The 72,089-nt window shown below is 34.2% G+C and overlaps 4 protein-coding genes across 5 annotated transcripts in view; 2 read left to right on the forward strand and 2 right to left on the reverse strand.

Moving 5' to 3' along the window:
- Positions 1 to 16,873: 16,873 nt before the first annotated feature.
- LOC131637512 (uncharacterized) lies at positions 16,874 to 26,678 on the reverse strand. 2 transcript variants are annotated; one of them, XM_058908103.1, is made up of 16 exons: positions 26,270 to 26,677; positions 25,965 to 26,093; positions 24,873 to 25,860; positions 21,387 to 24,434; positions 20,281 to 21,229; positions 20,026 to 20,123; positions 19,836 to 19,937; positions 19,672 to 19,746; positions 19,508 to 19,585; positions 19,346 to 19,423; positions 18,940 to 19,017; positions 18,766 to 18,855; positions 18,336 to 18,437; positions 18,052 to 18,169; positions 17,338 to 17,970; positions 16,874 to 16,944 (listed from the first exon to the last, which is right to left on the reverse strand). In XM_058908103.1, the coding sequence occupies exons 4-15, from the start codon at positions 24,432 to 24,434 to the stop codon at positions 17,399 to 17,401; spliced, it is 5,388 nt and encodes a 1,795-aa protein (XP_058764086.1). In that variant the 5' UTR covers positions 24,873 to 25,860; positions 25,965 to 26,093; positions 26,270 to 26,677; the 3' UTR covers positions 16,874 to 16,944; positions 17,338 to 17,398. The 2 variants fall into 2 exon arrangements, with proteins under 2 accessions (XP_058764086.1, XP_058764084.1); XM_058908101.1 differs by having other exon boundaries at positions 16,874 to 17,970; positions 18,336 to 18,440; positions 18,766 to 18,858; positions 26,270 to 26,678.
- Positions 26,679 to 44,053: 17,375 nt separating this feature from the next.
- LOC131637523 (two-component response regulator ARR11-like) lies at positions 44,054 to 45,417 on the reverse strand. The gene is made up of 3 exons (XM_058908114.1): positions 45,165 to 45,417; positions 44,557 to 45,078; positions 44,054 to 44,469 (listed from the first exon to the last, which is right to left on the reverse strand). Exons 1-3 carry the CDS (start codon positions 45,415 to 45,417, stop codon positions 44,054 to 44,056), a joined length of 1,191 nt encoding a protein of 396 aa, XP_058764097.1.
- Positions 45,418 to 49,369: 3,952 nt separating this feature from the next.
- Positions 49,370 to 53,048, forward strand: LOC131637514 (RHOMBOID-like protein 1). Its single transcript, XM_058908105.1, has 6 exons — positions 49,370 to 49,823; positions 51,417 to 51,580; positions 51,853 to 52,016; positions 52,106 to 52,365; positions 52,535 to 52,661; positions 52,770 to 53,048. The coding sequence occupies exons 1-6, from the start codon at positions 49,528 to 49,530 to the stop codon at positions 52,890 to 52,892; spliced, it is 1,134 nt and encodes a 377-aa protein (XP_058764088.1). The 5' UTR covers positions 49,370 to 49,527; the 3' UTR covers positions 52,893 to 53,048.
- An 11,220-nt stretch (positions 53,049 to 64,268) lies between these two features.
- The window catches only part of LOC131637515 (ribonuclease II, chloroplastic/mitochondrial-like), a 12,519-nt gene continuing 4,698 nt past the window's right edge, over positions 64,269 to 72,089 (forward strand). The window contains exons 1-10 of the mRNA XM_058908106.1: positions 64,269 to 64,621; positions 66,065 to 66,221; positions 66,356 to 66,469; positions 66,564 to 66,641; positions 66,717 to 66,848; positions 67,948 to 68,169; positions 68,798 to 68,980; positions 70,363 to 70,425; positions 70,530 to 70,636; positions 70,717 to 70,866. Coding sequence (XP_058764089.1) covers positions 64,371 to 64,621; positions 66,065 to 66,221; positions 66,356 to 66,469; positions 66,564 to 66,641; positions 66,717 to 66,848; positions 67,948 to 68,169; positions 68,798 to 68,980; positions 70,363 to 70,425; positions 70,530 to 70,636; positions 70,717 to 70,866 — 1,457 coding nt within the window. The 5' untranslated portion in view covers positions 64,269 to 64,370. The remainder of the gene's footprint in view (positions 64,622 to 66,064; positions 66,222 to 66,355; positions 66,470 to 66,563; positions 66,642 to 66,716; positions 66,849 to 67,947; positions 68,170 to 68,797; positions 68,981 to 70,362; positions 70,426 to 70,529; positions 70,637 to 70,716; positions 70,867 to 72,089) is intronic.

Here is a 72,089-nt window from a genome sequence, read left to right on the forward strand (position 1 = left end):
ATCGAGCCAACTTCTGTTGATCAAGCTCTAGAATATCCTGACTGGATAATTGCCATGCAAGAAGAACTAAATCAGTTTATAAGGAATGACGTATGGGACTTGGTTCCTAGACCAAAAGGATTTAATATCATCGGCACTAAGTGGGTGTTCAGAAACAAGCTAAGCGAGAAGGGAGAAGTGTTAAGAAACAAAGCCAGACTGGTTGTTCAAGGTTATAGTCAGCAAGAAGGGATTGACTACACAGAAACCTTTGCACCAGTGGCCAGGTTAGAATCTATTCGTCTATTAATTTCTTTTGCCACTCAACACAACATCACTCTTTATCAGATGGATGTTAAGAGTGCCTTCTTAAATGGTTATATAGATGAAGAAGTTTATGTCCATCAACCTCCTGGTTTTGAAGACTCTAAGTCTCCAAATCATGTTTTTAAATTAAAGAAATCATTATACGGATTGAAGCAAGCTTCGAGAGCTTGGTATGAACGTTTAAGTTCCTTCCTTCTGGAAAATGGTTTCACTAGAGGAAAAGTGGACACTACTCTTTTTTGTAAAACCTTTAAAAAGGATATTTTAATATGTCAAATATATGTTGATGATATTATCTTTGGAACATCTAATGCTACACTTGGAAAGGAGTTTGCTGAGTCTATGCAGGCTGAATTTGAAATGAGCATGATGGGAGAACTCAAGTATTTTCTTGGAATTCAAATCAACCAAACTTCTGATGGAACTTATGTTCATCAAACGAAGTATGTGAAAGAACTTCTGAAGAAGTTTAATCTTTCTGAAAGCAAAGAAGCCAAAACTCCTATGCATCCAACATGTGTTCTAGGTAAGGATGAGGTAAGTAACAAGGTAGATCAGAAGTTGTACAGAGGTATGATTAGATCTCTTCTATACCTAACTGCTTCTAGACCTGACATTCTCTTCAGTGTTTGTTTGTGTGCTAGATTCGAATCAGATCCGAGAGAATCTCATCTAACTGCGGTTAAGAGAATTCTGAGGTATCTGAAAGGTACTACTAATGTTGGTTTAGTTTACAGAAGATCCAAAGATTACAACTTAGTAGGATTCTGTGATGCTGACTATGCTGGAGATAGAATAGAAAGGAAGAGCACTTCTGGAAGTTGTCAATTTCTTGGAAGTCATCTGATCTCATGGTACAGCAAGAAGCAAGCTACAATTGCCCTCTCAACAACAGAAGCAGAATATGTTGCTGCTGCTGGTTGTAGCACACAAATGCTCTGGATGAGAAGTCAACTAGAAGATTATCAGATATATGAGAGTAACATTCCTATCTTCTGTGATAATACTTCTGCTATATGTTTATCTAAGAATCCTATTTTACATTCAAAAGCTAAACATATTGAGATTAAACATCATTTCATAAGGGATTATGTTCAGAAGGGTGTTATATCTTTAAACTTTGTGGATACAGACCATCAATGGGCTGATATCTTTACAAAACCCCTTGCTGAAGATAGATTTAAGTTCATTCTGAAGAATATCAGTATGGATTTATGCCCAGAATGAGAAGATGAGAAGATCTTATGTATGAGTATCTTTTGAAATGTGATTGGATTAGTCTTTTATAAGAAGTTCTGACTGTAATCAATTAGAAGTAGTGATTCTGTTATTACTAACGTTTCATTGTCTAAGTTGAATCAGAATCTCTTTAAAAGTAAAACAGTTGTAACTGGCTATCCAGATGGTAAACACGTGTTCACTATTTCTGGACAACCGTGCGTGCAGTTGAGGGGACGCCTACTTAGGTAACTGTGCATCTGTTCTCCTTGTACTTCTGTATTTTTGTCTTTCTACGATTAAATGAAAATTATCTTTTTTTCTTCCATGTTTCTTTGTGTTTTTCATCTGAATCTTTTATGTTTTTGATGATATGACAAAAAGGGGGAGAAATATGTGATAAATGATTTGATTAAATCAGTTGCTTTACTAACAGAACTTGCAAAGTTCTATGCTTTAAGTTGTGTTGTTGCAGGAATTGAAGATTCTCTTTACAAGATCAACCTAAGAAGCAACAAGATGAATCAAGCTCTTGGATTCTTGAAGCAAGCTGAGTGCTATGAAGCTTCAGAATCAGAAGCAAGAAGGAAGAATGTTCAGATATTCTGATGATAGAATATGATCTGAAACATTATGTTTATATGCTCTGACACATACCATATGGCTCTGATACATATTATGTGTTCTTGACTCTGATACATATTATATGTTCTGAAACATATTCTATGTTCTGACTCATTCATGCTGACTTTTGTCGTTTAGTTTTGTTCTGTAACATTTCAGGATGTAGAGATGCTCTGATGATGCTCTGGTACATTCAACAATGTTCTGATACAATCTAGCATGAAGTGATGTAAGAAGAAATTCAAGCTCTAAAGCTGTCCTGATGGAAGCAAGAATCAGAAGCTATGGACGTTCTTAAGATCTAAAGAAATTCAAGTTCTGAAGCTGTCCTAATGGAAGCAGAAGTCAGAAGCTGTGAATGTTCTGAAGATCAAAGAAATTCAAGTTCTGAAGCTGTCCGATGGAAGCAAGAATCAGAAGCTGTGAATGTTCTGTGGATCTAAAGAAATTCAATGTTATGAAGCTGTCCTATGGAAGCAGAAATCAGAAGTTATGAATGTTCTGAAGATCAAACACTGTGAACGTCTCTACTGAAATACTCAGGGAAGTCTTTTATTATTAAAATTCTTCTAGTATTAATTTCAGGGGGAGATTATTCATCTCAGGGGGAGATTGTTAATCTCAGGGGGAGACATATTCACATGCTTATGTTATAGCTGTGTAATTGTCTTTAGCCGTCTGCTCTTTTTGATCGCAAATTCATATCATTTATATATGTTTTTGTCATCATCAAAAAGGGGGAGATTGTTAGAACAAGATTTGTTCTGATCAATATTCTTAGTTTTGATGATAACAAGGATATGAATTTTGTGTGAGATAAGGTACTCTAATACATTGCAATTTCCTTTTCAGGAAATATATAAAGAGTATGCACAAATCAGCGTTCAGAAGCTTTGTCTCAGAAGGTTCAGCATGCAACATCAGAACATGGTCTGGCAAGACATCAGAAGATGGTCAAAGCAGAATCAGAACATGGGTCTATGGAAGCATCAGAAGAACTTGAGATCAGAAGCAGAAGCACTAAAGTTCTCATGGTATCACGCTCAGAAGCACTTCAAGGTTAGAAGACAAGAAGATGCTATGCACCAAGCTGTTTGACTCTGATGATATTCAAACATTGTATACACAAACATCATATTAGAAGAAAGTACAGGTGGCAGGCTACGCTGACTGACAAAAGGAACGTTGGAAGCTATTAAAGGCAACGTCAGTAGACACAGCGTGAACAAGGCTCGAGGTAGTTGACAAAAGCGTGAAACATTAAATGCAATGCTGTACGGAACACGCAAAGCATTAAATGCTCCCAACGGTCATCTTCTCAAACGCCTATAAATATGAAGTTCTGATGAGAAGCAAGGTTGACGATTGGCTAACAATTAACTTGCTGAAACGCTGATCAAATTCAAAGCTCAGAAACTTCATCTTCATCAAAGCTCACTACATTGCTGTTGTAATATATTAGTGAGATTAAGCTTAAACGTTAAGAGAAATATCACTGTTGTGATTATAGCTTTTCAGAAGCATTTGTAATACTCTTAGAATTGATTACATTAATTTGTAAGTAACTAGAGTGATCAAGTGTTGATCAGGATACTCTAGGAAGTCTTAGCTTGTGTCTAAGCAGTTGTAATTAGAGTGATCACGTGGTGGTCAGGATACTCTAAGAAAGTCTTAGCTTGTGTCTAAGCATTTGTTCCTAGAGTGATCAGGTTGTGTTCAGGATACTCTAGAAGACTTAGTCGTGGGCTAAGTGGAAAACCATTGTAATCTGTTGCGATTAGTGGATTAAATCCTCAGGTGAGGTAAATCACTCCGTGGGGGTGGACTGGAGTAGTTTAGTTAACAACGAACCAGGATAAAAATAACTTTGCATTTTATTTTTATCGTCCAAGTTTTTAAACTACACTTATTCAAACTCCCCCCTTTCTAAGTGTTTTTCTATCCTTCAAATACGTCTTAAAGGATCAAAGTGACACGGAAAAAAATTAAGCGACCAAAGTGAACCAAAGGGTATAGTTAAGGGACCAAAAAGAGTATTTTGCCTTTATTTTTTTAATTTTGGTAGAATATTTAGATCACGTCGTTGTCTTATGATTGTATAACTCTGGCCATTTGATTTTTGGTCCCACTGTTATAAGACATAGGCGCTGATAAGTGATAAAATTATGTAAAATTAATAAGCACTTATCAATTTCCTTTGCAAATAATCTATGAAAAAACCCAATTTATTAGAAAATATGATAAAACGCTTTTGTGAATTTTGTAATTGTGTATTTATCAAGTAGAATAACAAAGGACCAAGAAAGCACCAAAAAAATACAAAGCACACCACACAGGTATCAAAGCTTACATAGGAAAGGATAATACATCGCTTAGCCAGAAATATGAAATCGAGGACCAAGCTTGGGCAAAAATATTCATACTCGCGGATAAAATTTGTCACAAGCACGGGGCAAATAGTTTAATAGATATCCACTTATAAAATAAATAGATATTTAAATACCCGTTTATTAATGAGTATGAATACGGATTTAATGTTACCCGTGCCCGCGAATATCCTTATCCATCATTAAATAACATATTTTATAGGAGAAAAATATGCTGTGTATTTTTTTATTATTATATTATTTCATTTAGTATCACTGTTAGATCAATTCTTTTAACGGTTGAGATTTTGGTGTCAAATTAAACTTTGACACTTTAGTGTCATTTGATCCTATCCCTATATATATATATATATATATATATATATATATATATATATATATATATATATATATATATATATATATATATATATATATATATATATATATATATATATATATATATATATATATGTATGTATATATATATATATATATATATATATATATATATATAAAGGACAAAACTTAGATACAATTCTTTAGGTATGGTTCTTACTATTTTCCAATTAAAATATGACAAATATACTTAAATATCATTTAGTGAGTGAAAATAGGAGAAATTTGCGTACGTGTAAAAGGAAATCATACACTTGTCATATTTTCATTAGAAAATAGTAAGAACCACACCTAAAGAATTGTACCTAAGTTTTGTCCTAAAAAAAATATTCTTACTCCAATAGTAAGTTATTATAACTTACTCCACATCTTGACCATTAATTCTTCTCAATCTAATGGTTAAAAATAATAAATAATAAAATTGGGAGAGGGAAAAATATCACTAATTATTATTTTCAACCATTAGATTGAGAAGAATTAATGGTCAATATGTGGAGTAAGTTATAATAACTTACTCTTGAAGTAAAAATATATATAAGTTTTCTTTGGAGAAAACTTTTATATTCTATACAAATCTTATTGCCATTTCATATTTAACATTTTTCTTTACTCCATACCTCACTTAAACAATTCTACTGTTCAACCAACCAATACTGCTCTTTTCTTGTCTAACCAGTGTCATCTTTTCTACTCCTCGGTCGTCCGCTCTTCCACCATAACTCACAATCATAATATCATTTTTTTTGTTAAAAATTAAATGTATGAGATATTATGCTTTGGTGAAAATAAAAGAAATTAATTTGATGATAAGTTGTCGTTAAAATAAGAGTGATTTGTATGAATGTTATGTGATAATAACGTCTTATGTCTTTACAGAAAGTGAAAATATTTTTTTCAAAACATAATTTTAGAAAAGTAGTATTATCCATGGATATTTGCGGATTACCCGTTTAGCAGATATCCGCATGAATATGGATATCATATTTATCTAATGGGACGGACACATATAGCATACTATCCATCCCCATGAATATCCATTTACATCCCTACCAACACTTATATCGAGTTTTATTCCAATTCTTATCTCCTTTTCCTTCTTCTGAACACAAGAATAAACAAACGGCCACCAATATACATTAAATCAAAATACATAAATTAATAAATATAAGTTATAAATTAAAAAAAAAACAGGTTAAATATACGATACTCCCTGCAATATAGGCGAGATTCAATTTACCCCTGTATAAAAAAATTATACCCCCCTTTGAAATGTGAATTTTCTATGTCTTTTGCCCTCTAAGGGCACAAATTACCTCGCTATAAAAAAAATTGATTGACTCCCCCCCCCCCCCCCAAATTCATAGTTAAATTTGCACGTTTATGGGGAAAATTAAAAATAAAAATTTACAGGGAGAAAAAAAAAACATAGTTGTAGGGGGGAAAATCAAAACTCGCTACAATGATAGGAGTAACGTATATTTAACCCTTAAAAAAACAAATTATCAAATAAAATAAAATCAAACCCAAAACCCTATTTCCCCCCTTTCAGTTCCCAAAAACCAAAACTTGTAACCCTATAAAACACTCCATTTTCTATTCCCAAAAACGCAAACTCATAAATATTTTTTTGAGAATTTATTTATATATTTTTTCTCTCAAAATATATTTTTGTATTTAGCATTTATACAAAACGTACATATCCATAATAGTAAATTCAATCTATAGTAATTAAACTCAGTGGCGAAGCCAGCGCCCGGCCAAGTAGGGCAGCTACCTAGGCTCCGCCTGACCACGCTTCACCATCCCACGCTGGAGATCTGCCATGGCCATCCTTTGCAACACCATTCCAACGAACACCGTGACTTCTGATCCGCTGTCGCGCGCGGATCAAAACGAGTAGTTTTCAAAAACGTAGTACGGCGACAAATTAACTCGAATATCATCTCACAAGGATTCTTAGTTATTACTAACCGACGGTAAATTGATTTAGGGGGGTTTATTTTAGTTTAGGATTCTATTATGAAAAACAAAGTAAATAATTGATTATCAAATAAGCTAAAACGGCTAATCTACTGATTTCGATTCCAACTTATCATTGATTATTATAATTTCAATCTCCTAATCCAGGGGACTTACGGTATTAAGACGATACCGATCTTGTGAAATTTTCCCAAGTCTTCACAACTAACCTCATATTAATCTATAGCCTAAAAATTTCAAAGAAGTTTTTTTTTTTGAAATAACTAAAAATAAAACAAAACGACAAACAAAAGCAAATAAAATAAATGATTCCCTCCCCCACACTTAAGACATACATTATCCTCAATGAAAGAACATAAATATAAAATAAGAGTGAGAGAAAGGAAAGAACACACCCGAGTAGTCAAGGAGGATATGTCATCACATAAGCAGCCTTTCCCAAAGAGTGATCTTCTACATTCTCTTCTTCCAAAGTGGGGCTCTCATGGAGTAGCTTTGGGTAATGCTCGTCGTTCTTAAAAAGTGGTTTAGCTCATTCTCCTTTTATTCCAGGATCAAAGAATGTTCTTCTAAAAGAAAAAGTGTCGAATGGGCATGTGATCTTCTTTTCCATAACATCAAAGATCAAAAGATTGAGGGGCTGCCTCACTATTTTTGTTTTATCTTCCACTTAAATTGAGACCCTATGCAAAATCATAGATGGGCTAATATAGGAAATTTTAGTCAAAGTCCACCCAATCGCCTTCTTATGCTTCTTCAAAACCTGCAAAATCTTATTTTCTTGATCAAAATCAAGGTCATAAGAAGTTATAACCAGAAGTTTTTCATTACTCTCCAAATAAGCATATTCTGGGTTTTCATGGAATTGTTTCAGCTCTAAGGACGGGGGCTTCTCGATGGATGGAGTGTTTGGGGCAGCCGGGATGTCAAGAGCTTCAACCGCATAAACGACTTCATGTATGACTTTATCTGCATGAGAAACATCAACCTGCAAGGAAGCCTCAATCTCAGCACAAACAAAGCAAATTTTAGTGTCAGTACAGACATCACAAGAGTAAACATCATCAAAACCAGACAATGATGGAAAGTCATCTGCAAACAAATCAGTATAAGTATCATCAACAGTTTCAGAAAGCAACTCTATTTGAAAATCAGATAGCTCTTCCAAGGGTTGTTGGTTTGATCCTTTAGCTTGCTGCATGGCATTCATCAAAGTGGCAAGCTGTCCAATCTGTGTTTGCAAAGTCTGAAGAGTAGAATCTATTTGTTGTTGATACTGGAGATTATTTGCAGCCATTTGTTTGACAATATCCTCTAGTGAAGGTTCGGAAGGTGCAGAGCAAACAACGTGAAATTCCTTCAGATGCTTATGCGGATTCTCGCCTGCAAAACCATTAAACCTAGGCAACAAATGTGTTAAACCATATTCCAATTCAAAAGGTGCATCAGCTGCAGGATAGTCAATACATAAACCATTATAGTTCACATTAGGGACAGCCAACTGCGTCAAAGTTCTTTGTTCAGCCATGGTTTTAACAAACACAAAAATACATGCTATATCCCATATAGGCAGAAACAAATAAAAAGAAGGAAAACGATTAAAATAAATTTAGAAAAATATAAAAACACAAAATTTAATCTACTTAAGGCAAATACGAATTTTGCGAATTTTTTTGGAATTTTCTGAAACTATGAAAATAGAAAATAAATCATAAAAAATAGAAAAATAACGAATTTGCGATTTTTGGGGCCAAAATCCTTTAGAATTCTAAAGGAGTACTGTTTGCCGATTTTTTTCTGGTATTCAGGAAAAAATTCGGAGTAAATCGAGACAGTAGCTTCCAAACTTACCTGATAGGATGGAAAACTTATCACTGTAATGCAACCGGTATTGCAACCCTGAAAATCAACAAACACACCACAAAAAAAAATCCTAGAAAGAACACTATACCTATGACTCTAATATCGGTTAATAACAACAAGAATCCCCGGCAACGGCGCCAATTTGATTCGCTGTCGCGCGCGGATCAAAACGAGTAGTTTTCAAAAATGTAGTACGGCGACAAATTAACTCGAATATCGTCTCACAAGGATTCTTAGTTATTACTAACCGACGGTAAATTTATTTAGGGGGTTTATTTTAGTTTAGGATTCTATTATGAAAAACAAAGTAAATAATTGATTATCAAATAAGCTAAAACGGCTAATCTACTGATTTCGATTCCAACTTATCATTGATTATTATAATTTCAATCTCCTAATCCATTCCTTTTCGACTACAAAACTCACTAACAAGCGCAACAAATTTTATATGTTGTAAGTTCCTATGATCCGAATTAAGCAAACGGATTTAAGCCCTCGCGGATTAAGCAAACGCGTATTAATCAAACACGATAACGAATTAAGCAAACGCATACGTGATTATAGTTAAGGATCATACAACAATCGAATTAAATCAATATACTCTATGAAAATTGAATTAAGCAAACAATAATCACATAATATAATTGAACAAAATAGAAACTTGATTAAAATTATTATAACCTCAAAGTATGATGGAACCCGTAATCAGCAGATTTTGCCTTGTAATTAGTTCTCCATTACAAACGTACAAAGCTTTCCAAATTCCTTCGTGAAAAGTAAACGTGAATCTAAACAATACGACCAGACCTAGGTAAAATGGGAGAGACAAGAATTTGGGTCATAACCGAACTGGGTCAAACAAACATAACTCAGGCCCAAACTAATCGACCCAAAACTAAATAAAACTAATGTTGCAGCTTCAAACGAAATTCTGGAAAATATACATTCCGAATCTGACTTCAACACGAGAATTGTAGATCTTTTTCTTATTTTTCCGACGATTACTAGAACGCTTCCGTGCAGACTGCTAAAGCTGAAAATTAAATACGAAAATCAAATAACAATAAAAATAAATTAAAATATAAAAACATAATAAAATAGAAAAATAAACAAACCAAACCATAGAAATGTCTAAGTACAAACATAAAGGAACGTGCATCAAAATGCACTGATCATCTTCTTTCTTTCTTCTTTTTATTTCTTTTTCAGTTCGATTCTCGCTACGACATTCTTGTTGTGTTGTTAGTTGTTGTTGTTGCAGGTTGTGCTTGACGAATCTCTGCTTGAATCATTTTTTTATTTTCCAAACCATTTTTTTTACTGAACCTTGTTAAAATTAATTTTAAGTTTTGTTCACTGAGCTTTATTGCTACTGTCATCACTTAAATGTGATTTTATCAACAACTTAATTCTCTATAAATTTGATGCATACGTGCTTATGGAGTTATTGACATTCTTTTTTTAATCTCATACATATAATGGGTGTGAAAAGGGAAAATAGTTGAACCTTTAAAATTTTTAGCTTTTATATTTCTTAGAATAAAAGTGAATAGATGAACAAAATTGAAGCAATAAATTTTATATGCTTGGTTTCAAAAGATTCACTAATAGATTGAAATTTGTCTAATTTTAACTTTGAAAGGAATTTTAGAGTGTACATATGAAATTCATTATTAGTTCCATTGTTCAACCCTTTTATTAAATTTTTTTATTTTTGATGTTTTTAAAGCTATACGTTTTCTATATAATAGGGGGACTTAGAAATACTAGTAGATAGAAGAGTTTGTTTCTTTATTGTTTTGAATCAAATCCTTCTTTTGGATATTTCGGTAAGTTAATCCCTTCATTTTAGTATTTCAAATCCTTCTTTCAAATTTCTAATTTTTGTTTTTCTCGTCTCCATGTTTTATGCTTTTAACACTATAACTGTTTTTCAGAGCACTAAAGCAAAAAAACGGACGTGCGTAAAGATAGGAAAGACAACCACATTTAACAGGTTTGTGATTAGCTGATTTAGTACTATTTATGATTTTGATTCAAAATTTGGAACTTTATGATTTTGTCGCCTTTAAATTTTTGCCCGGGCTTTATAAATTCTCTGGCTCCGCCACTGATTAAACTCATAAATATAAAGTGAGTTGAAAAAAATACATTGAGTTGAATTGAAGTAATTGGTGGATTTGAGGAATTTTGAATTTTGAATTTTTTAGTTTTGAGGGAATAAGACGAAGAATCAAGTTAAAATCCTGAAAAATATATAGCGTCCATTTTTTTCTGTCGCTAAGTTCGTTACCGAAATTAAAGATTACACATCAACAAAAAATTGATATCATTGTTGAAATTTGGACGAAAATGACCATCATGACATGTTTTGAAAAGCCAAGGGACCTAAATGGTCGTTTTTAAAATTAAACGAGCAAAATGAACCCCACTCTAAAGATATCTAAATTGAGTATTTTGCCTAGGTTGTAATATCTCATATCCTCTTAAATGCTCGTTTCTTTATTTAGTGGGACAAATTGAGTAAATAGTATACTAAGAAGAGGTTACACCTTAATCAAGTTCCTAATCCTTACTAATTAGTAAAGTGTGGCATTTGGAGATTTGAAGGATTTAGCAAAGGTATAATGGTCCTCATTTTGAAACATTAAAGTCTTGGAAGCGTACTCCTCATTTTATTGGTCCATAATAAATTCCTAAAAGAGTCAGCAAAGTTGCCTATCGAGTCGCACAACCATCATCTCTTTCTAATCTTCATAGTGTTTATCATGTCTCCCAACTCTGTAAGTATGTCTCAGACCCGTCTCATATGACTCATTCAGATGACATGGAAATATGAGATAACCTGACTTATGAGACATGTTCATGTGGATTGAGGATTGAGAGGTAAGGCACATATGGGGTAAAGAAATTTCTTTGGTGAAATTTCTGTGTGGAGGATCTGTAGATAGTAGCGTGACTTGTGAGCTAGAGAGGTCGATGAAGGAGCCTTATCCGGAGTTGTTCTTATCAGGTAAGTTTTCGAGGAATAAAATTATGTAAGAGGGGGAAAGTTGTAACACTTTGAAAGTTTTATTAGAATTATTAGGATTTTATTACAATTTTAATTGATTTTTTGGTGTGCTTTGTGATCTGATTTGTGTTATTATTCAGGGCTTAATAAAATAAAATAAAATTTTATTATATAAAATACAATATAAATAAAAAAAATAGGGAGGGTTGCAATTATTTAGAAATATTGGCCTAAATAATTAGAATTAGTCAAATACAGGATTTTAGTAAGAATAAATAAAATTCTAATTTTATAAAAGGGTGAGGGAAGTTTAGAATGTGCCAGTAGAAAAAAAACAAAGAGAAAATTTAAGACAACCCAAGGAGAGACATTTTCAAGAATTAGGAACTTCCATCACCGAGAGCTTGAAGGTTCTGGATTAATAAGGTATGGGGGGGTTGTTTCATACTAGTGTTAAGCTTAAGGGATATTGGGGAATCCCTATTCCCCTTTTCTCTTTTAAGACATTGTTGAATGAATTGTGTGAGGTTTGTGCAAAACCTTCATATTTATGTCAATTGTGAATTATGTTTATGTGTTCTTGATGGTTGATGTTCATAATATGATGAATTTATGAAGAAAATAAGATTATTTGATGTAACATATGTTAGATTTGAAGTTATTCAATGTAAAATATGTTGCTTATACGTGTAAATAGAATTATGGAATTTTACTGGTATGAAATTGGATAAAAAAATTGAGATCTAGAGCTTTCCATGACCGACAACGTAGAAAACACGATTCTGCAACGTTGATTGGCGTCATCATGGATAACGGTCAGAGTGTCATCGCGTTGAGGAACAAGATGTGTCATTGTCGGATGAAGGGCGTCAGCAAGCCTGACAATCAGAGCGTCATTGCTTCTCAATGAGCTTCATTCCCCTTAATGATCGTAAGTGATGACAAGTTAGCTTTTACAGGGGCAACAATCATTAAGGTCGCGACAGTCAGACTGTCAGCCTCGTGTAGATTGATTTGGGATGTTTTGACCAATTTTTTGTAGAGGTTCTGATTCCTCGATTTAATCCATTTTGTTTAGTGATTATTTATTTAGAAAAATGACTATGATCGATTATTAATAATGGAATTGTTAACCGCCTTATGATTAGGAAATGTGGAATGTTTATGGTTTAAGGTTCAAGGTGAACCAATGTAAGCCCTAATAGACAGTGATGGATGTCAATTATGTTTTAGATTCGAAAGGACCATTGTTAGCCTTAACCGACTGTTTTGAGGATCACTCGGTAAAATAACTCTAACATCTAGGACTTTGATCCAGTGTTGTGATTTGTACTTTATATTGGGAGTAAGAGGTTTGGATGGAGATTGTTTGCATTTGTTCGATCATGCATCATGTATATTAGAGATTAGATTAGGAATTTGGTCCAGTATTGAGGATCACTCAGTAAAATAACTCTGATATTTAGAAATATGGTCCAGTGTTTAGGACATCGGTCTAGAGTTTAAAACTCAGGTCCAGTGTTGTAGGATGGTACCACATGCTGAGGGTATAAGAGATATGCATTGCAAAATGACATGTATATTGTACATCTGTGTTGGTTGAATATGATTGATATGTATTATCCTTACTGTTTATACACTGCTTAAATTGTGAAATGTATTCTCACCCCTTTCTTGTTTCTATGTTTATACTTTTGTACCTTATATAAGTAATTCCCATATTGAGACTGAGGAATAATAGCTATGTGTTTTACAGAGGATAGCGTAGTTAGCCTCTTCAGTAGTTTAACTTTATGTTTATGTCCACCATACCCTTTGCCAGCTTTGTAGTATTCATTCCAATTTTCACTCTAATATTGTAATATTGTGATGGGATACTTTTTGCTATGTCTTTTGTGTTGTTTTTGGACTAGCTACTTATGCCATGTTTTGAATTAAATTTTTTATTGGAACATGAAAGTTGGAGTTTTGTAAATGTGACACCCTTGTTTTTCTCTTCATAATTTCCGCAACATTTTATAAATTATAATTGGGGTTTCAGGTGTTACAGAATACAAATTATTGTCTATGAATCTGTGTTCCAACACTGTAATGCTGCGGCCAAATGAAATTTGTATCTTATTATGCTGATTTTTGGATATTTTAGTTCACACAATCCTAATCTCTACTCAAATCACCTTTACTATTTCCCAACCAATTCTTCGGCGTAGCATGGGTAGAATCAACTTGATTAGTTGTTGTATTTCTAAAGTTTCTAACTTGATACGTACAAGCATAAAATATCTTCTCATTCACCTGGTCTGGAATTGTACTTTCAACATATTTTAAGAAATCTTTATATTTCTCACACACCTTGCTGAAAAGTCTAACAAAATCGAAATATAATTCATCCGTAGAAGAATTCATTATAACATTCTATGCATCAGTTATTCTTTCCAGTATCACGCTAGCTTTTACCATTTTTCCATCTTCATCTTTGATTTGTTTGGTCCCTACCGCAGGCTTAAGGTGACTTCTCACATTCTTTATGATGTGATACTTATAAGATAGTGCTTATGAAGTAGGAAATACTTTTGAACCAAACCCATCAATGCGATATCGCGATCAGTAACAATGACCTTCGTTGTATTTTCATTTGTCCTTTAACATTTTCCGACTCACTTCTAAAGCACAAGAAACGTTTTCCTCTTTTCGATTTCCAAAAGTGCAAACCCAACAAAATAAGTCTTTTGATATAGGTAATACCAACAATTTCTAATAGTGGAAGTCTGTACTTGTTGGTCTTATACGTTGAATCAATGATGGGTAAGATGAGAAATATGTTAAACAACTTTATGGAATTAGGATGAATCCAAAATATATCTCGAACAGTTTCTCCATCCTCACACACTTCAGGCATAAGGCAACACACAATGGGAAGACCGGTTAACCTATGGAACATATCATGATTATGTGTACCACAAATCACATTAAATCCCACATTTGTTATTTTCCAAAACATATCCACGCAACTTAAAAGGACAGTCTCATTTCCTCGAATCAGTGTCATCTCGTTTCAACTTCTAGAGAGAAGTTGTGTACTTTTCACTTCTTTTGCATCTCATTGTCACAAATGTAAGTCTTCTGTCTAAATCATTATCTGACCTTCCAATTGCAACGCCAACCCATAATTTGGATGTCTCTGTGCGCAGTGGTGGAGCCAGCAAAATTATAAAGCCTGGGCAAAATTTTAAAGACCGTAAATTCACATTAAAATATAACCTTACAATAGTATGTAAAATAAAATCACGAGGAAAATGTATTTTTCGAGACTTTTTGCGGTGAATGTTTGAATAATATCAATATCATCAAGTGACTTGAATATCTTTCGCTCGGTGCAACATACCATCAAGTCATTAAACCACACATCGTTGATCTTATTGTGTAATTTAGACTTGATAATCCTCATTGCTGAAAAAGCTCTTTCAACGGATATAGTCGACAACGACAATATCAAAGCTAACTCAATAAGTTTGTAAACCAATTTCGGTTTGAAAAAGATCTTTTTTTAATTTTAGGGTTAAATCAGTTTTTAAAATACCAAAACTTAGTTTTTTGTCCTTATAAAAGCAAATGACATATTTTGGTCCCTACAAAATTATTATTCATGTAGTTTTAGCCTTTACTGATAACTAATGTGTATTTTTGAGTGATTATTTTACATACATGTTTAGAACGTTTTAAAAAATTCATTGAAAAATAATTTTAAAAATTTAATTTCTAAGTCGAAGTTTTAATTACTTTATCATTATCTTTTAAAATTTGAAAAATTCATATTTAATTCTTCTCATTTTAAAAAATTTTAAAGTTTGATAAATAAATATTTTACGGTATTTTAAACATGCATAAAAAAATTATTTAAAAATTAAAGGATAATTAAACAATTTTCAAAATTTTAGAAAATAACATAGACTAAAACTCCATGCAAATTTTTTTTAAAAGAATCATTCATTCATTGAAGAAAAAACATTAAAAGGATCATTGTAGGAAAAAATTTTAAGGTCTAAAATTGAATGTTAATTTATTTAGGGTCAAATATGTTTTTATTCCCTATAAAATTATCAACAATGACTCTTAGTCCCTATAAAAAAATATTGACTTTTAGTCCCTATAAAATTATTTTTGTACGCAGTTTTAGTCTCTGTAGAGGGACTAAAACTGCGTGCAAAAGTAATTTTATAAGGTCTAAAAATCAATATTTTTTTATAAGAACTAAAAGTTAAAATTGATATATTTATAGGGACCAACAATATTTTTTTTTTATTAAAAGTCATGCTTCACGAATCCAGAAATACACTTCAAAAATTGTGACTAACATGTAAAGGTGACATTTTTTTCAAAAGACCGCTTCACAAATTCGGAAGTATACATTTTTTTAATAAGATTATAAAATAGCAAAAAAGATGATACAAAAGGAGTGGGGGGACTACACCAAAACCCACTAAAGGAGAAGAAAACCTAAAGAACGGCAAACCCAACCTATACTTTACAAAATCGGCTCTCAAAAAATCAGGAATCAAAATATAATTAGTATATTCAGGAACCGTAAGTCCTATATTAGCTAGAGTCTGCACAGCTGTTTCTCTCTCTGAAAATATGAGTTGCAATAAATGACATGTTAGTGTTTATATTAACACAATTAATCCACCTGATACGAACCTGCCATGACACCTTGAATTTGTCATTGAGTTGTTAAGTTAGAATATTTTTTGATAAGGTGAATTGGGAGATACATTTCTAGACAAAAATTACTACACGTGAATTAAAATATTTTATTTAACCAGTAATAATTGTTACGAATTATATTTAAAATATGGATAGTTTCTCTTGTCTATCTATTCTTAATGAAATTTGAAATTGCTATGAGTCATTGACTGGAGGTATACTCCATGGAGGTTTGAAAGAATTACGTATGTTATTAAAGATTTATAAGGAAACTGACTTATAACATATTCTCCCCTAAATTAGACAGATTGTCTTTAATTGGAAAATAACACCAGCTTGTAGCAGAAGTTATCCAATAAGACCCAAGTTTTGAAGTAAGGGGAAAAATTACATCAACGTAAATACAACAATTAATAACAATCTTAAAATACTCAAGTATAATAATACATAGTTCATGTCGAATGAGAAAAGCTTAGGCTATGTTTGGGAGTTTGGAGGGGAAGGGAGGGGAGGGTTTTGAAAAATAGAAGGAATTGGGTGAAAAGGATAAAAAGATTTTGGGTAGGAGGGTTTTGGAGGGTTTGAGTTTATTCATAACACCAAAAACCCCATAAAATGGGGGAACTCAAAAATTGTATTGTAGGAGGGTTTTGGGGGGTTTTGAAAGGTTTATATAAATATTCCAAATATCTTTTAGGTTGTTATACTATTTTAAAAATAAAAAATTTACTAATGATAATAACTCTTTTATCATTCTAAACAAAATCATTTTTTCAAAAAATGTCAAATATTTTCCTACATTTTTTTAAAATTTTGTTTTTGGAAGCCTTCCCCTCCCCTCCCCCCCAAACTCCCAAACATAGCCTTAAACTACATAACGAATAAACTTCATTCAAGTGTAAAAGCTTCAACAACAAACTATAGACTAATAGCCAAGAGGAACACTTAAAGCAGCCGTAGTTTCTAAAACTTGTTCCTCTTGTTGAATGATACTCGCCAAAACAGCTTCAGAGGATCTCAATTGATGCTTGATATCTTCTGCATGTTGATTGACAAAATACAACTTCAAACGCATCTCTTCGACTTCCTTGGTAACTTGTTTCTTAGAATCCAATAGTTTTTGCATCGCATCTCGAGAGAATTGCATATCAGGAAACAAAGCGTGTTTTTCAACACCATCCAACCAATCCTTGTTAAAAGGAAAATTGCGCATAACTTGTAATAAGTTAACAAATTCAGAATGACTTGAACCTAAGACATCCAACACACTATGTGTTTGGAGGAATGTCAACAAATCTGCAAGGCAAGTGTAGGCATAACCCTTGAATCTATTAGTCAGTAAAGCATCCTTTAAAAGAATAGAAGGATGCTTCACAAAGAAATCTGTCAATAGAGACAAGGTTTCATAATTCAAATGCTTCTCAGAGACTAGTTGCTCAAGCTCCCTCCTGACAAATAAAGAAGAACCTGAATCTTCTACTATTTGAGAAGTGTCCCCTGAAAGTATAGCCAATAATATTTAAGCTTCTTCGAGAACAAGAAAGTTAATTACAAATAAAATGAAGAAAAAGTATTCACCTAGATTTTTAATCTGTTTTGTTTGCAGTGGGCCTCCATGATCAACAACATCCATAGCAAGTGGCTCTTTTGTGGAAATTGAAAAAGATTGAAGGGTTGTTTGGCCATTACCATATTCCTACTCATATATAACAAAATAATTGAATAAATATCAATTTCTCTAAATTAATAATATTTGTAGCATCAACCTCATTATATTTTCTAAAATTATATATTTTAAATCTTGGACTATTAAGGGTTGTAAAAGTTTAAAGCTTGGTGCCTACCATATACAACAAACTCACCTGGGATGAACTATTATGCTCAGAAGTAACTATTGGAATTGACAATGTTGTTGCCATGGAATTGGTTGATGTAGTTCCTTGTTCACCACTTATCTCTATATCCTGCTTAAAATCAAAAGGATGTCTTAATTTAGAAGTATAATTCAATCCCTGCCAAATTACAGGATATGCTTTTTGTTTGTTTAGAATGAATTAAAAGTTTGAAATTATCAAAACTGAATATTATATATTTCATTATGGATCATTGATATATATATATATATATATATATATATATATATATATATATATATATATATATATATATATATATATATATATATATATATATTATTTACGAAACTTCTTCTCAAATGTGTGAATATCTATCATTTTCAATTTAAAAACAATTATTTCATTAAATCCAAATTTCGAAAAACAATAGACTCACATGAGAAAGCTTTTCACGCTTAGAAGTTGATGCTGCTAATGTCTTAACATTAGTTGATGCAGCTCCTCCTTCAACACTTATTTTGATATCCTTCTTAGATTTAAAAGAATAGTTAAGTTTTCAGCATAATTCAATTCCTGCATAATAACATAAGCAGATTTAAAGGAGATATACCTTTTGTTTAGGTGACTCATTCTTTGTTTCAGAGATGGGGGATAAAGTTGCTGCTGCTATTTTTTCTGACGATGAACCCTTGGATAGCATGGAAAATTAAATTAGTTGCAGGTACTTTTAAGGAAGCAATTGAGGTAAAATATGTTGCTTTTCATATTTTTATTTAAAATATCTTAAAGTTAAAGAATCAGATAAAAAAACATGGTCTTTAATATAACATAATAAAGTAATTTGATTCATGTAGTCGACTCCGGATAAAATTATCTCAAAGTTAATGAATTAGATAAAAACATGATCTTCAAAATAATATTATTGTTTCATTGCAAATAACAAATAAAATTAGAAAACAAAAGAATTTTAGTATTAAGCTTGATTCTAAAAAATTAGCATGTGAATTTGAACTTACTGATTCTAAACGAGTTGATGATGTTATTATCTTTGTATTAGCTGATGTAGTTTCTTCTTCAACACTTATCTCAATACCCTGTTTAAAATTTAGGATTGTTGTAGAATTTGATTTTTATGTTGAAAAATCATAAAAATTAATATAAGCAAAAAAGGGAAATACCTTTTGTTTAGGAGCAACTAATTGTATAGGTGACACATTCTTTGTTCCTACAGCTTTTTCAGACATTGAACCCTCCGACTAATTGCATACCATACAAATGCATATTAAAGTTGCAACGTAGTCATAAGAAGCACTTGGAAAAAAATATGTTTTACTTTATTTACCTGTGAAGGTGTGACAGTAGCATCAGTTTCTTCAAGTGGACTTTGTTGATCAACTGATTGTTCATTCCTCGGTGCCTATAATAAGAACAAGAGTATCAGTCATTTTGAACTATTGATTAGTTCCAGTTGAATAAGTATATATTTTAACATTGCATGGAAATTACTTCTGAATTTGTTGGTAGTATTGCTACTAATGGTGTCACTTGACCAACAACATTTTCAAAAACAAGTTCTTGGTCTGTCTCTTGTGTTTGTTTTACTTTCATCTGCACAAAAAAATAACATGTTTTAAATATATAATCATGGTGATTGAATTTAGGCGTGGAAAACTTGAATCAATATATTGGTATTGACCTGTGGAGAAGTCATCTCATCTTTTGATGCTGCTTCAACTTTAATCTCAGTAACTAACTCTTGAACTTGATTGTACAAATAATAACTCCATTCAAAATCTACAGCAAAAATTTAAACGTATTAGTTGAAATAACAAAAGGTTAATAACAAAAGATTGATATAAACCTCTTTGTATTCTAATCTAATGAACTTTGTAGCAGTTTGCATGTGCAAATATTACAAAACATAGTTTGGCAAAATATTGTGTATATGTACCTGGAATATCAGCACAAATACTCCAAAAGAGCTGGAAGTTGAGCTCTGTTGATTTTGAAGTCAAAGAGAGTTTATCACAATTCTTTATAAAATGATATTCTGCTCTCTGAAATTGAATTTCCTGTGTCCGGATGAGGCTTGGTAGACCCAAGGTTGCTACAACTTTCAAATTTGGAATCCTGACAATCTCAATTCCCTCACCTTCACTACTTTTAAATATTTCCTCTAACTCTTTTGCTTCTGTTATGAATAAAATCTTTAACTCAGGAAGTTGGTTACAAATAGAGACTGGAAACACATATTTCAATTTATTGCATTTTTGTACAGAAAGTGCTTTTAGCTTTGGGAAGCATGTTGTTGAAGACGACATGTTTTGATTCTCCAAATCATCTTGGAAGATATGTTTCAACTCCTCACAGTCACCTATCATTAACTCATCCAATTGTGGTAGGCATCTTAATATAGAGTCAGAGAAAATTATTTGTAGTTTTTCACATCCAATAATTGTTATCTTTGTTAGATTCAGGAGGGCAAAAGAATTTTTGGGACCTGCAAACGGACACAAAATATTCTTCAATCCTGAGTTCACTTGTTGTTCATTTACTTCATTGACACAAAATATTCTTTCAGTGTGGTTTGGATGATCATTATTGTAGTGTCCAAATATGCACTCTAATTGCATGCAATCATCAACGACAAGCTCTTTTAATTTTGGGAAGACATTGCCATAGTTATTTCCACCAGTACTATCATGATCTCCCGTGTCTATTATTATGTGCTTCAATTCATGACATCTCTTAATTATCAAAACTTCCAACAACATTGGAGCAAAAGATAGGACAAATACTGATTTTATCTTCATCAAATCAGTCAACACAATCTTTTTAACATTGCATAGGATCTTATATAGCTCCCAAATGTTTATGCTAAGACAATTTGAGTTTGATTTCTGCAATATAATCCAAATAAATAGGAAATTAAATAATCTCATAGTGCACATATATAAAATTCCAGAAAATATCATTTTGTGTGTGAAAATATTATTAAATTGGTGAAAGAAGTGTAAGAACTAACATATCAGAAGTAGAAGTAGGTGAAAGAGTTACCATTAATTTGGTGTGCGGTTGATGCTCATCAATCAATGGAATTTTAGAACTTGTGGTACTCCTCAATTTTTTACCACAACAATACCTATCAGTCCATGACAAGATGCTGCATTTGATAGTGTTTGAGTGTGTAGTTGGCTCAGAAGCAGATATAGAAATAGGAGATGACCTGTTAGTGGAGAAAGACATTGTACGATTACATTCTGGAAAAATGTCAATCAAATTGGGTACACAGCCAAGCTCCATATCTTCTAGGGACCCAAGTTCGACATATTGACCAAATATGTAATTCAACTTTTCACACCTTTCCACCTTGATAGATTTTAGTGCCGGAAGATCATGAGCGGAGATAAGCGGAATTATTTTTTCAAATTTTGGACAGCCCAGAATTTCAAGAACTTTCAATTTCATAAACATTGGATTGCTACTGTTGCTATCACATATTTCCCATTTTCTTTCATCTTTTATTAAGTATTCAAGATTCTCACAATCAATTACTTCCAATTTCTCCAACAACACTAGATTATGAGAAGTTAACACTTCAAATAGGGAGATCAACATGGGACATCTCGTCAATGACACGCTCTTTAGATTGCATTGGTTTGCAATCCCTGATAAGCTTTGCAACTGTTTGCAATCCTCAATAGATAGACTCTCTAAACTCTTAAAAGAGTCAACGGAAAGAGCACCATTGCACAACTCTTTCAAATTTTCCATTTCTGTTAGACGTAACACAACCAACTTGGAGAAAACATTTGATACTTGAGAATGAGGATGCTTAGTGTTAATGAGGAACTTTAGTTGTGACATGGAACATAATCCAAGCTCAACTAGATCATTCATACCGTGATCCATATGAACAATATCAGGTATGATATTTCTCCATTCCCCCTCAATTCTTGTTAGTCTAAGAACCTCTGCTTCTTGCATACAATACTTAAATGTTGTTTCAGATAGGAAAATCTCTTTCCTCCATTCAATAGACACAAATTTTAATAGTGAAGAATTAATTTCATTCTCACTTACATGAAACCTCTGCAATTTAGGAAAAGTTATTTCTCCATGAAAAGTCTTCTGCCAATTTACAAAGTACAGCTCTTGAAGTGATGAGCATCTTTTAATCACTTCAAATGGATTATTCCTATCAATTGTACACCTCTTCATTTTCAACAATCTAAATTTCTCTAGTTCTGTAATTCCGTTAGGCATTTCATTAATTCGACAATAATCCAAATCAAGTTCCTCAAGACTTTGCAGATTTCCAAAGAAAGAGATGTCACCCAAAATACAATTTGTAAATATAAGAGATCGGATATTCTTCAATTGTTGCATCGATTGAGGTAATGATAAAATTATCAAAAAAGTATCAATCCGTAAATGAAAAACTCGAAAGCTGACATTATTTTCAAAAAATGAATCTGGGACAATTACTCTATCACGGAAGCCGCAAGTATCAATGATGACAATTAGAATTTCAACCTTGGAACCATCAAACTTACAAGAAAACACCTCCTCTGGCTTGCCTTCACATAACAAATATTTAATATTTTTCTCCCTTTCAAGCATTGCCTTTTGATTTTTATCATACACTTTTCTTGTTTGAATCTCTTTGTTCGCTATCCATTGGGCTGCATCACGAGCAAAGTCATGCATTTTGACGCTCCTTTGACCAGCCTCCAACAATAAACAAGAATCTAGGAGTTTGTTTTTGGATATAACTACTCGTCTTCGGGCTTCTTCGTAGTTGCGACAATCTTCCCCAAAAAGACCTCCTCCGATGGCAAGCCTAGCTAAACTTTCGGTATGAATATCTTCATCTTCTCGAAATACAGAACACAAAAGGAATAGACTCTTGGCCTCTTCATCCAACTTATCATAGCTAAACTTCAAGCATTTATAAATTTCAAGAACGTCATCATCGTCCTTGTGCCTTGAGATGTCTTTTTTCAAGAATTTTAAGGCCATGTCCCATTCCTCCTGATGTTGGTGATGTTGTTTGCCCTTCAAACTACTAGCGATAACAACAATTGCAATAGGTAGGTTTTTGCATTCATTTGCAATTTTACAGCCCTTGTCAAGAAAAAATTTCGTTGAGGTTTCACTTAGATCAGCATACTTTTTGAACATGATCCACGCATCTTCTTTAGATAAGAGATCTAGTTGGATTGTCTTATTGCGCCCTAATTTGTTGCACACCGACCGATCGCGCGTGGTTACAATAATCCTACAACCTTTGCAATTGTCACTATATGGAATTCCAATTTCATTAAAATCGACATATCCCCACACATCATCCAATATTAGAAGAATCCTCTCACCATTGGTCAATCTGTGCCATAGTTTTCCGGGTCGATCTACATCATTACAGTCATCAAATTTCAATCCCAAAGGCCCGGCAATATCATCTTGAATCTTTTTAATATTGGGAGAAAATGACACTGTCGTATCAATAACCTGAGTAAATTGTTTTGATTGCTTAAGTTCCTTACCCACTTTCTTGATCAATGTAGTTTTTCCTGTGCCCCCCATTCCATGCAACCCAATCATATAATTATTGTCATCTTTGAGTTCAACCAAAAGCTTTGTGTATTGAGATTCTCTGCTTTTAAGATGCACATAGTGTTGGATCGTACATCGTTCAATATCAGGAAGATGAGCAGGGAGTCCAATTGTTAGTTCCTTTCCTGTTGCCATCAATTCTTTAATTCGCTCCTTCTTATTTGCCAGTAATTTTCCTCTACTATATTTCCATAAGCAATCAGGACAAAATTCAAAAAAACATTTTTGATTTTTCTTGGTATCTTCTTGAATGAGCTGATCAACTTCATCTTTCCAAGCAAGAGCATCAGGTAGAACATCTTCCCCTCTTCTTGTCGCCTCTTCCATGCGCCGCTCGAAAGTTGTCCTTTCTATTTCCAATCTATCTTTTTCTTCTTCGTAATCCTTCACAATGCACGTGAAGCAACAAATATAACTTGATTCTGCAATCGCTGCATTTATCGATCTCTCCACATACGGCTTCGCCAAGTCAGTCAAGAAACTCGCCATCTAAATAAATTTCAATAGATCAAAGTTAGGTGTTTACTGTATGTTGGAAAATAGAATGGTTGATAATGAATTTTGTTTTGTCAACATATCATTTATGTACTTTTTGTGTAGATAGAATTTTTAGAGTCATGTTATTTGAAAAAATCAACTTGATGACACACTTTTCATCGAAGGTTTGTTTCATAGTTTTTTTTAATAGATATTTGAGAAACTTCAAATAGAGATTTTATCAAATAAAAGTTTAAGATCCTTTAAGAAGACTTTTAATTAATCATGTTGAAAAATGGAATGAAGAGCGAAAATAGAAATCATATACAAAATTGAAAATCTAAGAAAATAACAAAAGAGTAGCAAGGTGGTTTCTCTGGAATATCATTCAAAAACATAAAACACTCTAAATTGAATTATAAAATCTTAACCAAACTAAAACTTTTTTACCTTATTTTCAGCACTTTCAGTGAATGTTCAACTCAAGTAGCTAGTATGAACATTCTTCAAGATCCTTCGCCAATTTGCAGTAGCTAGCATCAAAAGAATAAGCTTTTTTTCTTTTTCTTTTTTGGTTTCTTACTACAGCAGCTCATGTGTTTTGCTCCTCAAAAGAAAAAGAAGGGACAGTAGTATAAAGTAAAGGTTGAATTATTGAGAAACTTTACAGCTAGCTACTGATTATGGTCCATATCCTGATATAATATACATCTCTAATTTTTTAATCATATAATAAGGTGTAGTGATCACAATATTTTAAGTGATGTAGTAAACAAAAGAGCAGAGATTATACAAAAAGCTTTTTTCTTTTTCTTTTTTGGTTTCTCACTTCAGCTCATGTGTTTTGTACCACAAAAGAAAAAGAAGGAACAGTAATAAAGGTTGAATTATTGAGAAACTTTTCTTATGGTAACATAATTATTTAGAAACTTTACAGCTAGTTACTGATTATGGTCCATATCCTAATATAATATACATCACTGTTCATCTTTCAATATCTTATGCTAGTAGTAGTACATGTAGCTATATTGGACTGAAAAGGGTGGTTGTTGATGTACTACTACTACTAGGCACTAGCATAGGATATTGAAAGATGAACAGAGATGTTCACTATTTCATACCGGTTTTTTTTCCAGTACAAATATGAAAGACATTTTATTTTGATCATCGTAAATAATATTCCAATCTCAGCTATCATTCTCCCTGATCTAATTTATCTGATGCGGTAAGATCTTAAGAAACCAAATGACACAAGAAACCAGATGGAAAAACAACTAAGAGCCTGCAGTATTAGCACATCAACGAACTTCAGTTTATAAAATGCTCAGTTTGCAATGCTTACCGATTCAAAATATGCCACTAGAAATTAATCAATCGTCAAGTTCTTCCCCTTGTTTAATCTCACCAAACCATCTTGGAGGATCATATCCAGACCCATCTGAAATTTGTATAAGGAATTTATTTATAACAAAATGTGGATACTATTCAAAACTAAAATCATAATTATGCAGTTAAGCCAATTCAAAGTTACTGGTAAATTACCAAGAGGGTTGCAACGACACACATTCAAAGCTGTACCCTTCAAAACACCATAATTCTTAGATGCCTCCATGGAATACTCACTGCAAGTCGAAAAACGACAGATCCTCCGCAAGATTGGCAAAATTTCCCCTACATATACATGAACAAAATCAAGAAATAATGATGATACAATAATTCAAATTCCTAAAAGGATCCACTACAGTTAAGATAACATTTGACATTCGATTCAAACAAAACAACTTTTGTTTTATTTTCATGTTTTACTTTGTCTTCGAGATAATCTTGGCTCAAAACCAAATGCTAACCTCGGTCTCAAACCTAATAACCATTACAAAATGTATCTGTCAACTGTCAAGCCAACATCCTCATCTAGCAACTGAAAGATGGTTAGACTGTTATAGACATGGAGACTGTTAATTGTCGCATCAAAGGCTAGCAGAACCGGATACTCAGTTACACCGATGCACAATCTTATATAAAAAAATTTTACTGTTCATTCAAGTACACACCCATTTAATTTCTCAGAAGAACCTCAAGAAATAAATTATGAAAGGTCTATAAGCTGTGTTTGGAGCTTAACTAACTCCATAACCTCTCCTGCATAACTTATATGATAACTTATATGAAAGTAGTTAAGTCTTTATTTTATCTTTGGTTATAGAAATAGCTTATACATTAGCACTTATATAATAAATGTTAATTAAGTTGTTTATCTAAAAGACTCTAAGCATGGATTTGGTTCTGCAGTTCAGATAACTGATTTCAAATGAATTGATTTTTGTCTAAAAGTGAGATGAAAGTAAAGTGATTTATACTTTGATAAATTTATCTTAAATAGAGTTGAACACTAAATTTAAGTTAAAATTCACATTTATACTCAAAAGCTACAAATCCTAACTTTAAATAGAATCAACTCTAGAAAGTATAATCAATTCTACTCGAGAACAACCAAACATGTCAGAATCAATTTTACACAACCAGAATCAATACTGAGTGCTGCTCCAAATGTAAAACCAAACATAGACACTCGAAGAGCAGGAGAACAAAGTTTATAGTTCAAACTTTGACTACTAACATAGCATACTAACAAGTAATGTAAAACCAAACATGGAAGGTGAATTGGGAGGGAGTGGAAGTGTTGACAATGAGAGGGAAAACAACCGTAGACATGGCAGTAGTAGAGACTATTTTGAAAGGTGAAATGGTTCCCTATTTTTTTCAAATGAATATAACAAAATTAATGCTCTCGAAAATCATATTTTAATTTTTTTTTTCAGATGTATAATATAACAAAATTAATGGAAAAAATTTTTTTAGGCATAATTATAATTTTGGTCCTTCTATTATTTTTTTTTTGAATTTTGGTCCCCTATTTAAAAATCTTGAATTTTAGTTTCTTTATTTTAGTTTTTTTAGGATTTTGATCCCCTTACAAAAGACAATTTTTAATGAAATGGAACTCACATTGATGACAAGTTCAATATAAATCTTAAATAAATTAGTTTTTTTTTTAACATTTCACTGCTGAGTTGACACTGAAACATCATTAATATGAGCGTCATTTCATTTAAAATTGTCTTCGAATTTGCAGGAGTACATAACTAATCCCTATTTCAAGAAAATTGCCCAATAACCATGTTTGGGGTGTTTTACACGTAGGCGCCATTCCATATAACACCTCCAATTTTTTTCAAATTTTCCAACGGTAGATTTAGTGTTATCTGCGAATTTACCTGCGGATTTACACGCAGACCAAACATTAAAATATTTTGCATGTAAATTCGCAGGTAATTCCGCAGGTAACATTATTCGCACGTAAATCTGCATGTAACTGAAAAAATTTAAAAAAAAAAAAGGAGGCGCCATATGGAATGACACTAAAGAACTGTGGAAGATTGCATTAAGAGTACATCACAAGTGGATTGTTGTCTCAAAGAGTAAAGAACGTAAGTATTTCTAAAAAAATATGAACTTTGTGTTTAGGTTTATATTTTATTTTTTTTTTAGTTTTTAGGGTTTACATATTTTGGTTACAATGACTACGATGGTTGTGTTGTATATTCAGGATTTGGAATTCTAATGTTATGTTTTAATATTTTTGTTGTATTGTTTTAATTTAGGGAGATGTTCTGGGTATTGGTTGGTTCATGTTTAGAGTTGGTTATTTGGGTTATGTTTATGGTTCTTCTTTTGGGTTCATGTTTAGAGTTATTAGCTCTTTGATATCCTAGTTTCAGTTAATGCTTTTTGATTTTGTGGAATTCGATGAAGAATGGTTGAAGGTGTTCAATATTTCATGGATGTCATGACATTCATAAAAATAGTCAAAATATCATAAAAATGTAAAAACATCTCACAATTTGTCATCCATATTTCTGATTAGTCGCATTTTGGCATATTTGGTTTTGATTGGTCGTGCTTTGTCATACTATCTTTTGATTAGTCAAATTTTGTAAGCTTGTTGATCAAGAAAAAAAATCAGATGATATTTGATATGATTCTCTCATTCAGGTATTATTTGATTTTATTTTTTTCTCTTTTTATCTTTTAACCTAATTTTTTCTACATTATAAATATAATCAACTTCTACATACTCATCCCATAAAAAAAAACACCAAAAAATATCATGTAAACCCTTATTCTCACACCAAAAAGCTATACTCCATTCTCCAACAAAACTCAAAACATTGAGAGTATATCATCAAACTCTCCATTAACAAAACATAATGATAAAATAAATAATTATGGTTTGCCCAGTGTTACAGATCACACAACATATTTTTCACGACATTTACTCCCAACATAACATCAACTATAATATTCAACTAATTTCCATTTATCCTCAATGAATTTATGTTATTACATCATACTAGTCGAATTATAATCTATGAGCACCATGACCTGACTTTAATCATCTAGCTTCTTCCTCAATTCTTATGGTACATGGCTGAAACACATTGATCCAAATACTCTAAGATAGTTAACATTTGGCTTCAGTCCTTTCCAAGCCCCATAAGGTGTCTTGTCGACTATCTTCTTTGTTGGACATCTATTAAGTTTGTATATTGTTGTCGAAATCGATTCTCTCCAAAATATCTTTGGTATTTCTTTAGCTTTTAACATAACTTTGGCCATGTTTAATATATTTATATTTTTCTCTCATCTATACCGTTATGTTAAGGTGTATTGGGTACAATGACCTCATGCTCTATACCTTGCTCGTTTTAATATATTGCAAATTCCTTAGAGATGTATTCACCTCCACCATCAGTTCTCAGTTTCTTTAGCTTGCATCCACTTAATTTTTTTGACATGCAATTTAAACTTCTTGAACTGTGTAAATACCTCACTTTTTTCTTTTCAATGAGATAGATTCATATATATCTGGTGAATTCATCTATGAAAGTTAAGAAATAGAAATTACCTTCATTCACCTTGACTTCAAAAGGTCCATGAACATTTGAGTGAACAAGCTCTAGCTTTTTCTTCGATCTCATGGGCATGTCATACTTAATTATTTTCCTAGCCTGTTTGCTTTGTATCACTCCTCACACACCTGACTTGGTTCCTTCACCTGAGGTAAGTTATACACCATTTCCTTCTGGTTGAGCATACATGTACTTCTGAAGTTTATGTGTCCATATTTGTGATGCCACAACTAATATTTATCACCATTAATACTCAAATTTAGACATTAATGATCAATTGTGTTGATCTCTATTTTGAATGTTTTATTGTATACCAATGGTGTTTCAGAGTCATCCTCCTTTCTTCATCATACACCTTCATATGATTCTTTTCTAACTTCATGGTGTACCCATTTGTAAGTAATTGACCTATGATTATCAAGTTACTTGTCATTGAAGGTACATATAACACATCAATGATACTGGATTTCCGACCATCCTTTCTAACCATATTTATGTTTCCTCTTCCATTTGATATGATGTGCCTGCCATTTGCAAACTTGAGCACTTTCTTAACCGATTCATCTAACTTGGTGAACCAATTTTTATTACCATAGTCATGTGGTTGTTGCACCCTAAAACCAGGTACCACATACTGGTTTTTTCATTGCTAGGTTGAGTATTGGCCATGAATAACACATCATTAGAGTTATTTTCTCTAACATGTGCATATTTCACTTCTTCATTATATTTTTCTCTTGATTCCTTATTTCTTCGAAATCTCGAGCATAATGACCAAATCCTTAAAATTTATAGCACTACACCTCCTTCATGTCAATTTTCTTTCTCGCGTACTTGTTGATCATGTCGTTCTTGGTGGACTCATTGTGATTCTTGGAATCTTGCTGAATCTTGCATAATGACCAAATCCTTGAAAGTTATAGCACCGCACCTACCTTTTCTTTTCCAGACGTCTTGATGAATCTTGCTTGCAATGCTTGTTCAATCACATTCTCACTTTCCGAGTTCCTCTACTTCAGCCTCATCTCATGAGCCTCTAATGAAGCTGGAAGTTCTTCTAACTTCTTCTCAGCTAGGTTCTTGGACTCTTCAATATAGACTACAATATCATTAAAATTTGCAGTTAGAGATCTCAACATGTTCTCTATCTTCTGCAGATCATTGATTGATTCACCACGCACCTAAATCTGGTTGGTGAGTAACATTAATCTTGAGAAAAAATCAGCAACTAATTCATCTTCTTTCATCTGTATTATCTCAAACTACTTTCTCAGTGACCGCAACTTTACCCTCTTCAATTTTTCATCTCCATGTACAAGCTCTTCAACTCGTCCCACGCTCTTTTGAACGCTTCTTCTCCAATGATCTTCTCTAAAACACTTTGATCCACATACTAGTGAATAAAAAAGAGAGCTTTTGCTTCAAATGCAGGTGCTCCATCACACACGATTTCAGACACATCTTGGAATCTAAAGATGACTTTCATTTGCGCAATCCACCTCCCAAAGTTCTCACCCTTGAAAATCAGTAGATTTGCAGGAAATTGCGTTGATGTTGTGTTTCCGTTCACCATTACAGGTTCACTCTGAATTGCAATCCGGGCTCGTTAATATCAATTTGTTAGAACAATTGTATATTGAAAAGGTGAAATTGTATTGTGTGATTATCTTTGCTTCACATCATAATATGCCTATTTATAAGCAACAAACATACTCGACGTATTACATGACGTATTTGACTCTGTCAAATACATGCTAACATACATCGACACAACAACTACATGTTGTTTCGACTCTGTTGAATACAAATAACTCTATTTAGCTAAGTTCGACTCTGTAGTTTACAACTACTTTGACTTGGTCAAACACAACATTGTCGAACACAGACTTGCTTAGTAAAACAATGAATTACTAGATTGTAAGAAAAATAAGTTTAATTCTTGTAGGGTTTCTCATGCGTAGAAATAGTTGAAAATTATAATAGCATGTTTTTACTTGTTGTAAATCAAAATAGGTTTGTCTCGTTAAGTCACTCAATTGATAGTTGTGTAAGAAAATCAATTGCATGAACGCGGATTTGAACTTATGATATCTCATTTATTCATCTTTAATGATGAGTTTCGGTCCCTAAACTACTGAGACCAAAAAAAATCAATCATATCTTTATAATCAAATATAAATGGGTTGTTTATTAGTGTGCAATTTTAATTTCATAGAAGTTTTAGTAAATGTGAAATCTAACTACTATTATTTTGAAAATTTCTTTAGCCACCTCCCTATGGGGGTCACCCCCAGCGAAAATCCCAAACTACCCCTGCTTCGGAAATGAACTTCCGAAGCACTTTTTTTTTAAAAAAAATTTCCATAATTCGGAAGTGCATCTCCGAAAACACCTCATGGGGGGTGTCTTCGGAGATGAACTTCTGAAAACACCTCATGGGGGGTGTCTTCGGAGATGAACTTCCGAAAACACCTCATGGGGGGTGAATTCGGAAGTTCATTTCCGAATTATGCAGAAACTGTGTTTTTTTTTATGTTTTTTCTTAAACAGTCTCGCATTTTAATTAAACGCAAACGCCAAATAAAATAAGCGACATATAAACAGAAAATACTAATACGATAAATAAAATCCAAATAATATATACAAGCCGAATCAAATAGTAATAGTGTGCGCAAGATACAATCCGAAAACAAAAAATAAATAAACCCGACCACTACTGGGTGTGCCTAACCCTCTCACCCTGAGCCCTCCTCTGCCGCCTGTACCCCGCCACACGGCTGGCATCAGTGACGATCGTCTCCATCACGGCGACTGCATCTGGACCGCCCTGAAGAACGACACCCCGATCCAAGGCGTCCCGCCCAAGCATCTCTATCCGCTGGCAGATCGGCAGGAGATCAATGGCGTGGTCATCCTCGGCCTGCTGGTTCTCCAGGATCTCCTAATGTGCTGGCCTAGGAGCGCCGGGAACGTCGGGTCTCAGTAGAGGATGGGACACCCGGTAGAACCATGTGACGTACCCCTCCTCACTGTGCCAGTCCTGTGTGACCCGAGTGAGACGGTACTCCTGCGGTACCACATGCTGCTGCCAGTCCGCCCATATGGCAGTGAGCTGCACTCGGGTCACTGTGTCGGGAGCAGCCTCAAAGGGTGACCTGGGTATCCGCTGCACGAATCCGAACTGACGCATGCACCGCTCAGGGAGATACCGGACCATGATGCCGGTCCCGCATGCCAACCAGCCTGAATATAGAGCAATGCCGTCAAAGGGGACAATCTGAGCGTAGTCGGCGAACGGCCTCCAGGTGACATCGTCGTGCATCGTGCGGTCCAAGTACAAACGGTATGGTCCCACCGCATCGTTCCCCCTCTGGAGAGCGTATCTGGCGGCCCTGGGCATGGCGTCAACGTTGCGGGAGAAGTAGGAGATGATCCAGCTCTGAAACACAAACACGATAATGTATTAAAAATAAATACGAAACATAAATAAATAAATAAATACGATAATGTGTTAAAATAAAACGTACCGTAAGTAGTGTGCAGGATCCAACCAACTGCGTGGTCCTCCAGTTGGAGGCCTCATTCAGCTTCTGGTAGAGGTATGCCAGAGTAGCTGCCCCCCAATTCCACTGGTGAACCACTACGCCAAATTTAAGCTGTAGCAGCGCAGCTACTAAAGCGCTTTTAGCAAAAGCGCTCTCGTAGGGCTCGCTAAAAACAAAATTAATAAACAAGGGAAAATGATGCAAAAAAAGCGCTCTGGTAGGGGGGGTTATGAGAGCGCTTTTAAAAAGCGCTCTGGTAGGGGGGGTATGAGAGCGCTTTTAAAAAGCGCTCTGGTAGGGGGGTTATGAAAGCGCTTTTAAAAGCGCTCTTATAGGGTGGGTGCTACGAAAGCGCTTTTGGGATAAAAGCGCTCTGGTAGGGGGTGTTATTAAAGCGCTTTTGAAAAGCGCTCTGGTAGCCCATTTAAAAAATTATATATTTTACAAACACACGCGTTTTGTTTCAGATCCAAAACACGCGAACCTTTCTTCTTCCTTTCGTTGCTCCGCCGTCCTCTCTCCGAAACCCTAGCAACCTCCGCCATGACTATAGGCTTCCTCCATCGAATCGCCGCCGTTCGTCGGAGAAACCTATCCAGGCGGATCTTCCATTCCTTCAATCTTGTTCGCCACAACTTTTGCTTCCGCCACTGTGTAATTCTCATTTCAATTTTCATTTTCACGTTTCTTCATTGTACTTTCATTCACCATTTTCTTCTTGATTTGGTTTGGTTCAGATGGTTGAAAATTGAGATACATTCATGGGAACAATAAACTCCTTATGGAATTTTACTAAAAAATTCGTTACAATTGGTCTCATTACTGTCACTATTTCTGATCGTTATGTGACCGTTGTTCCAGTTCGAGGTGGCTCTATGTCTCCCACTTTTAACCCTAAAACTGATTCTTTCACAGGTTTTTTTCTGATACTTTTCTTCATATACACGTTTATAGGTTTTTTACTTCGTGCAATTGCGGTTTTCATCGTTGATTGTATATTGCAGATGACTATGTCTTGGTTGAGAGATTTTGCCTTGAGAAGTACAAGTTTTCACACGGTGACGTCGTTATCTTCCGGTAATAATCTCGCTTATCATCTTTTTCCATGTATTATTTGACTTACTTTTACTTTTTTTTTGGTGGTATTTCCTTTGTATATGATTGTTTGTTTGGATAAACAACTTAATTATTTGCTTATAGTGTTAGTGTTTATCGTATAAGTGCTTATGTATAAGCTATTTTTATGACAGTTAAAGTTGCTTTCATAAGCTATCTTGGAGAATTTATGAGAAAAAGTTGAAACCAACTTATAGATATTTCATAAGCTGATTATATAAGCTCTCCCAAACGGTCTCGTTATTCCATACTACTTGCTCAAATAAGCCAAATCTAGATTAAAAGATGTTGGAAATTTAATTTAATTAGTTTAACAAGTAATTGTAGAACTAGGTGAATTAGCCACTATGAAACCTTCATATTGTTTTAACAATGCAAAGCATGTAATTTGGATCAATATTGTGTTTGTGTAGAAGCTATTAGCATTGGATGGTTATAGAATTAATGATGTATGATTTGGGGCTTTTTTAATTTATCAGTGATTTAGGTTTTATCAGTGTGATTTAGAGTATTGAAGACAAAGTTTGTTAGGTTTTTATCAGTGATTTAGAGTATTGAAGACATGTATCAAGTAAGTAGAAGATGTTATTGATAATGAAGATTTTGTGTGATGTTGATGTAGGAGTTATAATCTTCTCCAGCACTGTACAACTCTATGAGGTTTCAGGAATCCAGTTGGTCCAAAGATGCAAGTTAATGGTAGAGGGCATGCGAGAATGAGACCTACAAGGGATATCTGTTTCATCAACTTTTACATGATTCAAGATTTTCTATATGTAGTTAGTAATAATCACGTTTTTCTATTGTAGGTTGAGCTTCAAACAGTGGATGGACTGGTAAAGGATAGAACACAATGTGCCCCTGCCGATTATGTTCCACAGAATATGAATCAAGTAATTGTACCCCGAAGTCTTCTGTGGCAGGATCGTTCGGGGTACAGTTACTTGATTCATATTCTGTGACACAATACAACATAGCTCAGGTGACTACTGGTTCTCCACTAAAGCATCAATACAACATAGCTCCAGATAATACAGGAAGCGTACATTGGTTGCATAAGAACTCGGAAGTTGTTTCCCATTTAGTTGTTTTGGTTTAGAAATATGTGAATTGGTTTAGTTGTTTTGGTTTAGAAATATGTATATATGTATTTTGATTTACATTAATGGTATATAATATAATACTTTTTTTGTATATAATCGATATCGATTATAATGGTATATATCGATTAGAAATGATAAATTATAGGTTCATGAAAAAATACTGCCAAAAAATAGTAAATTACAGGTTCTGAAATATTGCTGCCAAAAGTGCAGGTTTAGAAATAATAAAAAGCATAAAAAAAAACGCAACATACGAAAGCGCTTTTGGAAAAGCGCTCTTATAGGGGTGGCTATCAGAGCGCTTTTTCCAGAAAAAGCGCTCTCATAGGGGGGGTATCAGAGCGCTTTTCTTGAAAAAGCGCTCTTAAAGGGGGGCCTACCAGAGCGCTTTCTGAAGCGCTTTTGTTACCTACGCCAGCGCTGGCTTTCACAGCGCTTTTAAGCGCTTTTAAAGCCCATAAAAAGCGCTTTAAAAGCCCTTCTGTGTTGTAGTGAACGGTATCCAGGTCCATGAAGTAGCGGAGGTAGGTCACGTCGACGTACCTGGAACTCTTGTCCACAAAGCATGCAGCGCCTACCACATGCATGTACCAACACCGGAGAGCGCAGCCGCAGTGATAGTGTGTGAACAGCTCGTCACCCTCACCCTCAGCCCCGGCAGCCGCGTTCAGATGGTGCTCAAAATAAGTGCTCAGTGTGGTGAACCGGACATGAGGCCCAGAAGTCGTGGCACACTCAAAGTGAGCAACCTCGTGCTCCTCTGGATCTTGGAGTGGTGTAACAGCGGCCCCCTAATCGGCAGGTGGAGAAGACACTGCACGTCATGCAAGGTGATCGTCATCTCCCCAACCGGCAAGTGGAAAGAGGACGTCTCCTTGTGCCAGCGCTCCACAAATGCCCCCTGCATGCCGGTGCTGATGGTGGTGTACCCCGTCATGCAGAGCCCGCTGAGCCCTGAACCTCGCACATGGTCGTTAAACCACTCAGCTGTTGGTTTAAACAGACTGAAAATCTTGCGGGCGTGGTTGACCATTTTCAGCGGATCTCTCTCCTGTTACAAAAAAAACAAATAAGCAACATATATTAAATAAGAGACATATATTAAATAAGCGACAAATAAACGGTTAAACTATAAAAAATGGTGACAATTAAACGGTTAAATTAAAAAAAATACCTCTCCCTCGCAGATCTGCCGAGCGACGTGATCGTGGTAGTGAATCAGCACAGAGGTGTCAAAGGGCCTTCCCGGATAGCCGTCCTCCTGCTCATCCTCCTCCCCGGCTGGAGGGTCAACTTCCGGTACCCCCTCCGGCTCGTGGTAAGTCACTGCCGCCTCCTCCTCCTCCTCCTCTCGCTGGCGGGAAGAAGATGCCCGAGCCAGCCGACTCCTAGATCCTGAACCAGATGTACCCTCTCCCACGTCCACCGGAACTCGCACATGGCGTCCCCGACCCTGCCCCCGTCCCTGGGTCGACGCCAGCTGCGCCGCCGCCCGCTCGCGTCTAGCCGACGCAGTCTGGGACTCTCTCCCCTGTCTGATGCGTGCTGGTTGGTTGCCTGACATGTTCCTGTAAACAATCGAAATCGATTAATATGCGACACAAATGAAAAAACAAAAAAAAAATGAACTTCTGGTACAGTTCGGAAGTTCATTTCCGAAAATTGGGATGGAGGTGTTTTCGGAAATGAACTTCCGAAACACCCCTGTGCAGACCTTCAATACAGCCTCCAATGGCAGACCCAAAAAACCTAAACCAAAACTACTTTTATGCCTACTAAACATCCTAATATCAGTACTAACCTATCTTAATGTAATTTTTTCAGTTTCTACACACCCTATTAGAGTTTATTCAAATAGATCTAAAACTTGAAAAAACAATGTAGAATTTACCAATTAGTGTTTGATGATGAGTTTGGAAGAAGACTTGAGAATGCTCTTTGATCTTACACTTGATTTTGGCAGAAAATTTGAAGAGGGGTTGAGTATTAAGTTGATTTAGGGTAAATGAATTGGGGGAGGGGGCTGTTTTGCTAAATCTGCATAACGCGCAGTATTTCGGAAGTTCATTTTCGAAATGGTGTTTTCGGAAATGAACTTCCAAAATAAGACAATTTTTTCAAAAAAAAATGCGCTTTCGGAGATGCATCTCCGAAAACGCCTTTTTCTTACATTTCGGAAATGAACTTCCGAAGTCAGGGGTAGTTTGGGTTTTTCACCAGAGGTGGACTAGAAGGTTGGGAGGTCTATAGAGAAATTTCCATTATTTTAAGTAAATAAATTAAGTATTGCTTTTACAAAGGCCATAACATATGTTATATATTATAATAAAAATTGTATTTAATTATTACTGGTTGAATCTAAATTACCTTTAAACCTTTAAGTTGAGTTAATATTCAATGTGGTTTTAATTACCTTACATATTACTAATCTAAACAGATTTCTAACTTGATCACCAAAAAAAAAGACTCCTAACTTTGTGTATGGCTTTACTATTATATTTATTGAAAGAAAAACCAACAAATATGGAATTTATAAAAATTTTAAGGTTAAGTAGCATCATTCATCAGTAACTTAACCTAACCGATCATTTGTTATAGGGCTTTCATAATCTAAACTCGAAAAGGATAATTGACTCATGAATGGAAAGCTAAAAATACTATAACTGTTAGACTAAATTACATTATGTCTTCCATCTATCAACTTCTTCTTGCCTTCATCCCATGCAGATGCTAGCATGATAATAACGACATTAACTCATCATAATCTATGAACATGTTAGATGGATCAGGAAAACTAATATCGGAAACTTGATGATCAATTGAATGATCTTGTGCTTCATAATTGTAGCCAATGTTGTCGGAGACATCATTTGAATGCTGTTGTATTTCAGAGATAATATCACTTTCAAGAGTTGAATTCAGTTGACAACATTGGTCCTCCTGAGCATGTTCAGCTGGAATGTCCAATCTACTTTTCTTCGACCTTTTTCCATCACATCCTTTCTTCAAATAGTTTCTATACTTCTGCAAATGACTTGCAACTTGTGCTATTGTTAAACCAGAAACATCCATAGTTTTGAGAATATTTCTAGGTTTTGCCTCTGAAAATAGTTTTTATACTTCTGCAAATGACTTGCAACTTGTCCTACTAAGGAATTTGCGGTAGAAAGAGGTTTGCGGCAAGGAGATCCTATCTCTCCTTTTTTGTTTGTCATTGTTGCGGAAGGGTTAAACCCCATGGTGAATAAAGCCGTGCCTAATGGTGATTATGTGGGTTGTAATGTTAATGGGAGATGCTTTGTTGATGTTTTAAAATTTGCGGACGATACTTTGATGGTGGGCGATGGTAGTTGAAAACACCTTTGGGCTATTAAAACGGTGTTGAAGGGTTTTGAGATGGTATCGGGGCTTGGTATCAATTATCACAAAAGTAAACTTATTGGTTTCAACATTAATCCTCGTTTCATAGATGTAGCTACTACTTTCCTTGCTTGTAGGAAAGAAGAGAAAATGTTCAAATTTCTTGGTATTATGATAGGTGCCAATCCTAGGAGGATAAATTCTTGGAGACCTTTAGTCGACAAAATAAAGAGGAGGTTGCTCTCTTGGAAGGGTAGATGGGTGAGTTTTGGTGGGAGAATTGTTCTCTTAAAATCGGTCCTTAGTAGTTTAGCTATTTTTACACTTTCTTTCTACAAAGCTCCTAAGAAGATTATTAGAGAGATCAATAGTATCCAAAGCAATTTCCTATGGGGTGGGACGGAATAGAAGAAGAAAGTGCATTGGATAAGTGTAGCGGGAAAATCTGATATCAAAGCCATAGGATGACTCGAATCAATATTTCAGTGAAAGTCGCCACCGCGCTTTTATTATTTCCAAAGGAAAAGGGAAAAGAACGAAAAAAACCAAAGTTTGTTTTTTTAAAACAAAAAGAAAAGATCTTAGGTACGGGTGTTGCTTATATGAGGGGAAGGTTTTAAGCACCCCTCATATCTGTGGTACTCCACAGGAACCTTTTTGAAAATCTGTGTGTGTGTGTGTGCTAAAAAAGGGTTTGTTTTATTTTTAAAATAAGCTCGGCAAAGCGTTTAGCTTTGGGCCTACATACCTCCTCGGTGCAATGGAGAAGTCAGAGCTAATGTAGTTCCGCTTTTGGGAAAACATTTTTAAAACGAATAAACACTTTATCGTCGTCGGATAGAAATACTCAGCCATTGATCTTGAGCATGAGAACAAATGAGTTCTTTGCATCGCAAATGAAAGAAGGGCTCCAACTCGGATAAAATCAACGAGTATGCCACTAGCTCTCTCACGCGAAAAAGATCTCATTATATCAATCAATTTCAAAATCGTGGGGTATAACCACTCGTTTCGACAATTACAGTGTCTAAACTTTTTAAAGAAAAGGCCATTGAAGGCAAAAGATATTTTAAAGAAAAGGTTTTGAAAAGGTTTGCAAACATAAGAATGTTTTTGAAAAAGGAAGAAGATTTTGAAAATTTAAGAATGGGAGGAGATGAAGAGGCTATCCTATTGCTTAAAATAAAAGCTAAGGAAAGAAACGGTCTAACCGAAATAAGAAGCCAAAACTTGACATTATGAGTCAAGGTAGATTTCCCATCCTTTGGACTTATCATTACCAAACCAACACATTATCACTTGGGGATCCAGATGAACTTATTATTTTAGCACCACTTTGTATTAAGCACATTAAAATTCTGACGAAAATCGGGCAGAGTAACGGCTGTTTTCGGGTAAAATCCTTATATCAATGCCTTGGAATTAATCATCAAGGACTTTCAAGGAAATACCTGCACATACAAACAGACAACAATCCAATGTCAGACAGACAGAATAACAGCAGAGAACAATATCATAAGGGTCCAGAGGTACTAAGTCCATAAGTCCGAATCTCCAAAATGCTAGGGATAGTAACCAATAGTCCAAAAGAGAGCCTTAAGCGTTTTTTAGATTTTTGTTATTTATTAGTGTTTTGGCATAAAAGTAAAGTATGGTCCAAGTGGACAAAAGAAAAATAGCGGAAGCATAAACATATGTCCAAATGGACAAAGAGAAAATAGCGGAATTGTAAACGTCCAAATGGACAAATAGAAAATAGCGGAATGTAAATATGATGAGATGATAAAATAAAGCAATAAAGCGAAAAATAAAAGAGCGATATAATAAACGGCGGAAATTAAAGTCAATTGTTAGATGTTAAAGATAACCATCTTGAAACTTGTCAAGTATGTTATCAAAGTTAGTAATGAAGATCGATGGTGAGTGAAGGATGTACTCGGATTTAAGGTCAATGGAAACTTATCAGAAGCTTGATAAAATCATAGCGACTACACGATAAATTTCCATAAGTCATAAATCAACCGCATACAATTCTCTTCCATATTTGATCTTTTTGATTCGGGACACGAAATATTGCGCTATGTTAAGCAGATCGCCAAGTGATTTATGTAGAAATCACCCTACAACGAGGCCGGTCAAAACTTTATGCGCTAATGCATGCGAGAGATATGATATGTAGATCATTCTCCGAAAGCAATACCGCACGAAAAGAAAATAGGTAACGATCTAGTCTTTACTAAGAATCCATAAGAATTCTCAAAGTATTAAGACTTTCATCGATCAAAAGAAAAAAGGAGAAGAAGAAGAAGAAGATAAAATGCATAAAGTAAAATCAACTCACACTATCATTAATATCATTCATCTAATATTATGGATTTGGTTCTTTCAAACCTATCAACATCCTAGATCCAATGATATTAATGAAGTAGAGGAAGTAGGAAGCCAAAACAAGCATAGAAAAGGCAAAAAACCACATTCTGCCAGCAGGAAATCGATTTACCTCTGTAGGAAATCGATTTCCTGAGTGCAGAGTTCAAATTTTGAAAAAAAATAAGGTGGAAATCGATTTCCTACAGAGGGAAATCGATTTCCTGCACGCAGCATTCAAAAAACCAGCATTAGGAGGCATAAAACTTGACTTAAGCAAACATACAAACACCTTATGATCACACATCAATTGGAGCACGAATTTTCCATCAATTCACCATCAAATAGGACCAATATAGCATCAAAGATGCATCACACACAAGCACAAAAGAATCACATTATGATGGATGAATAAGGATGAAGAAAATTACCAAATCTTGAACAAAACTTAGATCTACTTCAAGAATCACCAACACAAATCTTGATCTCTCAACAATTGAAGAAAAAAGAGTGAAATGGATGGTGGTTTAGCTCAAAGTTTGTGAGTTTCAAGGTGTGACTCACAAACTTTATGAAAGAATAAAGAGCTTTGGTGAATTTGGTAGGGATGAGGAGAGAAATTGCAAGGGGTTTTTTGGCTCTCAAAGCTTGAGAAATGAGAGAGTAGTGGGCTCTATTTATAGAATGAGATCAAGAGTAGTGGTAGTTTGGTCTTTTTGTGTTTGGTAATTAATTTGTGGTTAATTGGTAATTAAAGTGGGATTTAAATGGTAAAATGATGTTTAAGTGGGTTTAATGAAGGAGTTGATTTTGATGAGGTGGAAAATTGGTAAAGTGATCAAATAAAAAGGTGCCAAAATGATGTCAAGCTTCCCTCCTTATATTTTTTGAATTTTGCCTTAAGGAAATCGATTTCCCCAGGAGTGAAATCGATTTCACTCAGTTCCAGAAGAGAAATTGGCGCAAAATACACTAGGGAAATCGATTTACCCAGGAGGGAAATCGATTTCATGCTGTCCAGAATGTGATTTTGTTGATGATTGCTGCAGGGAAATCGATTTACCCAGTAGGGAAATCGATTTCATCAGTCAAAAAATGAAAAATGCCTTGTTTATTGCATGTCTTGGCTTGGTACCTACAAAACAAAAGCCTACAAAGAAATAAAGCAATGTTTTTGGTATTTGGGTTAGTATAACAAATAAAAAGCTAAAAGTGCTTGATGATTCCCCTCAAAGGAAAAATGATACCTCAAGATTGTGATCTTGATTGATGATTGAAATGCAAATGATGTATGATCTTAGGGTCAAAAATTGGGGTATGACAATAAGTTGGAGTGATGTTTGCTTACCGATGGAGAATGGAGGTCGTGGGTTAAGAAGGATGGAAGAATTTAACAATACTTTACTTTATAAATGGAGATGGAGAATCTTAGAAGACTCAATTCTCTTTGGGTCCGAATGTTGAAGGCTAGATATGTGGACATTAATTTAAGAGCGGTGAACGGAGGAATAAAGATTGATAAGAAAGAAGCGTGCTCGGTATGGTGGAAAGATATTTTTTCGTTAGGATGTACGACTTTGGAAGATATTTTTATGAAAAACTATTTTTTCTGGGTGGGAGAAGGTTTCACTACTTCTTTTTGGAAATCTCATTGGAATGAAGGGGGGATCCTTAAAGACCGGTTTCCTCTTTTGTTCAATGTCTCTCTTTTGCAGGATGCGCCTATAGCTAGTTTGGGCGGATGGAGTAACGGTTCTTGGGGCTGGAATGACTTCGGCATCCCCACTGCCGCTGCCAGCTTTACTGTCACGGACAGGAGGCTGCTGTACCGCTGCCTCCCAGCCGCGTACCCGTCTCGGTTCGGTCGAGACAGTGTGGTTTGGAAGCTTTTCGATGATCAAACGTTTTCTGTATCTTCTTGTTATAAGGCTTTATGCAAGAATTATATACTGTTTGGTCCGGCAAATCGTCATGATTTAGTCTTTTCTCTTGTGTGGAAGAATGATGTTCCTTTGAAAGTTCGTGCTTTCGGTTGGCGTTGTTTTTGGAATAGGATCCCAATAAAGGATATGCTCAATCATAGAGGTATTCTTTCTTCTTCTTCCAACCTTCTTTGCGCTTTTTGTAATGCTCATCCCGAATCTCCTTGTCACTCTTTCTTGGATTGTCAAAAAGTCGACGTGATTTGGAAGGATATTGGCGGATGGTTGGGTTTGCCTCATGTCATTAATGTGGGATTTAAAGAAAGTTTTCTTTCTTGGTGTGATTCGTGCCGCTATTTGAAATTCAAAAAAGGTAAGGAGGGGTGTGCTTGGCTAGCCGTTTTATGGTCTCTTTGGATTTGTAGGAATGATATTTTTTTTTAAGGATGGCGAGTGGAATGCTAGAGATGTTTCTTGGAATTGCAAAGTTTTGCTTTGGAGGTGGTCCTATATAGGGAAAATTCCTCATTCCAATTACAATTTCTATGATTTTAGCAAAAACCCTTTGCTATACTTATCTTAGAATCTATTTGATGTGTAATTTTCCTATTTGTGGCTTGCGTTTCGGCCATCTTTTATAATCGTGTTTTGAACTTTTGTTCTTTCTCAATTCAACCGTTGACTCGGGTTCGAATGCAAGTGAAATCCCGCGGATTTGGATATGCTTGTGATCCCTAAACTAACTCATCATCCGCTAAATTAAACTATAGCATAAGGCTATATATATGGCCGAGTTTATGGGTAGAAAAGTGACGCTCCCCAAAAGTAGACTAAAGAGATCTCATATTTACATACTACTAACCCAAAATCTTCACTATTATATTTATTGAGAAAAAACCCAACAAACGTCATTGACAACAGAAAAACCAAGAAATATGGAATCAATCTGACCTTTAGAAATTAAAAAGTCAAGTAGCATATAATTCATGAGTAACTTAACCTAAACACATATCATCCATACTACAACGTAAACACACGTAGACACAGTAATATTTATGGCATTCTTCATAAAATATGCTTGATGAATTTATCTCAATCACAATTCACATTAATAATCAACTTAAGTATTAAGGTTCATCAATTTACAATAAAAAAAGCATTGCATCTCTAAGAGTTCAAAATTGACTCATGATCAATGCTATAACTGTTAATGTCTTCCATCTATCAACTTCTTCGTGCAATCAGATGCTAGCATGATAATAACGACATTAACTCATCATAATCTATGGACAAGTCTGATGGATCACACATAATGTCGGAAACTTGATAATCAATTGAATGCTCTTGTGCTTCATAATTATAGCCGATGTCAGAATCTTGATAATCAGTAACATCAGTTGAATGTTGTTGTGTTTCAGAGATATTGTAACTTTGAAGGGTTGAGTTCAGTTGACGAGTTTGGTCCTCATGATGTAACACTGAGTTAGCATCTTCAGTTTCTGATGCTGTTTTAGTTGGAGTGTCTATTCTTTGACTTTTGTTTGACTTTTTTCCACAAGATGGTCCCTTCAAATAGTTTCTATATTTCTGCAAATGACTTGCAACCTGAGCTGTTGTTAAACCACAAATACCCATTCTTTTGAGAATCTTTCTAGGTTTTGCCTCTGAAAATAAAAAACAACAATGCACATAAGTTGAGTTGTTGTTAAAGAATCAATACAAACAAAGAATTATAAAAGAATCAGTCCTACCATCAAAGCCAATTTGGTTAACAGCATTTAGAAACTGTTGGTGCAGTTGCGGCGTCCATGATAACCGACTCTTTTTTCCACTTTTGTCTTTTGGAGGCTTATCATCTTCTCTCTCCCGTTTTCTTTCATGCTGAAGAGCCTCCAACAATCCAACAACATCATGTTCTCTAGGGTTTTGCGCTTCCAAGAATCCAACAGCATCATGTTCATTAGGGCTTTGTGCTTTCAAGAATCCAACAGCATCATGTTCTCTAGGGTTTTGCGCTTTCAAGAATCCAACAGCATCAGGTTCATTAGGGCTTTGTGCTTTCAAGAATCCAACAACTTCATCTTCTTTAGGGCTTTGAGCATCCAAGAATCCAAGAACTTGATGTTCAGCTTTATTCTCATTGAAATTGTTTCTTGCAACGTGCTGCCACATGGTCTTGAATTGTTTCTCATGCAAAGGTTGAACCCAGTAATCACAAGCTCCGTAAATTACAGAATTCATGACAGAACTTTTTGTGCCATCAGAAGAAATCACTACAAACATAAATTATCATAATGTTAGTTACACTACTAATGACAGAAATCTTGAACACTTTTTGAGTACAGAAGCAAGCACTTACCAATGACAGGGATTCTGTGTTGTATTGTTACATATTGAAGAAACTCATAGGAATCCATGTTTGGCATACAAACATCAATCAGCATCATATCAAAATAATCATTTCTTTCGGCAAGAAGATGAAGAGCGTAATAAGGTGAAGTGCATATGGTTAGTTGATAATGACATCGGTCACACATTTGTTGAATTTGATCAAGAAGAATAGCGTCATGATGCACAACAAGCAGCTTGATGTTAGTTGAGAAAAGTGCCATATCAGTAAGTAAAAGAAGAAAGAGAGATAGAGAATTGAATGAAGCAATGTTTTTAGGGTTGTTGTTGTAATTACAAGTTAGTGAGTTACATCTATTTAAAGAGAACTAAACTAAGAGATAATTGGTCTAACCAAAAGTGGGCCTTGGATCCGGGTTGCAACTCCAAGCCCAATTAAACTGATCAACTTAGTAAAATTAACTACTGCTATTCTTTTATTACTTAATTAAATTGTTAATAGTTTTATTGTAATAGTTATTAAGGATTTGTATATCTCATACTTTTTTTTTACCTAATTTAAAATTTAAATTTGTATATTTTTTATGTTCAAATTACAATTATAAAAGAAATTATTATTAAATCACAACAATGTATTCATTTATACAAAAATATAATATATACTATTCTAATTCTTAACGCTATAAATGACTGGGATTGAGTTTGTTCGAACATGTGAATTATTTAATTTATATTTATATTGAACTCATGTATCCAACTTCATACATAAATGTGGAGTGAAATATTAACGTCTAATAAGCCTTTGTCCGTGCTAGCATTGACACCAGCCTTTTTAGGAGATTATCTCCTTCGATGCTGGGAAACATAACAAGCCTTAGTGCCCACATTCAATTCGTTACACGCTACACCAGGATCAATGTCGGGCATCTGATGCAGGTTTATCACAAAAAGGTCAGCATTATTCCGGAGACATTCAATCAACACAACTCTAACATCTAATATTAGGTTGGCGCCTAATTTAACATACTTGGAGTGGTCTTCCTCGAGCTAAATAGTCTCAAATTCGCCATCTAGCATTGGTCGAACCTCGTCCTCTCGAGCGCCTAGGTTGAATCTGTCGGGATCTGTTGGTTTCCCTCTTATTTTCGTTTCTGAATTTGTGGCCAACACTAAGAGACCTTTTTGGATAGGTTCTTTGATTTGTTTAGCTTCACTACAGCGGAAGTTACCACAAGCGGTCTTCCTTCCTTATTGTGATATGTCACTTTCAAATGGACCAAAGACGCTGCTAATCTAGTATTACAAGGAAGGGTCTTCCTAGGACAGTATCACAAAATTGAGGACCACCTTTATTTTGCGATCCCTTTCTCCCAAAATCACCGCCAGATCCACGAATCCTTGAGGATGAGTGATCGAATCGTTGACTGCTATAAGATATTCTCCACCATATGGATTCAGATTCGCTTGCTGGATTCATATTAGGTGCATCGCATCTGAATAAAGGATATTACACGAACTTCCATTGTTCACGAGGAATGCGATTAGATTATGATGATGAATGGTAATTTTAAGAATCAGAGACAGATCAACACTTGGAATTCCATTGATCTTATCACAATCCAAATATCCTAACTCCGATTGATTTATTTTTCCCCAAGCGTCGGTGTCAGTTACAAGTACAGAGAGGCGTGACGAAGGACATGTGTTAGGTGGCATAATACCGTGGAATCGTCGATCGATAACGCCTGATAAACGATTAATTTAAAGAATGCGTTAAGAATTTCATTAAAAACTACTAGAATAAATGGGAATTGTATGTTGTTTTCCACGAACGCTGCCACTGTTCCGTTCGGAAACCAGAAATGAAAGCTCCAGCATTTCGAAGGAACCAAAAATGAATAGAGTTGGCTAATTGTTGATCTTCAACGGTGGCTTTGATCTCCTTTAGGGTGACGTAGGGATGTTCGCAGTGCGGTTTAAGCGGTTTTGACGCTAAAAAATGTGCAGTTCGATTTGGTTCGTTGACTTTTAAAAATAAAACCAAAGCAAAGCAAACCAAACAATGTGGTTTTGGTTAGTTTGGTTCGGTTCAATTTTTTACAATTTTTTTATTAAGCTATACATACACATATAGAGGAAAATATAATTTTGTGTTTTATCATTCTTACATTTTCATAAAAAAGTTTATAATTGCCAAAATAAGTTTAATATTTGATACATAAAATTGTGTTTTACACATTTATCTTAAGTCTAAAGAATGATATACATGAAATTGCATTTTTAAATAAGTATCATACAAACAATACGATAAAATTCCACGAACGCTGCCACTGTTCCGTTCGGAAACCAGAAATGAAAGCTCCGACATTTCGAAGGAACCAAAAATGAATAGAGTTGGCTAATTGTTGATCTTCAACGGTGGCTTTGATCTCCTTTAGGGTGACGTAGGGATGTTCGCGGTGCGGTTTAAGCGGTTTTGACGCTAAAAAATGTGCGGTTCGATTTGGTTCGGTTGGCTTTTAAAAATAAAACCAAAGCAAAGCAAACCAAACAATGCGGTTTTGGTTAGTTTGGTTCGGTTCAATTTTTTACAATTTTTTTATTAAGCTATACATACACATATAGAGGAAAATATAATTTTGTGTTTTATCATTCTTACATTTTCATAAAAAAGTTTATAATTGCCAAAATAAGTTTAATATTTGATACATAAAATTGTGTTTTACACATTTATCTTAAGTCTAAAGAATGATATACATGAAATTGCATTTTTAAATAAGTATCATACAAACAATACGATAAAATATATTTTGTAAAAATAGTATTTATAATGAATAATATTTTGTTTTTTTGTTGATATATAAATTAAAATAAATATCATACAAAGAATATAATAAAATATACATACAATATTTGTTGATTTGTCTAAAGAATTAAAGAAATATATATTAGTTAATAAGATTTTCTAACGTAATGCGGTTTGGTTCGGTTTGCAAAATACAAACCACAAACTGAACCGCGCGGTTTTGTTAGAAAATGATTCAAATGCATCCTAACCAAATGCAGAATTTTGCGATTTCGATTTGGTTTTGCAGTTTTCTATCGGGCCAGTTTGGTTTTGAACACTTCTAGCGACACGGAGAGGATTTGTGTAGTTAGCACTCTAATTCCCAAGTCCTTTCAAGATTCAAGATAAATATAGTGAAATTAAAGATCAGAAATTATGTACCTTCTCATAATGTGTGAATTATTTTTATACGTTAGATCGAATAAAATCAACCTTTTATGGATTGGGCATTTAGCCGATCCATAACAAGAGGTATAAATAATGAACACCTCTTTTTTTTTTTTTTTAGCAACAAGATACAAATATATTTAAAAGGTTAGTGACTTAAACGACTTTTCTGTATCGTAATTTGAATCCTAGTTAAAAATTGATTATTCATTCAAAACTTAAATGTAAATAAATAATTGAACTTAAAATTCTTGTTAAATAGTTTTGAGTGTCTCCACCCCATACTATACACTCATTGGAAATATTTATTTTAACTGAAACTCCTCGTTTCTCAAATCCATAATTTATGTCCAAATTTAACAAATATTAAAAATAATAAATAAAAAATTTACAAAATTTTAAATTTATATAATAAATATATCAAAGGCATCGTATTTTTCTTTTTAAAAAAGTTCATGTTAATATCTATTTAGTTTTCTTCATTAAATTAAAAATTTGCATAAAAATTCAAAGATTTTTCCGATAGATTTCGTGCTAAGTTTAACTTTAGGGACGAAAATTAAATAAATAATATCTAAAAACTTTATTCAAAAAATCAAAATCTCACCAATTTACATAAACAAAAAGACTATTTAAGCCTATTTTAAATAATGAATTATAAAATTAGACTTGTATTACACCAATAATTAATATTCTAAATTATCAAATTATCAAATGACACAAATTCAAAAACATACTAATATTTCCATTATCCGTCTCATATCCATCTTTTGAAATCGGAAAAAACTCGACACTACACTCGATCAAATCAAAACGAGTTTTTCCTATCGAACTTAAACCAAATTTAAACAAATATCCATGTATACGGAATTTTCTAAAAAAAATAATTTATTAAAAAAAACTAATCAAATAATAAAAAATAATAAAGAAATAGGGTTAAAAAATTGTAAAATAAAAAAATGAGTGTCCCAACGGTGCAAGTAAAGTTGGTAATCTAAAAAACCAAACTTCTTTTGACTCCTTCATCCTCTTCTTCTTCCTCTGACTCCCTCTCCCAATTTTCTATTTTTCAACAAACCAATTTCAACCCACAAGAAAAAACCCACACTTTCCTCTTCCTCTACACCCCCTCTTCTCAATGGCACCTCCATTACAGATCCTTTCAACGAACAACACCAACAACAACGTGGTTCACCCAATTTCGATACCAGTTCAAAACCAACACTACAATGGTGTTAGGGAAGTTAAGCATTATAAGAAGTGGTTTCCTTGGTTGATACCGTTCTTTGTTGTTGCTAACGTCGTCGTTTTTGTTGTCACTATGTATGTTAATGATTGTCCGAGTAATTCGGTTTCTTGTATCGCGAGGTTCCTCCGGAGGTTCTCGTTTCAGCCTCTTAAAGAAAATCCGCTACTGGGTCCTTCTTCGTTGACGTTAGTTTTTTTTCTTCTTATCTTTGCTTTTTCTTTTTTTGTTTTGTTTTTGTGATGTTATCATATTGGAATTCATGAAAATTTACTTTTTTTTTTTTGTTTGTTAAGATTAATAGTGAATTGGGTTTGGGTATAGTAAAAGGGGTTATTCTAAACTTGCAATATTAGGTTGAACGTTGTCACCAGGGTTCAGGGTTCAAACTCTGATACCCGCGGTTGTGTGTGAGTTTCTAGTGGTTATTACTACGGCTAGTCTAGTGATAAAAAAATAAGAGAGGGGTTAGTCTATGTAAGTATGGTAGACTATTGTTTGATTGCTCACTATGGTTTTGAGCTGTTGTATAGGAGTTTGGTTGGATGCTTATGCCTTGGAAATGTGGTAATTGTCTCGGGTGTTGAGAATATTTAGGTGTGGTGTAGATTGCGGGTGATTGTTGATCAGGTTAACACGTATGTGGCTCCTCGATTGAGCTGCACTCAAGGGTTGGGGCGCAGCATAGGTTGCGTGGGACTGTTGATGAGGTTAACATGTATGTGGCTCCTTGATTGAGCTGTACTCAAGGGTTGGGTCTCTAGGTCCAGTCATATAGTAGTTTGGTTGAATACTTATGCCTGGAAATGTGGTAATAATCTAGTGCGTTGAGAATCTTTAGGAGCAGCATAGATTGCGTGCGACTGTTGATCGGATTAACACGTATGTGGCTCCTCGATTGGGATGCACTCAAGGGTTGGGTCTCTATGTCCAGTCGTATAGTAGTTTGGTTCAATACTTATGCCTGGAAATGTGGTAACCGTCTCATCCTTTGAGGACCTTTAGGCGCAGCATAGATTATGGGCGACTGCTGATCAGGTTAACACATATGTGGCTCCGTGGTTGGGCTGCATTCAAGAGTTGGGTCTCGGTCCAGTCCAGAATAGGTTTTAATTCCCATTTGCAGGGGCTAGAAAGACCCACCGAGCCCTGTTCAAATCATTTGGGTTCAAGTTTGACCATGAACCTCAGTAAAATGGAGACAGTGTATCGTTTTAGGGCATGATATTGAGAAACGGAGATGGTAGAGGTAACCTTTTAGTTCTGTGATATACGCTATTTAGTGCAAAGTGTTGCTAGATAAAGGCTATAGCGGCATATAGCACTATAGCGTAGCGGAATTTTAACAAACCGCTATTTCTTGTGATCCATGATTGACAACAATAGTTTTACAATATGTAATAGAAGGACTACAATATTAGTTTCACAATATTTCTTATTCTATTAACTAAAATAGTAGAAGGACTAGTTGGAGTAAAGGTCAACATTATTGAGATAAAAAGTAAAACAATGTTGAACAACCGAAAATTAAGGGTCAATTCTGGAATAGACCAATATTATGGAGACTAAACCAAAACAACTAGTGACGGGAGCTAACTTTCCTATATTTTAAGGATTAAGAGCCGTGAGATTATTTTTTCAAGGATTATAAGTGGAGGTGTATATGTGGATGAAAAACATAGGAAATTTTTGTTATGAATGGATTTTAATATCTGATAGAAATTTTGAATTTTGAATTGATTATTGTGATTAAACTCCTGACGATTGGTTATGTTTCTTAGGCTACAGAAGATGGGAGCTCTTGATGTGAACAAAGTGATTCACATGCACCAGGGTTGGCGTCTCGTCACTTGTATGTGGCTACATGGTGGAGTTTTCCATCTACTAGCAAATATGTTGGGTATTCTCTTCATTGGAATTCGGCTCGAGCAAGAATTTGGATTTGGTATGTGTGACATATTCTGCATTACTCTTTAGTAGGATTATTAAATTTTTTTTTTTTTATTCTAAGTAAGCTTTTAGTCCTTATTAGTATAACGAATTTTTGTCTTAGTCTATAAATTTGACCTTTTATTTTTGTTCCTTATTTGCGAAATGAGCAATTCTGGCTCCTGCTATTATCATGGGTCCGTTAAGTGCCAACCTTTCAATTTGACATTTCCTTTAGGTTTCTCATTGGATATCTATGATTTTCTTACACACATAAATTTGCTACAGTGCTTATTGGACTGCTATTTGTCATATCTGGATTTGGAGGCAGTTTGCTTTCTGCTCTTTTCCTTCAGGCGAACATTTCCGTCGGTGCTTCTGGTGCGCTCTTCGGATTACTAGGAGGAATGCTATCCGAGCTCATCACTAATTGGTCTATGTATGATAATAAGGTGCATATTAAAGTTTCTTAATCTGTACTATGATTGTACACTTAAATGAAAACTACTGATAATCAAAACTTTGTTTTCATGCTCTTCAGTTTGCAGCATTTTTCACACTTGTAATCATCATTGTTGTCAACCTCGCAATCGGGATTCTCCCGCATGTGGACAACTTTGCTCATATTGGAGGCTTCCTTACAGGATTTCTTCTCGGGTTTGTGTTTCTGATACGTCCTCAGTTTGGATGGGTAAACCAACGATACGCTCGTGTAGACTATTCCCCAACACGTGCTAAGCCTAAATTCAAGAAATATCAGTGCGTATTATGGGTCCTCTCCTTGATCATTTTAATTGTTGGGTAAGATCTGAACTCCGAGGTATCATTTTTTCGATATCAAGTTGCTCTAGCTTAAGTATATGTAAGGGTCAAGACTCGAGAATGAAAAATCTTGATCTAACGCTTGAAATTCAGTTCTCTGCATGAGTAGATTGCAACTTCTGTCTGTTAATTTGTCTAAATATCACAGGCTTTCTGTTGGACTGGTTGCACTGCTCCGAGGTGTTGATGCAAATGATCACTGCTCCTGGTGCCATTATCTGTCATGTGTTCCTACTTCAAAATGGAGCTGTCATACCGAAGCAGCATATTGTTTGGTAAGCATTTTACATGAAAGTATCCTCTTTTGAAAAATAATAGCTTATACATAAGCACTTATATGATAAATATTGATGTTATAAGTGCTTAATTACCATAAAATGCAGTCAAACCAGCTTGGCAACCAGCTGAATGTAACATGCTCGAGCAATGGTAAATCCGGTACATACCTCATGACAGATCCAACTAGTTCGCAGATCCAGCAATTGTGTACTCAAATTTGTAATTGAGTTTTGACCAAAAGGGATGACGACAGTTATGAGGAGATTATCAGTTGTTGATATTAGGGTTTCAGGCTCACATGAAGCACTATAGTAGTGCTATGGTGTTGTTTATACTTTTTGCTGTATTCATAATGCAGGATTAAAAAAAGTAATTTCACCTTAGCAGATTTGTTTATTTTTGTGTAAATAATACTTTGGCTGATACCTATTTTTGTGATAGGATCAAAACTACACTTACAGATTTTATTTGTATCATAAAAAAGATTTTAAAAAACTGTGTTCTAAATGTTATAATGCTGAGATTGTTTGATTGAAATTTTTTTTTTTTTTTTACGGTTATCTGAATTTGAACTCGAGACCTCTTATTTGTACGTAAGTTTTTTAGATGGTAATTATCGCCCCAGCTATAAACCATACCTATTTTTGGTGTCAATGTAAATTCTCTAATGTGTCATTGTAAATTCTCTAATGTGTCATTGAGACTAATATGGGTTTAGTATGTGCTACAAAATACTATACCATTGAGTTCAAAATAAATTGGTTATGTAAATTCTCTAATGTGTCATGTGGGAGTCTAGTCCATTTGACTAGATTGAAGACATAGAGTTTAGCTTATTGTAGCCTTGTCTCATCTAACAATCGAATAATAAAGAGTTGAAAAAACTTCAAGCATGACCTCTTTTCTTGCCTCAAGTATTGTTTCTTCTATGGTAAAATTCCACTCAACATATTTAGACATAATTTTGCAATTTAACAAGTATTAATGACATGTCGTCCTCCAATATGGAACGGCTAGCTAATATAGGGGCCCGCCATGGTTTATTCTTGCACCACCTATGTATTAGAGATTGACAATTTCTAATCTACAATGGTGCAAACTATTTTTGGATTCTTTGTGGGATTCATTAAGCCACATCATCTTGAAGTAATTCAACAAATTTTAACTCTAATAGTGTAATTATGAAGAATCCATATTAGGTCCCACAATTTTACTTTATTTATTAATATTTTATTCACCTACAATTTTATTTTAATACTAAATGGCCCACAACTTTAATTTTGATCATTTTATTATGTTGGTGCAACATTGTTTTGTGATGCAACGGTTGAGCACTGTGGCAAACTTCAATAGGTCACAAAATGGAAGAGCTTTTTGTCAAGGTGGAAAACTTGAGAAAAAATTCTCATTGGGGTTACTCTTAATGCACTCTATAATTTTCTAGCGCACTGTGTGAAAATACATTAATGTCTTTAAGTTTCAGAGATACATCTTCGGACGCATCAAAATTCAATAATTTGTTGAACAAGACCCTGAATCAGTGTAAAGAATTTACTGGAGATACAACCACGTAAACCCTACGTATACGCATCAAACCTTACGTAGACAAATTGTAAGTTTTTTTTAAAGTTTATTGAGTTTACGTAAAATTGTGTAGAAGTTGAGTTTTAGTTTATGAAATCGAAAGATTTTTAGTGGTTGATAGCTTACAACTACCGAGGAATGATTTAGTTAGGTAGTTTTACGATCAATGAATTATTTTTTATATTTTATGGGTCTGCATTCCGCTATTGACGGTGTTTGGAGTAGCAGTAACTTCCGGAGATGCATCTCCGAATTTTTTTAACATTTACTCAGAAATCGGAGATGCATCTCCTTAAATAGTTTGTTAGGAAAGTTTTGTATTTTTTTTGTAATGAAATCATTGTGTAACGCTTGTCTTGTTTATTTACAGGAATTACGGCTGAAAGACCATCCAAATTGAGACACGAAGGGGTTGCACAACATGCTTCCATTTGGAGGGAAAATAATCAACCATCCCAAGCTCCTTCTACCTCTAGACATGTTGATGCGTAGGCAGCGTCAGGTTCCAGGGCTCATGTCTCTCCGCCTTCCTCTTTGTCCCTCGTTGATCCCTCCCCGCCTTCATCTTCACGTAGACACATGAGTTCACCTATTCAGGTGCCTGAGGCAAGAGAGGCATCACAAGCCCAGGCGACACTGGAGGCACTCCAATCCCAGGCGACACTGGCGACACCTGAGGCATCACAGTCCCAAGCGGTACCTGAGGCATCATAGGCATCCCAGTCTCTAGCGGCACCTGAGGCATCCCAGGTTCAAGCAGATGAGGCTGCACCTGTGGCACCTTAGGGTTTTGGAGGAGACTCGTCAGACTTATCAATGTTCTCTCTTTACCCATACCATGTCGCCAAACATATATAGGACAGGGAGGTAAAATTTAGTAGGAATTATTTATTTAAACATGTGTTTGTTTTATTATTAACTTTTGTTTGTTTGAATCATTCTTATTAAACCATGTATGCAGGAACGTGATCTGCTAAAAATCATCAACCTTATGTAGAAGATTACTCGCTTGGAAGACCCTAATGAGCTGTGGTTTCAAGAAGTTTTGCAACTATCAGGGTTGTGATATTTAAGCAAGACTGGTTATACTACAGTTAACCATGGTATGATTAATGCTTTTGTAAAGAAATGACACGCAGAGACGTCATCATTTCATCTGGCACATGGTAAGATGTCTATCACATTGGACGGTGTCGCGTACTTACTGCATCTTCTAGTTAGAGGGAGATTTTTAGATTATGGAAAGATTACCAAATACGATGCACTAGATTTAATGGTAAAATATCTAGGAGTTAAACTTAAGAGTGCCACTAAGGAGCTTTACTTCACCTGTGGGGCTAATGCTAGGTTTAGCTATTTGCAAAATATGTTTACTGATGAGATAGCGAGATCACGACAAGCTTTCAGTGATAACGAGCAGGTACGAAAGCATAAAGGGTATGCTATGAGAGCATACCTGTTGTATTTGGTTGACACTGGTTTTCTATGGACAACAATGCCACTTATGCGGATATCATGTACCTGTGGTACTTTGAGGAGATCCATGAGTACAACTGGGGGGTCGCTTATTTGGTCTACTTGTACTCTAAGTTATTTGAAGGTTGTATGTAGAACACGAAGTATGTCACAGGAAGTATCACACTTTTGACGATAATATTTCCTGCTTTTATTGCTTGTGTGCCATTTTTTTAATTATTACAATTCCGTTACTAAGTTATGTTTCTTATTTTCAGGCTTGGATCCTACAACATTTCCCACGCATCTCTGATTAGTCACTTGAGCCGACTTATACTAAGGATAAGTCGGGTGCTTCAGCATTCGCCCCGTTTAAAGGGAACCAGGTGAGAGAGTCGTTCAAAGTGTTTATTGATCGCTTGATCTTTGAGGATATACACTTTTGTATGTACGTCGATCACCGTGAGATGATCAACTTTGATGAGATTGTCTTATACTCTGGATGGTTGGCTTACGGGTCACGTTTGACAGCTCCTTATCTTCCTGAGTGCGTCATGCGTCAATTTGACTACATGCAATCCATTCCCATATATATTTCTGTGTCTGCTCCTCCCACTGTGAAACGCAAGGATTTGTATGTTATGTTTGATGATCATGTTAATCATCTGGTACCTAATGAGGCACAAAGTACCATAGCTAAGAACGACTAGAGCTATATTGACGGTTACATCTGGTGGTTCTTCCAGGTGTCACATACTTATATGGTACATGATGCTCTACGAGATTCACCTAGGCCAGCTCATTAGGAGATACTAGGGGGAGGAGCAGGTTAGGGCAGATTATGCTCATGATGTCTTACCTAGGTGTCGTCGTATCATGCATATTCGGAAGCCGAGTATTGACGGGGATTCTTTTTGGATGGCTCTAAGCCGATGGGCGTTGTAGATTCCATGATAGTTAAGACTCGGGAGACTCTGCAATACAGGGGGCCGCATAAGAACGTGGGGAGACGAGGGAGAGGCTGAATCATAGTCCTTCATATGCAGTAGATTATTGTATTTGTACTCTTGATACATTTTGTGCTGTATTTTATTTATCGAATTCGGCGTAACTTTTGGATTGGATTAGTGTAATCTTGACTTATAACTTTATATTTGTCGTTTTATTCATATCCTTATTATAGTCTAATCTTAGAATACCTTCTAACTATTTGATATGAGAATCATTCATAAAATAATATGTGTTTTTTGTCTGCATAAAATACAGAGATACATCTATGAATACCTTACGGAAATGTATCTCTGGAACAAAATAACGTTAAACATAAAAAGGTACATCTGGAGATACATCTATGAAAATTAAGGGGCTTTTGGGGAATTGCATAGGGTGTTTTTTCAGGTTTATAGGGTGTATTAAGAGATTTTCTAGAGATCTGATGACTTTGTTTGTACACCGCTTACATGTTTGAGATTTGGTGTCTTTATTTATGCATTGCCAATTCGTTCGGAGATTGATGTCTAAGTTTGTGTGCTTTACATAGTTTTTGTATATTGTACTTTAGCTTTTTCTTTATTTGTCCACAACCTACATGTTCGAGTTTCAATGTTAGCTCGAAGAATTTGAGCTTTACCCATAGTGGACAGTGAATATCCTTTCAACCCAAAGAGTTGAGATATTTATATGTCTAGCTCGTGAGCCAAACTGCTGGGTGCAAAATCGATTCCATCTCAACTGATTGACTAAAGCGTAGAAATATAAACACATGTTCTCATGATTAGTATAAAGAAACAATTTCTTCCTTGGGGAAGTGGCAAACACCGACTCTTTAAAGAGAATTTAGCCTAACACATATTAATGCAGTTGTCTTTTGATGGATACAACTTTAGGTTGGGTGACCCATAACCTTAGAGTGATAGGTCAGATCACGCCTGTCTGAATCATCCTACGACCCTTTATGAGTTGTCTCTTCCAGTACAATATCATAGTAACATTAGATTATGATTAAAATGATATCAAATTAGATGTTCAACTATGACTTATGAGAGACACATACATCAATCTACATCACAAAACCCTTAATCCAATTTCAAGACATTAAATGACCATTTCTACCTCTAACTTTCAAATTAATTTGCTTCCAAAAAAAACTATAATCCTCCTAATCACATCTCCCTTAACATATAATTAGAAAATAATATAAACTAATATTGATTAAAACGGTGATTTAATTACTATACTATAAAAGTAGAGGTTTCAAAATCGAACCAATAGAAAACCACTTGTTAGGAAGCTAGAACCCTAAACCTAATAAAACTATAAAAGCTGTAAAACTAAGAGAAAGATAAAACTAAACTATTAAAAATAAACTTCATTTCTTTTTATTTGATGCTCTAAAATGTGTCAAAGACACTACATATATAATGCTCCTAATGGATAAATAACTAAAAGCGCAAAAGCTATTAAAAGCCCAAAAGCTATTAGAATATTCTAGAAAACATTATATCATCTAATACATCAAAATACTAATTAAACTAATAATAAATTATTCTATTAAACTCCCTATCATTGCCGCCGGGTCCACTTGAACCTTGTCCTCAAGGTTCTAAAAATATGATTGAAATAAAATTTAACTTAATAGTCCAATTAATGAGCCAAGATAATATAATGAGTGAAGAATTTGGACTGAATTTTTTTAATTTAAAAGTTATGCTACGTTTTCATTATGAATATTGAAAACAAAAGCATAGCACATGGGAGGTGGTGGTATTGAAGTGGTGGGGCCAATTTGAGATAGTGTGGTGAGAGAATTGGTTGGAAAGAATATAAAGTGGCTAAGAGATAATTTTTGTCAGATATTGGGTGGAGTTTTGAGGAGGGAATCGTGGGTACAACACACTGTGGTAAAAAAAGAGTTGGACACAGATTTTAAGGCTACCTTCTCTCTTTCTTCCTCGCTTTCCTGCTTCTTCTCCCTTTATTTTTAGTAATACTAAATAAAAACAAAAATAATGGTACCATTTCATAAATGGAGGTGGTTTCGGTAGTTTCGGCAATGGAGATAACAAATCCGCTGCTTTTTCAGATGAGTGCAAAAAGGAATTTTTAAACAGTGATAACAAAACCGGAGATGAAGATAAAACTGTGTACTGTGGTTTTAGATCTTGTTGTTTTTTTTGGAGGAGATGACACTAGAGATGATGGCCGAAATGTTACCGGATTTTTCAAAAGAACAATTGTTGGATTTGTCGTCGGAATAGTTGCCGGAATTGTTACCGGAATTGTCGCCGGATGTGGGTTTTATGGATCTGAAATTTTTTTGATTTCTTCTTTTTCTGGCTAATTTGTTGTAGTTCTTTTAGCAGAATATTTTTCTCTAAATTTTTGTGCATCACAAATTTCTTGAGACTTTTTTTGAGATCTTTGCTTGATGGAAAGAATAGAAGCTTGATATTTCTCATCAATAGCTCTCTTTTGATCCTTATATTTTTCTTCTGCTAGAGATAATTTCTGAAGACATTCTTGAAAAAGTTCTTGAACTGAATCTGTGGACAGGTGAGTTTGTTGGGAAATGGTGTAGGATGGATGTATATAAGGTGAAATGGAAGTTGTTGCTTGTTGATGGTGATATTTGTGGTGGTCTTTTTGAAAAATGTTAGAATGATGAGATGTTAAATCTGATAGCTCTGGTGTGGGTTGGTAGGGAGGAATAAAAGGAGTTGAGATATTTTGTTGGTAGAATGGTGTGTAATAGTCATATGTATGATGTAGATGTGGTGTGTATCCATGATTATAGGATAAATTTTGAGATGGAGTTACAATATAAATATCTGTGGAATAGGATGAAAATGAAGGAGTAACATTGGTGATGTTGGGATGATATGGATAAAAATGAGTAGTGAAAGATGGAGGAAATGAATATGTCATAGGAGGTTTTGGTGTTCAAGAATGAAAGCACCAATTGATAGAAAGCTGCTTCCTATCAAGGTTCTAAACTAGGGTTTAAACTAGGAAAGGGGAAGAACAATAAAAGTGACTAAATAAAATAAAGGAAATAAAGACTTTTTGATTTCATTGATATTCTAAAATGTGTCAAAGACACTACATATATAATGCTCCTAATGGATAAATAACTAAAAGCCCAAAAGCTATTAAAAGCCCAAAAGCTATTAGAATATTCTAGAAAACATTATATCATCTAATACATCAAAATACTAATTAAACTAATAATAAATTAGTCTATTAAACTCCCTATCACCACTAATCGAATTAAATCAAACTAAATCAGAAATTGAAAAAAATAACATTTGATTCAGATGTATTTGAACCATTTTTTAACAAAATCGCGCAATTTAGTTTGATTTGCAGTTTGAACTTTGCAAACCGAACAAAATCAAATCAAATTGCATTGTGTTACTAAATTTTAAAGAGCATTATATTTTTTTAATTCTTTAGAGAAATCAACAAATATTATATGTATATTTTATCATATTCTTTCTATGATAATTATTTTAATTTACATATCAACAAAAAAATAAAATATTATTTATTTATAAATACTATTATTTTTATTTGAAATAAATTTGTTACATATTTATTTTTGCTTTTATTTTAATTTATTGATGTGGATAAAGATAAAACTAGAAGATAAAATTTAATTTACGTTACTTCTGTATCTTTTTATGTACAAAATATTGATAATAAAATAAAAATTACAGCATTATCATGATAACATAGTCACCTACATATAATCACGTGCAATTGCATACATTTGTTTATAAGTACACAATACAATATTTCAAAAAACAATTTCATATAATATTGTCATTTAGACAATAATAAAATTATAAGAGACAATTTATATTTATGTGTCAAATTATAAATTTATTTTAACAATTATATAATATATGAATAATTAAACATAAAATTATACTATCCTCTATAAGTATGCATATGGCTCAATTAAAAGTACATGTTAGAAATACATGTTTAGAAGAACATGTTAGAAGTTTTGGCTAAGAAATTAGCCTAATCATAAAATAGATAAAGTATTAGACATTTTAATTTAGTGTGTTTGGCCTAATTATAAATTTAAATCTTTAATTTTGAAATGGCATTTCTACAAAGATCAGTAAGGTATTAGACATTTTAATCTTACAAGAATATGCATCTAGTTATTAGGTTAATATGTTTTTGTATTTTTTAATTTTATAATTAAAAATAATTATAAGATAAATAAAAATATAGCTTTATAAGTTTTAGGTAAACATATAAGTAGTTATTAGGTTAATATATTTTTTGTATTTTTGAGAATTCAAATCCGTGCCCTCAAATAGAGGCTCTTTGTAATTTTGACTTCGAAAAAATGAAGTTAAATTTTAGAAGATGCCACATAAAAATATGAATGATGTGATAAAATGGTTGTATCTAACAAATATATTGGGAGTTTGTTTTAATATATATAATAATATATATATAATAATATATATAATATATATAATAATATATATATAATAATATATATAATATATATAATATATATATATATATATATATATATATATATATATATATATATATATATTATTATATATAGAAGTAAAATAAAATATTGTAGAAAAAATTCTAGTGTTTAAGTTTGGTTACCACGTAGAAACCCTCAAAATCAATTATGGTCCTTAAAAATCAATTCCAATAGTATTTTCAAATAGTTTGTGGTCACTGTGATTTTTATTGTTCATAAATGATTTTTTTATGAAGCTATACTTCCAAGCTTCTAAAAATCAATTCTCCTTTTTTGATCAATTTTTCTTTTTTATCCTTAAATTAAACAACTTAAAAAAAATTCATAATCTTTTTTTCGTTATTTACACAAGCAAAAAACAATTTTGGTAAAAATATTTAAATATTTTTTTAAGTGAATATATTCAAACATAAATCACTTTATATTAAACTCTATTTTAACTGAAATCAATTCTACAAAATCAATCTTTTCAAAATCAATTCTTTTTTCACCGCAAAATAAAAAGGGAATTTCTCATGCCACCCTTTATCATTGAAAAGAACCCTATGAAAACCCAATTTTTTCCCATGCGTTCCCGGACAGTGTATTTCCGTGACGCACCTTTTATTTGTTAAACTTCAGTTAGACCCAAAGATGCATTTACGGGAGGGAACCATAAATGTATTTCCGAAATTTATGCAGATAGTTGGAGAAAATAATTTTCATTGTTCTAAATGTTGGAAATTACAAAATGAATACAACCCTATAAAAGCATGATATATATATATATATATATATATATAGGATCAAGTGACCAATCGAATATGCGAGGGAAGTGTTGTATGATCCAGGTCTGAAAAAAATCATTTGTTAATAATGACATCAAAATAATTTACAAAATGACACACATTCAATATAAGACCAAGAAATATTACCGTTAGGAGTGTGATGCTTCCGGTCATCTACTTTGTCTTTCACTTATAGCCTTCAGACATCTTATGGTACAAGTACACCAAACAAGCGGCCCCCAGTTTCACTTTTGGATCCTCTTAAAGTCGTCAAAGTACCGTAGATACATGACTTCAATGTAAGTCGCACTTGTGTCCACAAAAATGGCAGTGCCAACCAGATACAACATGTATGCTCTCATAGCACACACTCTGTGCTGGGCTACCTCCTCGGGATCACTATCAACCTACTATGCACGCAGTAGCTCTTTTGTGAACACCTTCTGCAAATAGCTTAATCTGACATGAGCACCACGAGTGTAGCCCATCTCCTCCACATCACTCTCTGGAGTAACTCTTAAGTACTCTACCAACAAGTTCAGTGCCTCCTATTTGCCGCACCTCTCATGGTCTAAAAACCTCCATCTTATCGGAAGATGCATCAGGCACGCGACATCGTCCAGTGTAATCGTCATCTCACCACGTGGTAGATGGAGCGGTGATGTCTCATGATGCCATCTCTCAACAAAAGCGTTAATCAATCTACGATTAACCGCAATATATCCACAAAGGGTCAAATCTTTCAACCCTGAAAGCAGTAAGAGCTCTTGAAACCATGGCTCAGGGGGAGCTACCAGGCAAGTGATCTTCCGTACATGATTAATGATCTTTAGCGGATCACGTTCCTACATACATGATTTAACAAATTTGATTCAACCAAACAAAACTTAATAGTTAAATGCAATATTTACCCTCTGTATCATATATGTCCGAAAATTCATTGGGTGTGTCTAAGAAATTCATTGTTTAAGAAGTGTATTATAAATCTAAGGATATTTAGAGCATTCACATCCATGATATCCAAGTTAGTGGTATAAATGGACCCTATTTAATTTATTATATTTGTCTACATTTCTCAATTATTTTACCACTTCATTAAATTTTCCAAACATCCATACCACTCACATAAAACTTTAAATTGGGTCCCACTTGTCTCACATTAATTTCAAACTACCGTAATTTTCTTTGGCATCAGTGGTTTAAAAATTTGGTCTAATTTTCTTTAAATAATAATATTTTCGGGCACATTGTGGCTTTATAACACAATACCACCACCACTGAGTATTAGGGGTGCTCGCGGTGCGGTTTGGGCGGTTTTGACGAAAAAAATCATCCGAACCGTAAGAGAAAAAATAGTGCGGTTTGGTTTGGTTTGGTTTGGTTGACTTTTAAAAAAAATCCGAACCAAACCAAATCAAACTAATGCGGTTTGGTTTGGTTCGGTTGATTCGGTTTTTTACAAATATTTTATTGAGCCATACATACACATATATAGACAACATAATTTTATATTTAGACATTCATACACTAACAAATAACAACAAAACTCGTCATATTTTGACAACAATTTTCTATGTAATATGTAAAAATTAAATTTGACAACAGTGGAATATTAAATATAAAATAATAGCATAAAACAATATAAAATTATTATAATGAAAAAAAATAGAAGAGACGAAAGATTAGTGAAGGTGAAAAAGAAAAAGTGTTGAGAGATTAGAGAAGAAGATGTGCGATAAAAATGAAACTGAAATATGGAACATTTACATAAAAATGAGAAGGTGAAAAAGAAAGAATATAGAAGAGTAAAAATTATAGAAGAGGAAAGATGTATGTGGCAAAGAAGATGAAATAATGTTATTAGAGATTTGAGAAGATCGGGACTGAAATTATATGTGTAAGGATGAGAAAATTGTTCGTATTCATAAGGCTAGTGTATAATAGGTTTAATTTTGGGTTGGATGTGAGTTAAGTAAAATTTAGGTTGTAACATAATGCGGTTTGATTCGGTTTGGTTCGGTTTACAAAATACAAACCGCAAACCGAACCGAACCGTGCGGTTTTGTTAAAAAATACCAAAACTAATTCAACCAAATGCGGTTTTTTGCGGTTTCGATTTAATTTGATTTAATTTGCGGTTTTCTATTGGGTTGGTTTGGTTTTGAACACCCCTAGTGTATGCTCTTATGTATTTTTGAACACCCCATTTACCGGAGTTTGTCCGAGTTTACTATAGTGAAGAAGTCTAGTTAAAGTAATATCTTCTTACACAACGAGACAAAACCCGCCCCAAATTATCATCAACTTCTTTATCTTACCCTCACTCCCTCACTCACCGCCACTGCTCCAATGATCCTCTAAAACCTTCTTTCTTCCCAATGTCCATTCGAGCAGTTCACACCCGCTCCTTCTTCCTCCCTTCCCCCCCTTCTCTCTCCTCCATCCCCCGCTTTTTCCCCTCCTACCGCCCTCTCCCCGCCGTCCGCTTCTACCCTCCCACCTCCTCCTGTTATGGCTGCCGTACTCAAACACGCTCCATCCAAAGCCTCTTCGAAAGCGTCATGGAAGAGCTCAAAGCCAAACGCAAAAGCCGCACAAAAATCGTAATCGTTAACGGTTCATCTTCCAAGTACGTTTTCCTTCCTTTTCATTTGTAATTTGTAAAAACTCATCATATCATACAATTGCTTATAATGAGCTGTATTTACAACAGAAAGTTAAATAAAGTCATTTTGTTTTCATTTAAGCTTTAACTTGTTTTCATAAGCTATTTTGAAGGGCTTGTGAAAATAAGCTGAGAATATTAGTGATTAAATGTATCTACATGTCTTTGTATTTTTTTCAACATCAGACACTCCTTCAACCTTAAGGTGTTGTTTGCGAATTACACCTTCCAGTCACATTTATAAGCAACACAAATTGTTTCACGATTATTAAAAAATTCAATCAAGTGTAGTTAGCTTTTTAGTGCATGTTTGGTTTGGCTTTTGGAAAGATCAAAAGTAATTCTAGAGGTATAGAATTGATTCGGGATGATTTTAAGACTTTTGATTAGGCAAAAGTATAATTGATTATGTCTCTAGAATTGATTCTACTTGAAGCTAGAATTTGTAATTTCTGATTCTAGATGATTTTTACACTGTAATTTATTGTTCACCTAACTTTTACATAAATATATCCAAACATAAATCAATTCTGCTGAACTCAATTATGATAAAATCAATTCTGCTGAACTCAATTCTGTTAGAATCAATTATATCCACCGTCAATCCAAACACATCCTTAGACTTTCTACAAACACATTGATTAAAGTTACTATGATGTCCTCTTTATTAAATTTAATGAAATGTTGGAAACTGAAATAGAAGGGTATATTAGAAATTACATTAAATGATTTATTAATAATTGACTTTTGTTTATTATAGTGACCAAAAATTAAAGCATTTTTGTTGCTTATAAATGTGACCGGAGGGTGTAGGTTTTAGAGGGGACATAAAAGCTATTTTTATAAGTCGTTCAAAACACTTCTTATGTCTTAGTTTTAATTTGCAGCAAAGGTTTTGGAGGTCTTTGTAAATTGTAACATCACCGTGTCCGTAATTGCGGCCATATTTGTATGCAATTTCGCATTATAGCAAGGATTGTAAACCAATCACAATTGCTATTTAAAATTTTGGCTTATTGCATAGAGAACAAAATGAGTTTAAAGGAGCTTTGTAAACCCCTACAATAAAATTTTACAAGTGCTGTTTTCTTTTAAATTTTTTTTGTTGGAGCTCTAACTACGTGATCTTAAAGATAACGTACAAATACTTATACACTGTCAAAACGAACTATCTGGAGGAAAAAATAATTATATAAAAAATTTGAAATTGACTATTTATTTTATTTTGTCCTCCTCCTTTTTGGTTTTGCTGTTTCAGCACTAGAGAAACTATTTCCTACAATAATATTATGGATACGTGCTATGAAAAGAAAGACAAGTAAAATTTTCCTACAAGCCTAGATTTGATGTCACCTAGCTTTCCCATTGCTTAAGTTACTATCTTAATTTGTTTCTTTGGTTTGACAGTGCGGAACTGTTGAATGAACAGCTTATTGAAGATAGACTTGTGAGCCGTTCATTGGAAAAAGGTTTGCTTTTGGAATTCAAGAAAGATTCTGAAAGAATATTGTTAGCAGTTGCTCAAAGACCCGATGGCAAGAAGAACTGGATGGTTATAGATCAGGTTCTTGTTGAAACAGCATAATGCGGCATGTTTAATAGGTTGCTAGGTGTTTGGGACTTATTGCATTGTTATTAAATGCTAGAAACTTTTAGATTTTATGCAGTCTGACTGTATCTTGAATTTTTGTACTGAAGAATGGCGTCACTAGTTCCATCAAGAAGCAACAAGTGACATATATTGTTCCTGGTATATCCAATTTTGACCAAGCAGAGATCGCAGCCTTTGTTCAGAAAGCTCAGGACAACGTGGTAAGTTTCACAATTGAATCGTAATAGATATCATAAATTATAGCTTTCTTTCTTCTGTCTGTATGTAAGTTAAGTACTGGATGATATGATGCAGGACCCATCACTACTTGAATTTGCTTGGAGTGAGCTACTGGAGAAGAATAAGTCTGTGACAGTTGAAGAGATGGCTGAGGTAATATCATCTCGCCTTCTGAACTAGATGTCAAAGTATGTTTCGATATCCTTACATGAAATGATTGCTCTGCAGATAATTTTTGGCAGGTGTGAGCCTCTTGAGAGTTATTCTGCTCATCTCTTGCTATCAAAAGATGAAGTATACTTTACCGTAGTCGAGACTACAGGACTGCGTTGCGTTTATGGACCTCGACCAAATGAGCAGGTAGATGTATTACTTGCAAATGTAAAGTATCTTAAAAAAATCTGTTTTATTATGCATCTAAGTTAGTTAACAAATGAGGAGTTCTAGCAACACTCTCTTTTTAACACTCTCTCCAACACTCACTTTCTTATTGGTTAAAACATGTGTGAGTCTCTCACTTTGAAAATGGATCCCACATAAAGTGGTAGGACCCACACATGTTTTAACCAATAAAAAAGTGAGTGCTAGAGAGAGTGTTGAAAAGAGAGTGTTGCTAGCATTTCTCGTTAACAAATATATGCTCTTTGAGGACGACATTAATAAGTTAGCAAAAGTTTACAAAAATATATACATACTCTACATACATGCGTAATATTTGTTAATCGACATTGATATTTTTTATTAATAATTTATTATTAACATCTAACATAACAATATGTGCATATGAAAATAAATCCTTGCCAAAAGATACCTGTGGTCATAACCAAAAAGCCTATTGCCATATCTTTCTCTTATCCATATGAAAAAATTGTTTTCTTTGTAAATGTATGTTACCCATGTATTTTTTCCCTAACCAATATCGAAAAGTCACAATAACAATAGTCCTATTTAAAATAGGTCTAAATTCTGTTTAATTGCTATCTATTTACTGTGCACCACCATCATCAAATGGATCTTGTACATCTTCCCTACTATCCCGCAACCATGTTTCTCTTAGTTTTATATCCTCAACAAATAAAGGAGTAGAGTGTACTATAGTTTTGTTCGCAACCTGAAGAACAAATTTGTGCAAAATCTTTTCAAGACAAGTTTTTGGAGTTTCTCCTGAAGTACCGGAGAAGTGTCCCAAGCATATATGTTAATATTTTGTTCTAGAAATTTAAAATGTTGGAAGATATTGTGGAGTATCATACACACGCCAGTATTAGATACAGCCTACAGGTCCGACATGCTATTTTAATAGAGGTGTGTGCAAGAGGAAATTATATTTATTGCCGCTGCTCTGGTCATCCGTTAGAATTTGTGCTCATGAAACTTTATATTTTGTTTGTCTTGCTTGTAATTTTACAAAGTCTAAGCAGAAAAAAATTTCCCTTTTATTTTGTTTATAAAAAGGCAGGTTGAGGAGCTTATTCGTAGGAAGGTTGCAAAGGAGGCTGCTGAGAAAGAATATCAGGAGTTTATTAAACTGTTGGGCTCTGCAAAATCAATGCCTTTACAAGATAAACCTTCCAAATCTTCCTGGAAGGATGACGAGAAAATTTGGAGCAGAATTGAGTCACTTGAAGCATATGCTATTGATGATTGTGAAAGTGATGAACAAAGAAAAACAGCTGGGATGGTAACTTTTTCTCTCATAGTTTGTTTTGATTTATTGTTATATTTATCAATTGACGTGTCTCTTTGTGTGTGTAACTAATAAGAAACCATAGGACATGCCAACAACAACCACCAAGTCTTATTCCATTAGGAGAGGTCAGTTACACGGATCTGTTGATGCCACAAAGTCCTTATAAAATAGTATGGAGGCATAAGAAAGTAGGGAGGAGAATCCACAAATTAGATTCAGTAACTTTTTCAAATTGGAGTCATTGTACTGTATTTATGCTTAGGAAATTTGATCAACTCCAAGCGTCGATTAAAACTTACCCGAATAATGCTCTAATACTGCTTTCTACAAGGAGAAAAACTGATCTTGATGTATTCAGTTGTCTTTTTACTTGGACGATTAGTAGAAAAATCATGAAAGTTTAGTTGGAAGGGATTTTGAAGGGTCATGTGGGTAGAACATCTAAAGGGTATGAGAGTCTTATGATGTTGGTTGATCCTTGTAGTTTATCTCATGTAGTTAAAGCTTGGTTGTTATCGTAATAATACATCTCTAAATTGTAGAATGTAGACTCTTATACATGTCACCAAAGTTGACTTTCTTGTTCTTCTAATAAGTTCACCCCCCATGCGTTTTTCAGATACTAAAGGAAATGGGTCTGGCCAAAACAACATCTTCAGCTGTAAATCTCTTGATAGATATTGGGTATTTTCCTGTACACGTCAATCTTGATTTGTTGAAGTTGAGTATTCCCACTCATCACTTCGAAAAGATCACATCAGCTGCTCAAAGTCTTCTATCAGACTCATCTGATCCAGACGAGGTGATTTTATTTGCTTGATTGCCTCATGATATTGGTCAAAAATCAAAATTATCTAATAGTTCTTAGGTTTGGGTTCTTCATTATGATATTTAGACATGTGCATGGATTTGAATTTATAATATTTTTGACTATTTTAATATACCTGGGCACTCTCATCCTTCGAAACCTAACATCACTCAGAATATTAGTATGGAATTGATGCGTGCTAACTGAGTTTTTTTCCTTGACAAGTTTGTGCTGTAATATAATGCTAAGATAAAAGGTAACAAAAAAATTTGTTAATGAATAATTTTAACGAAAACTGTTGTTAGCAATCAACTGTTCACTGCTTATTATCAATATATTTTTTAAAATTTATAAGTTCTGTGGTATTGCTATATTCATCGGTTAAATGTGACAAGGAATAGGGGAGATGTATTCAAGTGTGATGTTGTGTTGGGTTGAATACAAAGATGCAAAGAGTCAACATTAAAATAGGCTCAATGTTGCAGATATGGCAATGTAGAAGGTATGGGGACACAAGGCAAAATAGGAAAAAGTTGACGTAGTAAAGTACCCTATTATGGATAACATGGTAGAATAGACTCATACCTTAGAAAGTTTGGTTGTGTGTGGATAAGACCTGATGATGGCCTGGTAAGGTTAGTAGATCAGATGGAGTGTATTCCAATAGTTAGAGGTTGATGGGAACCTATAAAAAGTATAGGGAAAACGATTAAAATAAATTCAGATTTAAATGGTTTGTGATAGGAGACTGTGATGATGTATGATCCATATCTTCAACTCCATTTAAATGGTTTGTGATAGGAGACTGTGATGATGTATGATCCATATCTTCAACTCCATCTTTGTTGTTTATCATTTTACTAGACAAAGTTGGAAGATGATATTGTTGGAAATTTAAAGTTGAATGTTCCAAATTGGTATGTATGACCAACAAGGTCTATACTAAGAATGAAAATTTTGAATATCCAGATATCTTGTCTTGCATCTTAATATCCTATTGAGGGATAAGGTGGTTTGGGAGGAGGTACAGGTGGGTTGGAGGGATAAGGACTAAGGAGTTGTACCTTCAACTCCCTCTCCCACTAAAATTTCTAACAATTAATCTCTAACATTTGTCTTTTTAAAAATCTTGATATCCTACGCTTTTTTAGTGTGTATGTGCCAATTTTCTCATAGAAACCTGGATTAAGCAGATTCTTCCACTAAACACATGAACCATATGACTTTTTGTTGTTTTAATTTGCTATATAGCTGAACTCAAACTTTTCATACATCTTGATATTTTCCTTTTCTTTTGTAATTGCTTTGAATCCTCCGATGGTTACCTAGACATCAATATTTTTGCAATTATATAATTAATGTTTTACTATGTTTAGGTTAACAGGAAGGACCTTACTAACCTGAAGGTCTATGCCATTGATGTCGATGAAGCTGATGAGGTGATCAATCAATCATTTTCTATTGGTTTTAATGAGATTCTTGCAATTGTTGCTCCATTTATTTAAGGGCCCTGGCATTTTATTAACTTACTAATAATATGTAGCTTGATGATGCTCTAAGTGCAACAAAGTTACAAGATGGTCGAATTAAAATTTGGATACATGTTGCAGACGCAACGAGATATGTTCAACCTGGAAGTATTGTGGATAGGTATGTTATTGACGTTCAAAGAGACATTTTATTAGATGTTTGATGTCATGTTCTTCCTTAATGTCCTTAATGGCACACAGGGAGGCTATGAGAAGAGGAACTTCTGTTTTTTTGCCCACCGCTACATATCCTATGTTTCCAGAAAATCTTGCCATGGAAGGTATGAGTTTGAGACAAGGGGAGCTTTGTAATGCTGTTACTGTATCAGTTGTGCTGCATGACGATGGCAGGTAAACTTAAATTTGTCGATTGCATGTGGAAAAAATCCACCCAATAACACATTAGCACTATAACATGAAAGTCCACTCAACCTTGCTATGTTGCTTATATCAATATTAATTTATTTTAACTTGAAAGAGAGAAAATATGGAAAAACTAAATATTATTTTTTATGATCCAAAAATGTATAGACATCAGTTACACTTTTATAGACTAATATAAATAAAGTAAACCCTATTAATAGTTATTATAGAATTAAGGGAAATCTGAAAAACATGGAAATAAACCTATTGTAAAAACTAAGGAAGTATAGTAGTACAAACAAGCGGTCATCAGGAGACATGCAGAATTAATAAGCTGGGGGTAATAGTATATGTATAATAGTCAAGAAAAATGCATTTGCTAGCACTACCTGACAATTTATCTAGTTCTGGAGAAAGATCTTATGTAGACAAAATGGAGCCAGAGACAAAAGGGTAAATAGTTTAAAGAGGCTCTCCTTGAAACAACCGGGGATGTGGCACTTCATCACTCTTTAGAGAATATGATGACATTCTGTTTATCAGATAATCATAAGTGATCAAAACAACACCTTAGAATCGATCTTGTATACAAAAAGAGTTGGTAGTAAAAGTGCAGAAAAATCAAGAGTACAAATAAGTTGATTGGCTGGAACTAAATTAAAGGATCAATCAGGCACAGAAGATCAAAATTTAAAGATAATGAAGGAAAGGGGTTGGCTTGACCAATGTCCACAACTTTTTCTTTAGAATCATCAGCAAGGGTGATGTGGTGTGAGTGCTTGATTTGTAATATCGAGAAAAGTGAGGAACGTTTAGCTATGAGGAAGCACTAGAATCCAAGATCCAAGACCAAAAGGAATGGCAAGTAAGAGACAAACCCTAAAACTACATCACCTGTGAATACTACACCAGTTGAAGCTTGCTGAGCTGTCTTGGGTTAGAGATACTCTTCATGTTCAACGTTGGACAAATAGCTTCCAGTGCTTGCTACGATTGGTTTTTCAGAAGTAGACGAATAAGAGGAAGGAACATTTGCGGACTTCTTAGGGAGTTCAATCAATTGGTAAGTGGTAGCAGTTGTCTTGGATGTGTTGCATATGTTCAGTACAAGATCTATGTACAACTATTAAACAATAAACAACTTATTTTCATCTTAAGTACTAGTGCTTATTAATACAAGTGCTCATGCATAAGTTTACATAAGCGATTTC

The sequence above is a fragment of the Vicia villosa genome, unplaced genomic scaffold, assembly GCF_029867415.1.
Source record: "Vicia villosa cultivar HV-30 ecotype Madison, WI unplaced genomic scaffold, Vvil1.0 ctg.002018F_1_1, whole genome shotgun sequence".
NCBI lineage: Eukaryota > Viridiplantae > Streptophyta > Magnoliopsida > Fabales > Fabaceae > Vicia > Vicia villosa.

Excerpts from the sequence above, each read along its gene's own strand:
- LOC131637512 (XM_058908101.1), bottom strand. The coding sequence starts at position 24,434 with ATGGCGAGTTTCTTGACTGACTTGGCGAAGCCGTATGTGGAGAGATCG. Across the intron at positions 19,424-19,507 it reads TAGTTGCTCCTAAACAAAAG|GGTATTGAGATAAGTGTTGA; the intron begins GTATTTCCCTTT and ends AATTTTAAACAG. Across the intron at positions 18,441-18,765 it reads AGCGTGAAAAGCTTTCTCAT|CAGGATATAGAGATAAGTGG; the intron begins GTGAGTCTATTG and ends TTTGATTTTAAG.
- LOC131637523 (XM_058908114.1), bottom strand. The coding sequence starts at position 45,417 with ATGGCACTTTTCTCAACTAACATCAAGCTGCTTGTTGTGCATCATGAC. Across the intron at positions 45,079-45,164 it reads ACACAGAATCCCTGTCATTG|TGATTTCTTCTGATGGCACA; the intron begins GTAAGTGCTTGC and ends TTATGTTTGTAG. Across the intron at positions 44,470-44,556 it reads TAACCAAATTGGCTTTGATG|AGGCAAAACCTAGAAAGATT; the intron begins GTAGGACTGATT and ends TTTTATTTTCAG.
- LOC131637514 (XM_058908105.1), top strand. The coding sequence starts at position 49,528 with ATGGCACCTCCATTACAGATCCTTTCAACGAACAACACCAACAACAAC. Across the intron at positions 49,824-51,416 it reads CTGGGTCCTTCTTCGTTGAC|GCTACAGAAGATGGGAGCTC; the intron begins GTTAGTTTTTTT and ends TATGTTTCTTAG. Across the intron at positions 51,581-51,852 it reads CGAGCAAGAATTTGGATTTG|TGCTTATTGGACTGCTATTT; the intron begins GTATGTGTGACA and ends AATTTGCTACAG.